This window comes from Primulina eburnea, chromosome 13 (assembly GCF_022965805.1).
Source record: "Primulina eburnea isolate SZY01 chromosome 13, ASM2296580v1, whole genome shotgun sequence".
In the NCBI taxonomy this organism is placed as follows: domain Eukaryota; kingdom Viridiplantae; phylum Streptophyta; class Magnoliopsida; order Lamiales; family Gesneriaceae; genus Primulina; species Primulina eburnea.
In genome coordinates, this window is record NC_133113.1 from 23,748,169 (window position 1) to 23,820,257 (window position 72,089).

At 37.8% G+C, this 72,089-nt stretch overlaps 1 protein-coding gene and 1 non-coding gene across 5 annotated transcripts; one reads left to right on the forward strand and one right to left on the reverse strand.

Moving 5' to 3' along the window:
* The first annotated feature begins 1,183 nt into the window (after positions 1-1,183).
* On the forward strand, positions 1,184-31,755 carry LOC140809002 (uncharacterized). Of its 4 annotated transcripts, none has more exons than XM_073166436.1 (18): positions 1,184-1,508; positions 1,669-1,711; positions 2,429-2,550; positions 3,175-3,282; positions 10,962-11,106; positions 11,202-11,293; positions 20,944-21,037; positions 21,153-21,636; positions 22,229-22,371; positions 22,505-22,636; positions 22,731-22,846; positions 23,162-23,326; positions 29,881-30,171; positions 30,274-30,681; positions 30,761-30,805; positions 30,894-30,982; positions 31,266-31,353; positions 31,489-31,755. In XM_073166436.1, the coding sequence occupies exons 1-18, from the start codon at positions 1,332-1,334 to the stop codon at positions 31,564-31,566; spliced, it is 2,820 nt and encodes a 939-aa protein (XP_073022537.1). In that variant the 5' UTR covers positions 1,184-1,331; the 3' UTR covers positions 31,567-31,755. The 4 variants fall into 4 exon arrangements, with proteins under 4 accessions (XP_073022537.1, XP_073022535.1, XP_073022536.1 ...); XM_073166434.1 differs by having other exon boundaries at positions 1,185-1,508; positions 22,725-22,846; XM_073166435.1 differs by having other exon boundaries at positions 1,185-1,508; positions 22,725-22,846; positions 30,897-30,982.
* Positions 31,756-42,578: 10,823 nt separating this feature from the next.
* Positions 42,579-42,685, reverse strand: LOC140811010 (small nucleolar RNA R71). Its single transcript, XR_012113403.1, has one exon. It is a non-coding gene; the product is annotated as a small nucleolar RNA R71 (small nucleolar RNA).
* Between the last annotated feature and the right edge of the window lie 29,404 nt (positions 42,686-72,089).

The following is a 72,089-nucleotide window of genomic DNA, read 5'->3' on the forward strand; positions in this document are numbered from 1 at the left end:
CAAGAACCAAGTCTTTCCTCCAATCTATCTTGGACAACTTCCGATCACCGGTTGGGAAAGAAAAGAAGTGGTGTGTTAGTTAAGCAAACAAGATGATGATGTTATTATCTTCCTATGTATGCTGTATGTGTATATATATATATATGTATGTATATCTATATATATGTATTTACTATTACTATATGTTTAAATATGTGACTTAGTTATTTCAATTTTTTATTAGCAGTATATAATAATTAAATATTGCATATACCTAATTTTGGGGTATTACAAAAACTTTGCAAGTACTCTTCCTCTTATTGTTGATTCTTTCACTCATTGTTCTTAGTGTTTCCACGCTTCTTTGACGGTATGGTCCCACGGGGCATGTCAAAACTGTTTGAACGGAAAAATAAAAGTGTGGGCATGCCAGCGATTGTGCCAAATGTAAAATCTGAGTTCTAAAGTAAACAATGTGAGCCTCAAACTGATAATTAGTTATAATTCTCTCGGTAAGCCAAAAACTATGAAAATAAATAAGGAAATTGAAAGAAAAATCGTGGAAAAAAAATCAATTATGTTATTATGAACTGAAATAAACATCTTTGGAATGAATAAAATATACCTAAAATATAAAAGAAGTACCACTGAATCTATTGGAAATATACGAAATAATTAGGTGAAAATTCATGAAATTTGTTGAGAGAGTTTGTTTTAGAGTTTTTGTATTGATTGATGCAAAAGAGACTTTTTTATTTTTTATTTATGTTGTTGTTCAAATTCTTTCAAGTGATTATTTCCTCTTTCCACAATCGTCACAACTTCTTCGACGTACGACAATGAGTTTGGTCAATTTCCTGAAACTGTCGAATTCTTTTAACTTAATAGACTCTTGATGTTGAGTAGGTCTCTTGTGAGAAGTCTCACGAATCTTTATCTGTGAGATGAGTCAACCCTATCGATATTAACCATAAAAGAAATACTCTTAGTATAAAAAATAATATTTTTTAATGGATGACCCAAATAAGAGATTCATCTCACAAAATACGACTCGTTAGACCGTTTATACAAGTTTTTACTTTTAATGTTTGAGCTAAACATTTTAAAACGGTCTATTCTATATATTATATATTATATAAATACATAACTAGTTTTATTTTAATTTATTAATAAATTAATCACAAAAGCAGAATAAAATATAAAAATTGAAGGAAAGGAAAAGGAAACGATTTCCCGCGCTCAACGTCACGCAGGAAATAGGAACCCTAATTCCCAAATTTTGAAGAAATCGTACCCAAACAATTTGGGTGTGTAGATTTATTCATGTAGACACACAAATTACGCAGTAGAAGATGGTGACAAAGGTTTTCGCAGGAGTTAATGCATTTATTTCCCGTAATCTGGTTCCACCGGAGCTCTTCGACGCTGTTCACGATGCGTTGAAGCTCAACGGAGCGCAGGTCTTCCTCTGCTGCAATCCTTCGCGTAACGGGCCGAATGATTATCACGTCATATCCTCTTCCGAGCATGTAACTTTACTGATTTAGAATCGAAGTTCAGTTTCACTTGAGTTGCATTTGTTCTAGTTTTAATTTAATTGTTTTGGCTATATTGAATTGAAAGTTGTATTTCACTAATATCGCCCTGGGATTTAGTTTGAAGTTTACTGGTTTGAATTGAATCCCGCAGGAAAAGTTTGAGGATCTTCGATCAAAAGGCTGCAAGATGCTTGGTACGTTTTGAGAAAATTTCGTTGGATTGGTGTCGTCGATTAACATTTTAAACTTGATACTAAAGTGGACCTTCTAAGTTTTATATTTTTATGGTACAAAGACAGGCGTCAGAGGAGAGTAATCATGTCGATGGAGCTTATGGGCCATCTATTTGTTGTTAACTTGTTATCGCTCCTCACATAATGAAACATGCTGTATTTAGCTTCTGTCTGGAAAAAAATTAACTTTGACAGATTGTCTTCAAATGCTGGACATGGTTGTGCTAAGGAAGCATGATTGATTCAAATTGCATATGTAGCAGAATATTCTGCATTACTTATTATTAGGTGTGCATCAATCATTTGTTTAGTTTTGCATTATCTTGATAATTTTTTTTGGAAGAATTAGCTATCAATCCTGAGGTCAATGGGTTACACTTGTTGGTGCAAATTGGTAAAGTCCTAGATAAAAAATTTCGTGAATATCATTAGTAACTGCATTTTAAGTAATTACTCTTACTTGGTTGAAAAACAATCCCTTTGTAATTTTTATATTGACTACATGCAATGTCTAAATTTATGTTAGATATCTAGATTTTGAACTTTAGGTGTGATTCAATTCTTTCTATGGTTGGCTTTTGGGTTCCTCTTTGGATTGCTGACATGTTGAACATGTGTTTTTTTGTCTAGCAATCTTGTATTATACTGATTTTAGCCTTGTACTTATCTTGTAATCAGGTCCTCAGTGTGTGCTGTTGTGTGCGAAAGAACGTAGATCTCTGCCTAATCAAGGTTTTACTTGTTGCCTTGCAATGGATGGTGTTAACATACTTGTTTCTGGTTTTGACAAAGATGAAAAGGTATGGTGCCATTTAGCTATCACTCGTCAACCTACATCTCTTTCTTTCCTCTGCATCTTTCATAATTTGTATTCTCTAAATATTAGAGGTTTTAGTATGTCATTCTCATTAAAGGTGATATTCTTCATTGCTTGTCATACATGCTCTTATTCTAGTGCTTATTGATGTTACCAAATTACGAGAAGACACATCCCCCTCATCTTCTGTTCAGCCTTCTACTTTTTACCACCCTACTAATATCTCGTTTACCTGCCATAATCTCGACGGGCTGCTTGGTCTGCCTTTGCTGATTAAGCTACCGGGTGGGCTGATGAACAGCCGCGGCATAGAAAATCGTGCCCCTCATTTGGATTCTTCTTTAATATGTTCATTCTGTAACATGTGAGTTTCAAATTAAAATAAGTCATGATCAGAAAGTGTGCTGCATATACTGTAATAGAACCGTAAGTTTAGTGCCAGGGCAATATGTACCATGGTACCACCACATGATATTTTTTAACTTCCATCAAACTTCAATTTTTATTGATGGAATTTACTGCTTTTGACTCCATGTATACTATATAATAATATGTTAATCTTACGTTTGCAACTACTGCTGATTTCTGTTTTGGTTATGTATTGAAGGCTAATATTATGAAGATGGTTACCGCAATGGGAGGAGTGCTGCTTGCAAAAACATCTTCTGATGTCAGTTTTATAATTGCGAAGAATGTTTTGGCTCCAAAATACAAGGTTTCTATTTTTATGGTTTCAAATTGAGCAGCTGTGTTGATGTTCCATATGTCATCCCCTATCCCTCATATACCGATTCATCTCCCAACTCTATTGATCAAATAAGTATTTCTGATCATTTATTGCAAAGTTGAATGAATAAACTACTAGACTACGGGGATTTAAGTGTGGATCATCAAGGGGTCATGCAGGACAAATGTGATTCAGCTAGAAATTATTATGTAGTATTAGAAAGACAATTTAAAATTTTGACGGCATTTGATCCAGAAAAATTTAGGTGTCCTGAACATTTAAATAATATTTTATTTTCTTCTTGTTTCATGGAGATTTTCTCCTAATAGACTCGAATTTTCTGTGGTTCTATTGTATTGGTTTATTCTTTTTCAGAATTTTATTTGATTTTTACTTTGTATCTCAGACGTTTATAGTTAATATGGCTCGAATTGCTACCCACATCTATTTTTATGTGATCCACATGAAATATATACATCCAGTTGTATTTGACCTGCAGAGTGTGAAGCATAGAATGCCATCCCTATACTATGTAAAAGTAAAGAATTTGGAGAAAAAGGTATATATATACCATGAACATGTACTCTTGATATGAGAATGTCAAAAGCAGGTATTTATATTAGTTGAGGTATCTTTTATGCATGTAAACTAATCATCTTAATATCGTGATTAGGAAATTTTCTAAAGAAATATAATCAAATTCCTTACGCCACAAAAATGGAGATATATTGGAAGGGCTAATTGTTATTAATCATTTTTAACATACATGGAAACAGATGTATGTAAGGTCCAAATGAATGTACCTTATTTTAACAATAATTAGCTTGGAAAGTCTATCTCATCCCATGAAGCTATAAATGACCACCTTTTCACTTTAGTATGTGAAATTAAGAATCGTGGAGTTATTTGTACCCGTTATATGTGCTGTGGATAGATAGATGTTTAAATCTTACTCTTTATATCGGTTGGATACCTGAATTTATAAGAAGACATGATCTTAGCATAATAAGTAGAATCCACAACAAATCTAGCCAAGCCAAAATAATTTTTTTTCCAAATTAGTATAATATATTTTTCAATCCTTGTTGAAAAATCACGATGTTTTGGTAATTTGCATATAAGATTTTTTTTGAGGTATGTGATGATGGAGTATGGAACATGGTCTTGGCCCAATCCATTGATAGGATTTACCGCATGTTGTAGATTTTTGCGGTTTAGCGTTGTGATTACTAAACATTTTTCAACAATTGTTGGCAAGTGATTCAAACTGAATGTATGGATGTGCCAAAAGATTTGCTGGCATTGCGTCTCTGGGTCGTGAGAGACCAACTTGGTGATGTAGTCTTGGAGTTTATGAAATTTTTTATTCAGAGCCCAAATATTTTTGCTAAACACTTTGCAATCAAAAAACCATCGGGTTTTGGGAATTTGCATGTAAGAGTTTTTTAGGCCTGTTATGTTGGACTTGTTAAATTGGAAACTTGATTTGCTTATAACCTCTTCCTAGAGGGTCAAAACAATGTTGGGGTTTTGTTTATGTAATTTCCTTTTTGGATATGTGTACTATTGCAAATTGTTGATCATTTGCATCTTTGGAACCTCAGAGCAGATAATTATGTCTTTTTTTTATGATTTTTCAATGTTTTTTTTAAGAAACTATATTATATTCATTAATTAAATCACAGATGGATTACAAATGATCCACACAACAACAAAAAAGAAAGATAAAAACCCTGTTCAAATCAACAACATATATAAATCCAATCCCTCAATAAATTTGATTGATAAATCCTTAAACTTTACATGTTTCCTAATTCCAGCTAGATGCTCGAATCTTAATATTGTCCGAAGTCCGAATATTCTTCAACTAACTTTTCTATATTGTCAAAAATCCGTCTATTCTGCTCCAACCATATTGACGAGCGAATACAATGAACTATCATTATCCAAAAATTCCACCGCTCATGCCAAGCTCGCGTCCAAGATATGCAGCAAATAGCTCGTACGAAGATCTTTGAATTACCCAAACCAAACCCATAGTCTCCAAAGCTCTGAACCAAAGACAACTCGTGAAAGAATAATGAATAAGCAGATGGTCCTGATTCTCCAACTCTTTCCGACACACCACACACCAATTCGGACATTGAGTACACAAATGCCGCCTCTTTTTTCATCATCTCACAAGTTGGGAGCTTACCCAACACCGTGGTCGTCGAGAAGACTTGAACATTGGGATAAGAACTTTTCAAATGACAATAAATAGAGAAATTTAAGGAAAGTTACTGATCGGAAAAAAGATTCATAGAAAGATTTGACTGAGATTAATCCTAAAGATCCTCGCCCCAAACCCTGATACTATCAACACCCTCAACCAATCTGACTCTCTCTAAAGACCCTAGCAAAGAGCTCAACTCATTAACTTTCAAGACCCACTGTAGATGAAATATCCATGATATGGAAGAAGAGGACAAAAACCCTCGAACTGGGAAAAAAGAAAAATGGGTTTATTATGAACCGAGTTGGTGTGTTTTGTGCAGGAATGACTCAGAAAGTCAAGATCATTTACTCATCCATTGTCCATTCTCGATTGGTTTGTGGGCTAAGGCGTTGAAAGAACTTCAGCTAGTATGAGTGATGCCGGAATCTACAAAGAGGCTTTTTGCTATGGACCTTGGCCAGCAGACATGTATCAGGGGAAAAACTTTTTGGCGGGTGGTTGTCCAGTGCATCTGCTGGTTCGTTTGGCTCGAAAGAAACAGAAGAATATTTGATGAGAAGGAGGAATCACGAGAACAGTGCTGGGAAAGAATAAAGATAGCGGTAGCACTGTGGGTTGGCACTCACGAAGAGTTCAAGAATGTCTCCATTTTTGATATTTTGCTAGACTGGGCATTTGTTTATCATTAAGTACTAACGTATTGTGTAGATTTCGATTTAGTGGATCACTAGTCCACTAATGTAATTGACATAATCCACTATTGTTTGACACTTGTATTTTACGTTGGGGACCTACACCTTTTAGGTTCGAAAATGCCTGGTTATCACATCCGAATTTCAAAGAGATGGTCAAGACATGGTGGAATTGTGGAAGATACCAAGGGTGGGAGGGATACAGCTTTATGAATAAACTGAAAAAGATCAAAGCGGAAGTAGCTACTTGGAATAAAGAGGTTTTTGGAAATGTGGATCTTAAAATTAAAGAACTGTCAAGTGACATTAGAAGACTGGATGAATTAGAGGAGTCAGGGAGGTGGTCTGTGACATTAAAAGAGGAACGGAAAAATTTGAAAATCGAGTTGGAAACCAATATGATAAGAAGAGCACAAATCCAACGTCAAAAAGGAAAAATTAAGTGGATGAGGGAAGGGGACCATAATTCGAAATTTTTTCATCCTCTACTCAGTGATAGAAGGAACAAAACAGTGATTGATGTTGTGGAAAAGGAGGATGGATTGAGAGTCACTGACGAATCACTCATTGAAGAGGAAATCATAAGTTTTTACAGGAGATTGTATAAGAAAAGAGAAGAAGGACAGGGAGATTTCGTAGGAGATGCCGCGGAATTGATAGGAATGGACTGGTGTGCGATAGATCAGGTACAATCACAAGAGTTGGAGACACCATTCACTGAGGAAGAGATAAAAAAATCGGTTTTTGAGAGTGATGGTTGTAAGGCACCGGGCCCAGATGGATTCACACTGGCTTTTTATCAACAAAATTGGGATACGGTTAAAGACGACTTACTAAGGGTCCTTACTGAATTTTCCAGAAATGGAATTATCAACGGCGTAACAAATGAGACATACATCTGTCTTATACTGAAAAAAAAGGAAGCGTCGAGGATAATGGATTTCAGACCGATTAGCTTAATTACGAGCTTATATAAAATCTTGGCAAAAGTCTTGACGAATAGATTGAGAAAAGTCATTGGTGCAACAATGGAAGAAAATCAATGTGCTTTCATTAAGGGACGACAAATATTGGACTGTTGTTTAGTCGCCAATGAGGTGGTAGAATTCTATCGAAGGAAAAACAAGAAGGGATGGGTGTTCAAAGTCGACTTCGAGAAAGCATATGATAGTGTTGACTGGAAATTTCTTGATTGGGTAATGATGAAGAAAGGTTTTGGAAGCAAGTGGAGGAAGTGGATAATGGGATGTGTTTCGAGTGTTTCCTACTCAATCTTTATTAACGGCAGGCCAAGGGGGAAAATTAAAGGGGAGCGAGGTCTTAGACAAGGGGATCCACTCTCACCTGTACTCTTCAATTTGGTAATAGATGTTCTGGGACGAATGGTCGACAAAGCCAAGTTCGATGGAAAAGTTAAAGGATTCGAAGTAGGTAGAAACAATGAACATATAACTCACCTTCAGTTCGCAGATGACACTATATTTTTTGCAAATTCTAGACATCATTTGTTGGAAATTATAGACATTCTGAAATTCTTTTGCAAGCTCTCGGGTCTCAAGATTAACATGGAAAAAAGTATGGTTGTGGGTTTGCTCATTGATGACGAGGAAACAGAGGTAATGGCTTGTAATATTGGGTGTAGGAAAGGTACCTTCCCAATTAAATATTTAGGACTGCCGTTGGGAGGCAATCCATTGAAAATGGAATTTTGGGATCCAGTGATATCGATTATGAAAAGAAGACTAGCCAACTGGAAAAAATCTTTTTTATCTAGGGGGGGGGGAGACTTACATTGATCAAGGCTGTGTTGAGTGCATTGCCGTCTTACTTTATGTCCATTTTCAAAGTTCCGCATAAGGTAAAGATTATTATGGAAAGATTGATGAGAAACTTCTTGTGGGATGGACCGGATGGTGAGAAACATTGTCATGTGGTGGGATGGGAACAAGTGTGTAAACCGATGGTGAATGGGGGTCTGGGAGTGGGTAGTAATCGACTCAGAAATATATCACTTCTCGGCAAGTGGTGGTGGAGAGCTTCGGTGGATAGGATGGTTATGTAGAAGAGAGTTATTACTAGTATTTATGGTACCCATGACAATGGATGGGATTTGGGGATAGCTGGGATCTCTACTTTCAAAAGTCCATGGAAAGGAATTTCTAAATCGTTCCCGGCTTTCAATCGATTGGTTAAGGGGGTGCTTAAGGAGGGTAATTTTATTCGGTTTTGGGAAGATAATTGGGTGGGAGGGGCTCCTTTCTGTATTCGCTTTCCTTCGTTGTTTGCCATCTCGAGTCTTAATAATAAATCTGTTTCAAACTTTGTCGAGATTGTCATTAGGGATGGGATAAATGATTAGCGTTGGGACATAAGATTTTGGAGAAATATGAGTGTAGAAGAGGAGAGTGAGTTTACAGTGTTGTGAGGTGTCTTACATAATGTTCATTTAGAGATGGGGGTAGATGATTATAAAATTTGGTTGGGGGACTCCTCGGGATATTTTCGGTCAAATCTTTCTATGCATCATTCTTCAATTCCAGTGATCCTTTTCCTACATCATATTATTGGAATATCTGGAAAATACCTGTCCCGCCGAGGGTGCAAGTATTCTCGTGGATTGTGGCGTCGGACAAACTTCAAACTTGCGATATGTTACAAAGAAGATGGCCAACACGTGTCTTACGCCCTCTTTGGTGTTGCCTATGCCGTTGTGCCGAAGAGAATCAAGATCACTTGCTCATTCATTGTCATTACAGTATTCAGATTTGGTATAAGGCTTTAAGGAATTGAATTTGGTGTGGGTAATGCCGGTACAGAGTCGAACCAAGCTTACATAATGGAAGGAAAAATCAACGGTTCTGGTATACCATCGTCCAATGCATCTTTTGGTCGATTTGGATGGAAAGGAATAACAGAGTATTCTTAGACAAGGAGGAGACGGTTGAAGAGCTATGGGACAAAATCAAATTCAGAGTGGCAAGCTGGGCGAACTTACAGAAAGATTATAAACACATAAGTGTCTCGGAGTTATATAGGGATTGGAATTTTATTTTCGATTAGAATCGGTGTTGTAGTGGCTCGGAGTTTTCTCGCATAGCGGATATCTTATCCGCCTAATGTATTGTAAACCTTAATAATTTAATAAAATATGTTTCTTATCAAAAAATAAAATAAAATATCGTTTCTTATAAAAAAAAAAGATCCTTAAAAAAAGAATCCCCCAATGTCGGGTAAGGGTAGACTTCAAAGAGGTCAAGTTGCTGCTAATGTCGAGTAAGGGTAGTGAAGTAAGTCGTGACAGAGGAGTCTCCCCGTCGTAGTTCATGAAGGGTGCTCTCAATGCCGAATAGCTCTGATGTGTTGTCTTTGGAAGAATAGGTGTCATGAGCCGCATCCCATATCTCCTTCGCAGTACGATAGAAAAGAAAATTTGTACCGATTTCCGTCGTCATATTATTCTCCGAATTCCACACCTTAAATTTCGGATCTATTGATGCAGGGCATGTCGTTGCGCTAGAGATGAAATCCTCTTTTCCTTTTCTTTTTCCTTGAATGAACATAAGAACGGACTGCGACCATTGTAGGAAGTTTTCTCCTTGTAATTTGTGGTTCCTTATCGGGAGAGAAGTGGTTTCAGCCACTGTTGGTGCGATAGGTGTGGCCTCAGAGTCGGAAGAAACGGACGGTGAAGCCATGCCGTATTTTGTCATGATTCATGAAGTCACTCCCCTCTCTGATACCATGTAGTTTACGAGAGAGTAACAGAGAAAGATCAATGCTTCATTTGAATTCATTGAAAATAAAGGTTATATACAATGAACTTTATAGGCTCCAAAGTTAACAAAATTATTAAATCTAAGGGATAACTAGATCTAATAATTCTAATCCTAATAATTAAAATATAAAAGATACTACATATAAGATCCTATCAATCTTAGTAATCTGATATTAATCCATTATTCTACACCTAGCATTGCGGCAGTGGGTTGTGAGAGACCATCTTGGTGACGTTGTCTTGGAGTTTATGGACTTTTTTAGCCAGAGTACAAATGTTTTTACCAAACGCTTGCAATGTGAAAAGGGATTCAAATCTGTTCTGATTATTGTATCTGTTAGTTTGGTAGGGATTTGACACATTATTTCTCTAGGGCTTAGTCGAGCAATTTGATTAAATGGGATCTTTTATGGTTAGGCACCAAAATGATGGACTTGTTGGTCACTTGCATTTCATTTTTCTCTAAGTTACAGAGAATGTAACATAGTTACTGATACTTTAGTAAATCGGGCACTTTTATTGTAATTCAGCAGTACTTCAAGGGGCAGTTCCTCACACCGATATCCAGTCTTGTATTATATTAGATAGGATTGGACTGACTCCTTTTTGTTCAAAATTGTTATCTTTCATAAGAGGTTTTGGTATAGCCTCTCTCATTTGTAATTTTGGTCTTATTTTGCTATATTTACTAGCAGGATTCCGTGCCTAGGCGGTGTCTAATGATACAAAATCTATACTTCAAAGGATTTTTTTATTGGAACTTGTATTTTTATGCTTCCACAAAACTGTGTGAATGTATAAATAGCTTTTTGTGTACAGCGGTTTGAGAGAAAGTAAAAGATAAACAGAAGAGTGGAAATACCGTTGTTTCTGTTTTGCTATAAACCTGCTGCTCTACTTAATTGTCTTTCCTTTCCAAGTGTACCATCATGCTATCAATGTCCTAATCATTTATGTTTCATCTTCTCTTTGACTGATTCAGTGGGCTCTAAACAGTCTAAGAAAACCAATTGTCACATTACATTGGCTTATTCAATGTTGGAAAGAGCACCGCGTTGTTCCTCAGGAGTCATACCGTGTTCTTCCTTTTTCCGGGCTTACAATCTGTGTTACTGGAATTCCTGCAGGTCGGATTTTTGTCCACAGGTTTAATTTGGACAAGTTTAATTTTTTCGTTATTACTTATTATTATGTCCTTTTAATGTTTGATATTGATGTCTAGACGAGAGGAAGGAAATAGAGAAGCTTGTTATACAGAACAATGGCAAATATTCTGCTGAGCTGACAAAAAGATGCTCACATTTGGTTTGCGATATATCCTCAATACTTTCTTTGTTCTCTTACGTCTAAATTTACCTACTAATATCTTGTGTTTGTTCCCTAATTTGACTGGCACAAGATTAGATGTCAGCTTCTCAAAGTTCTGGTCATTGCTTGTTGGATTTTTTATTATCTTTGCGATATTTTGTTAAGAGTGTAAGAAGTTCTCTTTGTAAATGTAAAATAATTTGAATGGAAAAATGAAGAGGGAAGAAAATGCAGAAAACGTTGGCTAGGGGCAGAGAAGAAAGAATAATTTTGTTTCTTGATGGTAAAGTCATCTTGAGCGTACATTTAAATAACCAAAGAAAATGAAATCAAATCCCCACAGATTAGGGGAAATAATCTTTCCTAATCTACCATATTTCATTCAATCAAATCCAATCTAAACTAATTTACTTATTAAAATAACTTATCGACACTCCCCTCAAGTTGGTACAATGATATCAATAATGCCCAACTTGTTAACTTGGTCTTCAAATGGTGACAAGCCCTTAGTTAAGGTATCCACAATTTGCAAAGTGGTTGGAACAAATGGGATGCAGATTGTTCCTTCCTCAAGCTTCTCCTTTATAAAATGCTTGTCAATATCAATGTGTTCCGTTTGCTCATGCAAAACTGGATTATGAGTGATACTTATGGCCACCTTATTATCACCTTACAACCTCATAGGAGCATTTGTCGGTCTCCTTAATTCATCCATAAATCTCTTAAGCAAAGAACCTCACATACACCTTGAGCCATTGACTAAATTCAGCTTCTGCATTGCTTCTCACCGCAACACTTCGTTTTTTGCTCTTCCATGCCACAAGATTACCCCATACAACTGTACAATATCTAAAGGTGGACCACTCAACTGTGTATACTTCAATTTCTCCTCATTTTTTCCAAAGAAGAGTCCTTTCCCTGGTGTTCCCAAGTATTTGAGAATTCGATATACAACTTCGAGATGTTCTTCATATAATGTGCGCATAACTTGACTCACTAAGCTTATTGCGAAGGCAATGTCTGGTCCTGTCGACCAATCTTTGATATCTACCTTTATCCACAAGAATATCGTCTTTAATTTCCCCTAGTTTTGTATTAACTTCCAATGGATTGTCTACAAGTTTGCACTTGCTCATCCTAGTTTCTTTCAAAAGATCCAGAGCATAGTTCGTTTAAACACCATGATTCCTTTCTTAGACCTTGCTATTTCATTCAAAGGAAGTACTTAAACTGTCCTAAATTCTTAATCTCGAACTCCTTTGCCAAGTTCGTCCTTAACCTATTCATATGTTCTATATCGTCTCTTATTAATATTATGTCATTAACATAAACAATTAAGATGCATATCATGTCAGAGGGGGACCTTTTTGTGAAGAGTGTGTGATCTGACTGTCTTGGTGTACCCCTCGGCCTTCACAAAATTTGTGAATCCCTCGAACCATGTTCTGAAGATTGCTTCAATCCATAAAGGGATTTTTTTCAATTTGCAAACCTTCGATCCAAATTAATCATTAAATCCGAGAGGAAGCTCCATAAACACTTCTTCCGAGTCTCCATTTATAAAGGCATTCTTCACGTCTAATCGATTAAGTGGCCAATCAAGATTTACAACAACGAACAATATCCCTCGAATTGTGTTAAGTTTTGCTACTGTAGAAAATGTTTTTGAGTAGTCAACCCCATAGGTCCGAGTGAAGCCGTTGGCAACCAAACGAGCTTTATATTTCTCCAATGAGCCATGAGAGTTGTATTTTGTAGTAAACAGCCACTTGCATCCTACCTTGGACTTTCTTTTGGGTAGATTGACTTTCTCCCAGGTAGTGGACTTTCTTTTAGGTAGATCGACTTTCTCCTAGGTAGAGTTCTTTCCCTCAGGTATCGTTAGAGCTTCCTGTATATTGTTAGGATACTAACAGAGTCGAGTCGAGTCAAAAAACAAGAGCATGAAAGGAGGGAGACATATTTCCATATGATACAAAGTTTGACAATGGGCGTCAAAATACATGACTAAATACATTATCTGAGTAATAGGAAGTTCAAACATGGTCAGAAGGGGTTACTTGGGTATACCTTGAGTGGAATTATTGGAATCAATCAGACTATCTTTGCAAGCGTCACGATTTAGCTGATATTTGAATAATGCCTTTGTAGTGGGACAATTTTTCATCCTCTTTGTGCTTGACCCTTCCTTGTATGTACAGTACTTTTTTTATGAGAAACAATATTATATTGATTAATCAGTGTTCTAAAATTCGTCCTAGGCGGCTGCCTTGACGCTACTCGCCGGCCGACTGCATCGAAAAAGTGATAGTCGCCCAGTCTAGGCGGTAGTATGAGGAAGTTTATGAGAGAGAACGCCATACATGAAGAGGAAATTGTGTAGATTTAGCAACTGAACCCATTATAACCGTTGTTTTTGTTATTCCGACTTCTGAAACTACGGCCACTGCCACGTAGGGATTGGAGGAGATCTGAATGTGGGATTGGAAGTATTTAATTGCGGGCTAATGGGCTGGCTAATGGGACATGCCCATTTACATAGAAATGACCCTAAGTCCCGTCTACTTAGAGAAAGAGTGTAATTTGAACACAATTATTTTTTTTATCGTTAATAACACAATTCCTATTTTTATCATGAAGTCGCTTTGTCCCCGCCTAGGCGCTGGGAGCTTGTCTAATGCCCGACTAGTGCCTAGCGAATTTTAGAATCTTGGTTTATAAGCATGATCCAGGACACACCAAACTCGATCCCAAAGCACATAGGTGCATCTTTGTTGGCTACTTTACAAATCAGCGAAGGTACAGATGCTTTGATCTTATTTAGGAAAAAAAATTGTATCTATGGATGTTACTTTTTTAAGGTCACTCCTACTTTGACTCAGTAGTGGTGAAGATGAATTTTTAACTAATTTAGACTTGACATTTATTCGAGGCTGATCTCAAACGGGATTTGGGAAGGAGGGGCAGAATATTTTGGAATATGGTGGTTCACTGTTTGGGCTGGTACATGTGGATGGAGAGGAATAGGAGGATCTTTGAAGATCATGAAGATTCGATTGAGGAGTGATAGGACAAGATTAAATCCAGGCTTTCATGCTGGAGCTCGAGGATTGTAGGGTTCAAATCGTTTTCGGTCTCAGATGTGTATAGGAATTGAGGTCTAGTATTATATTAATCTATTTGGCCTATGGATCTCACTTCGTCTTATATAGACCTCTAGTTAGTTTTTTTGTCAAATTACACTCCCTCTGAGTAGATGGGACTTAGGACCATTTCTATGTAAATGGGCCTGTCCCATTAGCAAGCCCATTAGTCCATAATTAAATATTCAAACCTAGATCTAAATGTCCAGTAGTTCACTCCAATTTCAGCCCTCCAATCTCCCGTTCGGAGTCCCCCAATCCCACGTTCAGATCTCCTCCAATCCCTACGTGGTTGTGGCCGTAGTTTCAGAAGTCGAAGTAACAAAAGCAACGGTTATTTGGTTCAATCGTTCTTCCCCATATTACTTCCTCACACTACCGCCTAGGCTGGCCGACTACCTCTTTTTCGGTGCGGTAGGACAACGGCCAGTACCTAATGGCTGCCTAGGCCGATTAGAACATTGTTATGAACAAAAGCTATACTACCAAAAACCTTCAGGGGAACATCGGAGATGAATCTAGTAGTAAAAAATAGTTTTGAAGGATTTGGATTGGTGGCGGAAAATTCAATTTTTGTAGGTAATCTGTTAATCAAGCAAGTTGAGAAAATATGCCTCTCCCCAGAGATATTTTTGAACCTCGGTATAAAAACTTATAGCCTTGGCAACTTCAAGGAGGTGTCTATTTTTTATTTCAGCCATCCCATTTTGTTGAGCAGCGAGGGCATGAAGGTTGATGTACGATCCCTTTTCCGGCAAAAATGTCCCCAATAAATTGTTAAATATTCCTTCCCGTTATCTTTTTTTTTTTGATAAAAGACTAATTTATATCATGATAGGGAAAAGTTACAAGAGAAAGCGGATGAGTAATCCGCGAAGTTACATAATAGCCCTACTGAGCTGGACTATTGTCTTAAAGAACTATTATCCCGTCAATAAAATTGCCAATCCCTAGTTAAATCCGAAATAGATAAGTGCCCAAAATCTTTAAAGCTGGTAGTCCAAGACGCAATTCTGAATCTAATCTTCTCCCATATCTGATCAGCTGATTCCTGTGCATCTTCAAAGATTCTTCTATTCCTTTCCAACCATAGGGACCATAGTACTCCGTGGATGATCATATACCAGAATTGTTTATATTTCGGTGCCACTGGGCATTCAAAATCCGACTTAAAAAACTCATCAGTCTGGTTAGGGAGGGCCCATTGAACTCCCATTTCTCTTTGCACTTTAATCCAAATGCTTCTCGAGTATGAGCAATGCAGTAAGATATGGTTCTGATGCTCTTCATCTTGTCTGCACAAACAACACCGCTGAGGCCTTAGGACGCAGCCCCTCCACCTCTTTTGCACTCGATCACACGTAGGCAGCTTTCCCAACGCCACAATCCACGAGAAAATTTTAACCTTTTGCGGGACATGCACTCTCCAGATTATATGGAAGCAATCGAAATGAGGAAAAGTAGAAGAGGGAAAGAAAGAATTATAAAAAGATTTAACAGAGAAAAGCCCTGACGAATCACCCAACCAAACTCTTTCATCCTGCGAACCTAACAGCAAACTAACTCCCTCTAAGATCCCTAATAGGGTGGTGAACTCTCGTAACTCTTCCTCTGATAAATTTCTCCTGAACCTCAAATCCCAAGTGAAAGAAGAAGAAACACCCGAATTAACTAGTTGAATAAAATGACAAATAGGTTTGTTTCTTGAAGTTGAAACACGGAACAAAGCAGGAAATCTAGAAGCAAACGACTCCCCTCCCTCCCAGACATCCTCCCAAAAACGAATAATGTTACCCTGTTTAGGCACCACGCTAATAAGTTGATGAAAAGCCTTATAAGATCGAGATATAAACTTCCAAGGACTCCTAAATGTCTTACTCTCCGCCAACCCCAAGTCCCATCTGTTTTCCTGTAGTCCGTAAATGCTTTGGATGACTTTTTTCACGGCGTCCCCCTCTCCACCGAACATCTCCACCACCATTTACCAAGAAGAGCCTTATTTCTCAGGCAAATATTCCCCATAAAAATTGACAACGTGGCAATGTTTCTCCCCTTTTCCTTTGGTTTGCACGCTTGTTTCCAATTGACAACGTGGCAATGTTTCTCCCCTTCTTCACCATCCCACAAGAAATCTCTCATAATTTTTTCCATTTTTGCAGCCTCTTTGTTAGGAACTCTGAAAAGGGACATGAAATAGGAGGGCATCGCACATAGTACAGCTCTTATCAAAATTAAGCGGCCACCTCTAGATAGGAACGATTTTTTCCAACTAGCTAATTTCTTAGCCATCTTCGAAATGACTGGTTCCCAAAATTCAGTCTTAGTGGGATTCCCTCCCAATGGTAACCCCAAGTATTTGATGGGCCACGATTCTTTTTTGCCCCCGAAAGCGATTGCCATTGCATCCACCTCTTCTTCTGGATAATTCAATCCCAACACAACACTCTTCCCCATATTGATTTTCAGCCCTGAATGATTGGCAAACTGTTTGAGTATATCCAGCAGTTTCATCACATCTAACTTAGATTTCACGAAAAATAGAGCATCATCAGCAAATTGTAGGTGTGTGATTTTTAGCTTTTCTTTTCATATATCCAGCCCCTCAGCTCGTTGGCATGCAATGCCTTATCCACCATTCTCCCCAGCACATCCACTACTAAATTGAAGAGGAATGGTGATAAAGGATCGCCTTGTCTTAGACCTCTTTCTCCTCTTATTTTCCCTCAAGTTTTTCCATTTAAAAATATTGAGAAAGACACGTTAGAAACACATCCTCTAATCCACCTCCTCCATCTCTCACCGAATCCTTTATTTTTCAGCACCTCGTCTAAAAATTGCCAGTCTACCCTATCATAAGCCTTTTCCAAATCAATTTTCAGTATCCATCCTTTTTTTTTTCTTGCTGCGATGCTCTTCCACGATCTCATTCGCAATGAGGCAACAATCCAATATCTGTCTACCCTTAATAAATGCACATTGGTTCTCCGCAATTGTGTTACCCAAAGCCTTTTTCAATCTATTAACCAACACCTTCGACAAAATCTTATACAAACTTGTCACCAAGCTAATCGGTCGAAACTCGGTTATCTTGCGTGCATCATTTTTCTTTGGGATGAGGCAGATGTAGGTTTCGTTTGTAATTCCATTTACAATCCCATCCTCATAAAATTCAGAGAATACCTTTAAGAGATCCCCTCGCAATGTATCCCAATTTTTTTGAAAGAATGCCAAAGTGAATCCATCCGGCCCCGGCGCTTTTGTCCCATCACAATCAATAAATTGATGTCAGAAACCAACGTTTACCAGACAAGTTGCTAGTAGATGGACCCTAGACGTCACTATGAATCAATGTAACATGTGTGGACTTCTTGTAAAATTGAGAAGGAAAACTCAGTGATGATGTTTAGCCAATTCACAAGGATCAGATTGAAAAACAATAGAACTTCTATTGATAAATAACTTAGGAAACAATTGTTTTAAATAATGAAAATCCGGGTGCCCTAGAGGACAATGATTGTGTTCCAGATACAGTACAACCTGTTTGAAATGCATGATTACCATTACCATCTTATTATTGTTATCCGGTTTTTTCTTGAAGTGTGTTGGTCTCTCATGAATCTCCCAGTATGTTTCCACGGCATGCCATGACTTTTTAGACTTCTCACACCAAGGTTTTTTGCTTTCCTCCATCACAATACCCACTAGTAGATTTATTGCCTTTACTAATCATCACTGATCCCTCAATTTCCAATTTATGCTCATCGACTCAATGTCATAACATGGTCGAGCTTCCTCGAGCCGTACTTGAGAAAAAATCTCACACGGACTTTGATACGACATTCGCATTCGAATCGTCTGTTGATCCGTTGGAGTTTGTTACATCAATTAATAAGCTCAAAACAGCTAAACTCAGGATAGTATTTAACAGATTATTTGCCTAGGACTTAAAAATCAAACAAGACACGAATTAACTAACAATAACGATTATATAAAACAAGACAAAAAAAAAACGACAAGAACAAGATATTTGAGAAGGACTTCGACCCGTCTCTTATTCAAAGAACGAAACTCTGTATATGATTCCACCTTAACCCATTGTCGATAATTTAGACATGAACCAAGAACCAAAAAGTTTCTGTAATCGTACCTTGATCAATTGCTTATAATTGAGGCAAGAACCAAAGGTATCCAAATTTGAACTCCACAAGGATTTACCTTGATAAGTTCATTATTGGTCACAAGGACTGAAATCAGGATGAAAATCCAGTATGATTGTCGGAGCTCGAAAATCTAAGGATGAATTTTAATCGAAATGATCTTCTTTTCTATAAAATAACAAGTACAATGTATATATATATCTACACACAACAACCCGATAACTAATATTACAACAATAAATCCCTAAACAATAAAATGAATTAAAATTTTTGATCACGGACTTTTATTGCCCAACAATGCATATATTTGGCCTGGCTCAATCCATGTAATTCATCATAATTTTCGCATCCCGTTACTTCATTGCTATCTGCAAAATATCAATAAGTTGTCTCTTTATGGCTCATCTGTAATATCGCGTCGGACTTGGAAGAGGTTTGCTGCCAAGGAGTTTGCCTCGAACGTCATCTAGTTCTTTGTTTAATCCAGCCAAGAAAAAAAACACGACCTTGCTCAAGATTTTTTTTGTAACGAGAACAATCCTTACTGCTTTCGCATTCATCAGTTTCAAACAAATCCAATTCTTGCCAATAGTAAACAACTCATTATAATAAGACGTCACATCTCGATCTCTTTGTTGCACATGCCGGAGCTGGGATGCGAATATTGAGATTGTATAACTGAGAGTAGTTTTCAAAATCGGATTACGTTTCTCAAATGCTACCCAAACTTCACGAACAGTGGGTAAAAACATAAAAAGTTTAACCTATTGTGGGTTACATGGATTAATTAACCATACAGCGACCATTGAATTTTCCTATCGCCGTTGCTTATATTTCGAATCTGTTGACTCCAGTGGCTTCACTTCGCCGTTCGAGTACCCCAATTGACCCTTTCCGTCGAATTCGATCACAAGCATCACAGATTGAGCCTATTCAAGATATTTTTTTCCATTTAATTTGTGGATGATTATTTGAAGGGAACTTTCAGAAAGTGCGATGTATAGCGGGGCTTGAGAACTGCCGATCGAAGTGGCTATGCCGTTGCTGGAGTCGGAAGAGATAGACCTAGCGGTGACCATGGCAGTTTTAAAATTCGTGACCAATTCCCGGGTTCTGATACCACTCAGAAAATGTTGGATAGGGCAGAAAAGAAGAACACTTTTATAGTTTTATTTCTTAATGGTAATGTCATCTTGAGCATACATTTAAATATCCAAAGAAAATAAAATAAAATCTTTACAGATCAGGGAAAATAATCTTTCCTAATCTACTAGATTTCATTCAATCAAATCCAGTCTAAACTAATTTAATTATTAAAACAACTTATCAGCTGAAAATACTAGAAAAACGAGTCTGGCCATTTGGCTTACATCCATCCACAGTACAATCTTTTAGTAAACTTGAATTTATCTATTTTTATGTTAATTCAAATGATCAAAATATTAGTATAGGTGGATTATGAATTAACCAAATTACTTAAGAGAGGAAATCACTCCAAAATCGAATTATCTGAGATGATACTTTACTTCGATGTTCCGGTGGCATCACAGTCTTAGCTCTTAGATCTTTGGTGCTCCCATCAAGTTGACATCTTGACATGATATTTGTTTATCAAAGTGTTCAACTTTGATCCTACAAGGCCAAGCCACTTTGATCAAAATTTGATTTTGCAATAATGGATATAGGGTGAATTCAGCCATTCAAGATCTAGTTGAGCCAGCTTGAATGTGTTTAATTTGCAAGTCCGAGCTCAATTTTTATTCAAGTGAGAGCTTAAGGTCAACTCATTAATATTATAATAAATCTTAGTTTCTGATAAAAAAAAAATTCTTTATGAGCAGCCACTCTCATTCAGTAGTTGAATTTCTTCAACAAATGATTAGTGATGATGAAAATGGGATAAAGCAATCACAAATTGGAGAAAATATGCATAAAATGACTCCTCAAATGTTTTGAAAGTTGCGACCAAAGTTTCCTTGAAAGTGACTTGATAATTGGAACGAAAATCATGCATCACAAAGCGGGTGGGAAAAAATATTAGACTCTATGACATCATGTTAGATTCATTTAGAATGGTGATGGAAGAGCCAAACACTACGTGGTTCAGCCCTTTGATTGACATTCACAAGCAACATGACGAAAGGGTTATAAAACATGCATTTATTTCTTGCAAATACGTTATTCGTCTGAATGATCCCTTATTTACATAGGTAAATACATCTGTATATTTTATTGCAATGTTTCGGTTATATCAATGCATAACCTTTATCCTTTAGCTATATTTCCTAAATATGTTCCATGGTCTTGTCATTAAGTGCACCTTAGTTCCCAAACTGGCATCCTTAATTTTTTTTAAGCTCCTCAAGGTGATAAATATAAGGTTGCGAAGCGATGGGGTCACATTCACATAGTAACCAGAAAATGGTTTCATCAATCTGTTGCTAGAAGAGGTATCACATTGTGTGTATTGTTTTAGATCTAATTTTATCGGAGCCCAGTTATATCTGACAATTTTTTCTCCTTGCTTCTTATCGTGGATTTTTCTGTTGCTGTTTGGACAAACAGCATGCCTTATTGAGGATTCCTATCCTGTCCTTAGTAGTTCTGCATCTTCTGTAAGCACAATAAAGACAACAGAACAATACAGTCATGGAAAAGTTATCAGAAATTCGCAGTATACCTCATCATTACTGGCCACTGCCTCAGATTCAGACGCTAATTTGTCTGCTCAGGATACTGAACCTGATCTTGAGACTCCTCAGCCAGCCACGCATTCTACATTTTTCGAAGCTCTTCCATTTTCCAAAGAGGAGAATGATTCTCCTGTTCATCAACAAAAAAGTGATTCTGTATTTGACTGTTGTGTTGCTGATGACTCTCAAAGTGAGGATGATGATTTATACTTGTCTGAGTGCAGAATTCTACTTGTAGGCTTTGAGTCATCTGAAATACGGAAGCTAGTAGACATGGTGCGCCGAGGTGGTGGTTCTCGTTACATGTACTTCAGTGAAAAATTGACGCATTTAGTAGTTGGACATCCATCAGAGAGGTAAGATGTTGTGCTTGTGCATGAAATACTCGTCTAAGTGTATCTCATGATATTTGTTCCAAATAAAAAAGCTTCTAGTTTTTGCAACTAAAATGTGTCACTGCCTCGAGAAACACATTTTTACATTCTTTTTGTGAACTTACACAGACACTTCAATTTATTTGATGGTATACAATATTCGCGTTCTCCAAGTGTCAATAGATTTTTATTCTGTAGTTACGTCTATGCCTGTGATATTCATTAATGGATTCACATGGTTGATCTACTCCTGCTCTAAGTTTTAGTATGATACTGGTTTTTGTCAACTCAAATGTGGTTGTCATCTCATATGTATAATTTAATTGTGGCTGACTAGCTTGTCATTCCAACAATCAAGTATTTGATATGAATGGTAAAAAAGAATTTATTACTAGCCTTACATTCTTTGGCCACTATTATGATATTTTATTTTCCTTTAATTATGATGGCATTGTAAAATTTAACGAGCTTGCAGTTGCAGTTGATATTCGTATACATGTGTAATGGTTAACTAGTGCAAATACAGTTTCTGTTCAACTGAAACATACATTTGATATTGTGTGTGATTTTGCAGTGAGATGAAGGACGTAAGGAGTCTAGCAGCTAATGGAATCATTCATGTAGTTAAAACAGCATGGCTTGAAGACTGCACACGCAAAAAGAAAGAAATTTCCGTGCTTCATAGGCACATTGCTTATGATTTACTTCTTCCAAAAGGTGCTGAAGAAGTCATGTTAAATCCTAAAAATGCACCTCACTTAACATTCTGTTCTTTAAATATATCGGTTAATAGACATGATTCTGAATCTATATTAATTACATTTTCAATTTTTTATTTATCTGTTTATAGATCCTGTATTCTTCGATAAAAAGACCGAAACAAACGTTAGTGGCATGAAACGTGGTAAGTTCGCTGGTGCCCAGCCTGTGGGAGATGACAACATCCGGGAAAACTCAGCCTATCACTCTGAAGTTTTATTAGGTAAAGGATAAAACAGAGTTTTCTTGGCATGGAATTCTCATTTACTATAGAATGATTCTAATCAATGTTAGCTTATGTTCTTTTAAAGCTAAAGAAGACGCTGATTTGAAGTTGCAAAGTGATGTGAGCAACATGGTAAAACATAGGAAGTCTTCAGCTGTATTTGACGGAAAGCTGTTTCGTTTTTCAAGTTCTTTTCCTGAAGAACAGGTAAGCTGCTTCATATATGTTTTTGGGAGATTTAAGTGTCTATGCAGCACATATTTCACATAGCCTTGAGTTTTTGCATATAAGTTAAGTATCGCTGTTTTCATTGACTGAGTGATATGTTAATGCCAATAACCATCTCTTTAACTACATAAGTTTAACCAAATGCTATGCTGGGTCTGGTTTCTAATCTTGCTTGTTAAGAGGCATCTGCTACTACTACCATGATTTAACATATTTTCAATTTATTTATTTCGCTTTGACATTGATTACATAATAACGATCTTTTTATTTCTTGACTTGTTATACTCTCTCCAGAGACCCGAAATTATGCAGTGGGTTGGAGAAGGTGGAGGAGAGGTTGCACCAGATCAAGATAAAAAGAATGTGCACTTCATTGTTGAGCGTCATGGTGTGGTACCCTGTTTGACTGATGTCCGATGTACATATGTATCCAGTCATTGGATTCATTCTTGCATAGAGGTATATCTTTTAATGAATCCAACTTCAGTTTAGTAGGTTTGTCGGGCAGCCAACCTGAAAAGTTAGCATCTTGTTTCATTAGTTCAAAAATGTGATAATCCTGGTCCCGGCTAGATCAGAGAAAATGGGTATGGAGGGCGTTGCGTAGCTTTTAGAATTTGAAGTGATTTTATTCTGATCTTGAGACCAGATTTGAACTTCAAGCTCAACTCCATTATTGATCGGGTCTAATCCAGAAACACATGCAAATATTGGAGCCAGCTTTGACTCAACTCTGCTCTTGTCACATGAAGGACTATAAAACTTAATTGGCCTGTTAGAATATGACTTCAGATAACAATGTGAGACAACAAAACCTGAAAGTATATGGAACATAAAATATTAAAGTTCACGGGTAGTATGATTGTTATGTGTTCTTTTTTCTTTTTGTCAAGTGAGGGGTCCATTATTTCCTTTTACACCTACAATGCTCTGCAGACCACCATACTTGATGGTGGGGGACCGAAGATTTCGGTTGAGAATAAATTTAGCAAACGGACCAGGTCGAGTTATAGTAAATGGATGATGAGTCCAATTATCGATCCCACAGAGATTAATATTTAATTACTAGAATTCTTATCACTTAACTTAAGTTAGACAAATTAAATAATATATGGATATAGGAAGTTAGAAAATATTTGAAATTATATTGAGAGAATTTTTCAAAAATGCTCTCTCCATTCCTTGCTATCCGTTCAAACGGTCTTAACCTTTCACCTTCCATTTTCCGTCGAGGTTTCATCTCCGACGACCAACCTCTTTCACATATAGCCAATTTTCGTGCGTGTCTGATGTCTGTGCTGGTTCTTTGAGTTCAAATACTTCTAAGGCCTTTAAGCATGTAGAAATGTTTATAGCTAGCTGGTTCTAATGGCCTAAAAAGTAAGATAGAAATATAGCAAGAAGACAAAGCAACTCAAGATAAAGGAAATGTAAGTTCTTATCTGATGAAATAAAAGCTTAATTATTGAATTGTTCCCAGAAAAATCCATGTACAAAGGAAAATACTGCCTTCCCGTAGCTCTGCTATTAACGCTCAAAAGACAATGATGACATAACCAACTCTCAACCAATTCCATGCTCTTATTTTATCCTCTCACTCTCACGTGTCCTCTGCTCTGTTCTTTATTCTAATGGGCTTTCCAGCATAGGCCCATTGGTCTTGTTCTTTCTTCTGAAATAAACTTGCATGATAGCGAGCTTCTCTGAGAATATGTGGCCTATTTCTTCCAGTCTCGTATCAGATGTGTTCTTTATGTGCAAGAGAGATCCCTTAAACAGCTGTAGATTCTCGAGTTTCTTAGGTTAGGAAAGATTGTGAAACTTTATTTTGATTTCCAAATCAAATCTGGTAAAAACCTGCAAATAGAGCCCTGTTGTCCCTTTTCAGTTTAGGTTATAAAGCAGTTGTTTTCCTATTTTGTCATGTAGTTAAATAGATATCCAGTGGTCAAGGGTCTTCAAATCTTCTTATGGTAGAGAGTTTTTCTGTTAGATCTGATTGTATGCCATGTGTCTCTTTTATGTCGAGTCTCGGTTGCTTCTGTTTGGAATAATATCTATTTATTGTCTGACCTTTGCAATATCTCTTGTTTGTTTGTTCTTTGTCGCTGCTGCACTTCGTCACTGTCACTTTGTCTTATATTCTGGCAAGATTGGATGATTATTCAGCTTGTTCTTCCTTAAACTACTTTGCTGCTGCCTGTTGTCAAATATTTATCACAGCTGCTCAGCGGTCTCAGTTAGTTAATCTTTGTTAATTAATAGAGACGAGCGAATTTACTAAACTTTGTCGTCATCCAAACTGACGAAAATTTTGTTCCAACAGATAATAATGCAGTGTTTTATGTTTGTGGTTTGTGTCGTTAATGGAAGAAAGACATGGGGAAAGACAATTTTATTCAATTAAGAATAATGAAACAACAGATCAGTATATATATAAGGTCTACCCAATCAAAATAATATTTCATCTAATTTAATTTAAATTTAAACATAAATGATAAAATGCTATATAAATTTACCAACAAATCAAAGAGTCATATTATCATCTAATGTTTGCATATTCAAAACTCCCCTCAAGTTGGTTCGTATATGTTAATCTTACCCAGCTTGGAAATCATGTCTTCGAACATGGGTGTAAAGAGAGCTTTTGTGAGGATGTTTACAACTTGCAACTGAGTAGGGATGCACTCAAGACCCACAATTCTATTCTCAATCTTCTCACGGATGAAGTGACGATCAATCTCAAAGTTTGGTTCGATCATGAGGAATTGGATTTTTGGCAATGCTTATTGCAGATTGATTGTCACACTTTAATTCCATTGATTGATGTCTTTCCAGTTGTAATTTTTTGAGTAGTCTTTGGAGCCATAGTCCATCGCATCTTCCATGAGATAAGGATCGGAACTCTGCTTTTGCACTGCTCCGTGCTACTATTGACTGCTTTTTGCTTCTCTAGGTTACCAGATTTCGCAACACAAACGAGCAGTAACCTGATGTTGAGTGCCTGCCATTTAGAGAACCCGCCCGAACTGCATTATTGTAAACTTTGACGTCCTTGCACGGGGTTTTTCTGAAGAGTAGTCATTTCCCAGGGCTCCTTTTAGGTATCTCAATACCCAATACACAACATCCATATGTTCCTCAATTGGATTATTCATAAACTGTAACGCTTACAACAAACACCCAATGTCTGGCCGTGTCTGAGAGATATATTAACTTGCCCACCAGCCTTTGGTATTGCCTTTTATCAACCAGCGGGCTGTTATTTTTCATCCCATTCTTCACGTTGGGGTCCATGGATATGTCAACCTGTTTCTTTTAAGAGATCTAACACATATTTCCTTTGGGAGATTGAGATTTGCCACCTCGATTCCCAAAAATATTTCAAATGCCCTAAGTCTTTCATTTCAAATTCCCTTGAGAGCAGCAACTTCACACGAGTAACATATACAACGATGATGGAGGTTTTTCCTTCTTCAGAGTGTTTGATGAACATTGTATGATCTGATTGACACTTTTGTATCCATCTCCCTTAGGAAACTTGTGACTCGATGAAACCAGGCCCGAGGTAATTGTTTTAGACCATAGAGCGATTTCCTTAGCCTGCACTCTTTGTTGACAATGGCTCCTGATTCAAAGCCTGAAGAGTTGTCTATGTAGACTTCTTCTTCAAGGTCACCGTTCTAGAATACATTTTTGACATCAAGCTGATATAGTGGCCAATCTAAATTTGCGGCAATTGATAAAAGAACTCGGATGACGTTAAGTTTAGCCACAGAAGCAAATGTCTCTTGATAGTCAATGTTATATGCTTGTGTGTACCATTTTGCCACCTACCGTGCTTTAAAACGTTCAACACTCCCATCAGCCTTATGTTTAACAGTGAAGATCCACTTACATCTGACTGTCCTTTTTCCACATGGAAGGTCAGTGATCTGCTAGGTGCTATTGTTTTCCAGTGCCTTTATTTCATCAAAGACAACAACCTTCTAGTTTGGATCTTGGTGGGCTTGTATTACATTTGATGGAACTTGTACCTGGTCTAGGTTAGTCACAGATGCTTGATATCCAGGTAATAAATTATGAAAGGTTATAAAAGTACATATAGGGTGTGGAACACAAGATCTGACTTCTTTCCTTAATGCAATGGGTCTTTCAACATGATCATCGTATTCGATTTTAGGTGAGTCAGAAGAAGTAATACCTCGATCATTTTCCATGGAATGTGACTTCGAATGAGAGCTATTGGCTGGCTGATCTTGCACATGGGCATGTTGGCTCCCAAGTTGAAGTAACTATTACGTGAAAATTAACCTGGAGTGGTTAATTGGTGAGGGTTGGATTATGATTAGGTTGGAGATCACATGATAGATCAGTATGGATTGGGATGTTTGTGGAGTCGAAAAATGAGATAGTGATTGGTCCCAAATTCATTACTAAAATTCTCCCCCTGAATCGCGGAACTAGGGAAAGGCGGTTCTCATTCAAGGAACGTGACTTCCATAAAGGTGTAAAACTTGTTGATGACTGGGGAATAACACTTCTATCCTTTCTGGTCGGGAGAGTAGCCTACGAAAACACATTTGATGGCTCGTGGTTCAAGTTTACCTCGATGTTAGGAGTGATGTGAACAAAGGCTGAGCACCCAAAAAATTTGAGAGCGATATTTTGAATGAGATGGGTGTTTGGGTAAAACTCAAGAAGGGCCTAAATAAGGGTTTTGTAGTCAAGGACATAGGAAAGCATTCGGTTAATGAGGTATATGTTGTTTAAGTATTGCATCACCTCCAAATAGCGGGTAACATTATTTGTAAACAACAAGGAGCGAGCATCCTCTAGCAAGTGACGCTTCTTTCGTTCAGAAACACTGTTCTGTTGTGGGGTTTCAACACAAGAACTTTGGCGAACTATTCCTTGAGTAATTAAATAATCACCCGAATTGAAGAAATATTTGGCTCTATCGGTTCGTAGGATCTTTATTTTTGTTGAGAACTGGGTTTGGATCATGGTGTTGAAATGTTTAAAGATCTGTGAAGTTTCAGTCTTCTCTTTCATTAAGAACACCCAAGAGAGACGGGTACGGTCATCCACAAATAACAAAAACCAACGACTGCCGTTTATATTTTCCACATGTGATGTACCTCAAATATCAATGTGGATGAGAGGGACAGGTGAAGATGGTTTGTATGGTTGTGTTTTAAATGTGGCACTTGTATGTATGGACAATTGAAAATTATCAAATTAAATAAACTTGGAAATTTTTCTGAATAAAAAGGAGAAAAAATTTCCAAGTATAAAAAGTTGGGGTATCCTAACCTATAATGCCATAGTAGTTATGATTATCCTTATTAACAGAATTGGAAAACATAAAAATGGATGATCTCGAGGTCATACTTCATGGAGGATCCTTCTTCTTGAAGAGGTACAGTCTTGCACGAAGATCAGTAATGCCAATCATTCTCCCCGATGACAGTTCCTCAAAAATACAAGAATCGACAAAGAATTTAGTTGTGAACTGCAGGTCATCATTCTAACTGAATGTAGGTTGCAAGTCAAACCAGGCATAAACAAAACTGAATGTAAACAAATATCCCTAGAGAGCTGCACTGAACCGGAACCGAATACTCTGGAACAAGAACCGTTTGCTATACAAATAATGTGTGCTCGAGAAAGGGATAAATTTCCAGTAATGGGATCAGATGCACATGTGTTTTGACAAAGGATGAATCACCTCTTTGTGCAGTGCTGCCATTGGCAATGTTCGATGGATTTGGTGAGGATTGGGCCTGGCAGAGTAATCTTTGAAGAGCCTCCAATTGAGTCGCAGTAAATGGGGCTGGTTCAGGTGAAATGCTCTCAGTGGCAGCCGAATCTGAACGTTTTAGCCGTGAGGACTTCCAATCTACCGGCCTACCACGGATTTCCAACAAGTTTCTAATGAATAGTTTGGCTTCTTACATTTTTCACACCATAACCAGTTTTGGGAAGCGTGGACATTTGCAGAATCATTGGAGAAGAATGCCTGATGAGAAGCAAGGGCTGAACTGTCGATAGGTGGTTTGGAAGTGGGTGAGCCCAACATGAATTTGCTACGGCTTTCTTCATGGCTTACCTCAAAGAATACTGTCCGAAGGTTGAGTAATGGCTTGTTGCCCAGAATGCGATTGCGCACTTTCGTCAAGATTTTGATTTAGACCGGAGAGGAATTTGAATGTATGTCTCTTTTCAACAATTGACTTGTAGCGGAGGGCATCATCCGGACATTTCCAGTCTTGAACTTCAAACATATCAAGTTGCTGCCATGACCGAGATAGGCTGGTAAAATAGGCTGTCTCAAAAGCATCACCCTGTCGTAAATCGTGGAGCATGCACTCAATTTCAAAGATTTCGGAAGTGTTATCCTTGGAGGTATATGTATCACGTATGGCTTCCCAGATGTCGTCTGCTTTCGTGTACATGAGAATTTTCGGCAATTTTTTGGCTCATGGAATGTATTAACCATGTTGTTCTCGGATCTCCATGTTTTGAATGTTGAGTATGTGGCTTTAGGTTGAGGCACAGCACCTGAGAGGTAATCATCTTTCCCTCGTCTGCATATGAATAACATCATGATTCGAGAAGCCCAGTGTTCAGGCATGCTGGATTCGAAGATTGACAGTTGATGAATCGCCGGAGGAAGAAGGAGATGTCATGCCGTATTTTGTCATCGGTAGCTACCTCTCTGATACCATGTCCTTAATGGAAGAAAGACTGGTGGGGAAAAGACAATTTTATTCAGTTAAAAATGATGGAACGATACATCATAATATATAGAAGGTCTGCCCAATCAAATTACTATCTAATCTAATCTAATTTGAATTTAAACATAGACTATGAAATGCTAAATTACCAACAAATCAAAGATTTTTTTTCTTTGTAACAGCTATGATCTTATCATCTAATCTTTGCATATTCAACACTTTTGTATGTTTGGGTGTAAAAAAATTGACCTACATAGCTCTTATTGTTTGAAGAATGGTCGTTTGCTGGAAGTTGGTAGTCATCTACTCTATTCTCCACTTCCATGCCGAATCCCTTTACCTGGGTTTGAAGGTTATCGATTTTGTGTTTCACGATATGATACAAAAGAAAGACAGCTGCTGAGAAATTTGTGCTATGTTCTTGGAGTTAAGCTTGTGGAAAAACTGACCAAGAAAGCCACTCATCTGATATGTAAATATGCTGATGGTGATAAGTATGAGGCAGCCTGCCGATGGGGAATTCAAGTAGTTTCTGCTGAGTGGATACATGAATGTGTCTTGCAGGTGCTTTCATCATATATTTTTTTTGGTCTATGATGATCGCAATCTATTGTTTCTTAGTATGCACATTTTTGGTTAACTATAACCTTGTTGCTAATGAGACAGAACAAAGTTGTCGATCTGAAAGCATTTTATCCAAAAGAGCTAACTTCTCTGGACCGAGAAACACTGTCCGCTGTGAGCCAATATTCTTCGCAATCTGTCAGGATGCTGTATGAGGATGATGCTTCACAACCAATGAAGTCACAGGATTTGAGAAATACACAAACAGTTGTATCGAACAAATGTCTGGGGAGGGATGGGACCGAGCATTTAAATAATTACAGTAAGAGAGCAAAAGTTTTGGGAAATGATAATGTAAAGATCCCACTATCTCGTGTCTCCACAGATGACAAGTCTGTCAACATGAAGAATCTTGCAGAAAACAGCACAACAATTTATGCAAAAGGAGCTTTTTTGGTAGTTCCTGATGTTGCAGCAGCTATAGAAGATTTGTTGGAGCAAACGAGCAAGGTAGAGTGTCAATTCCTTATTTTATGTGAAAAGGTTGTTAAGATGTTCCCTCATGTTTTACTGGTCTTCTTTTTATCAGATTCAAGATCCGAAGTTTCAGGAGACAAACGGTTGCAATGAAAATGTATCCGTTTTCTCTGTTAGTTCTTTTTATTCAGACCTCTTCGTAAGTAAACATTGTTTCTTTCTAACGGTACCCCCTTAAATTCTAGCAGATTTTGTCTTCCAATTCCACGTTGCTTGGTCAAAGGTCTTCTATTCACCATTCCGATGCTATTCCAGCACAGCATTGGGTAAACAGGTGAACTTCCATCTTATCATACTTTTTTATTTCTCGGTTTTGTTATACAGCATGTTCATTGTTCTTTTATGCCCTAGAAACCATGTGGTATTAATCCAATCTAGAGAATTAAATGATTTTAGATAATTTAGATTCTCATCTATGTTTTCATCTTTGTCATTATACGGATAATCTTGTGAATGAGTGGTGCCTTAGATTTTCTCATCATGACATTGTGATCAGACATTGTCACTCCAGATTCATTTCAACCAGCTACACTGGTAAAGCAAATTGTTTGTTTCAGGTCGAACGAAGGAGAAAACAATCTTTCTGGAAATGCTGCAGTGAAGGGCAGTCACGATGGTTTCAGCGAAACACAAACTGATTCTCAGGTATAATTCTTGCTGCTGTTAATGCATTTCATTTTGTTCGTTTTTCGAATCCTCAGTGGTGAACATGGGATTTTGGTTAAACGTGGGATACATCAAAGTTAGGGTATTTTAATATGATTTGCATTGCTTGTTCAGGTTGTTGGGTATGAAGAAGATTTGTCCGGTCGGCAAATGATTATTGAAAGAGTGCGAATAAGGAGTAGCTTGACTTAAATTTCCCAGTTTAAACTTAATCAAGCCCTTGCTTTTGTGAGTGGAAACCGAGGAAATCATATTATTTGAAATCCCATTGGTTTGTTCTTACTGGAGAATCAATTTTGAAATTTTGTTTTTTTACATAATCTATATTTCTTATTTTATTTAATAAAGTAAGAGCATCCTATAAAAACTGCTTTTAATATTTTTATTTGAGTTTTCCTCCACCTCAATCTACATTAAGAATCTAAAGACTGGGTTGTACCGTAATTTTTAATTTTTCTCCCCTAAACAAAATCACGGTTCTTTATTCTCTCCTCCGATTTCTCAAATTTCATTCCTAGCGGTCCCCCCCTTCCCCCCTCGAGTCTTCGTTTTTAAGATAATTTTTAGTGTGACAGTTTGTTTTAATAATTATATATATTAATAAAATGTTAAAATTTTAATGTAAAGTCACATGTAGTTTAGCGAATAGAGTCTTTGTTTCTTAAACATCAAATGATATGTTCAATTTCTATTTGCGTTTTTTTTTAATTATTTTAATTCTTACTTTCTGTGTAGTCTCTCGTTATTTCTTTTAATTACATTTTGATCTTTATTTAAAAATGAATCAAATGAATTATAAAGAATATTTTACAAGCATGCAATGTATGCGTCGATGCATTAATTAAAAGAATAGATAAGCATCAATAAAAGGTTAAGATTCTAAGTTGCTCACACTTCCAACCCCATTTATTTGATGGAAGCGACAATTCCTAGACACCAAGGACAAGGGATCTTAGGTTTTAATTCTTGATGATTTGAGGTTTTAAAACCGATTCACTTTAAATTCTGAATTAAGGCTATGAGAATTTTGCAGGTTTTATTTGCAGGCCTTCCCCCAAAATTTATATCATCAGGCTTAATTCGCTTTGATATATCAATTAATGCGCATAATATCTAATCTCCCAGAGTTTTGTGAATGTGCATGTACTGTAGGAGTAAAATTTTGAAATTGAAATTGAGTATTGCATATGAAATTTAACTTGGTTATTGTATTATCAATTGCTAATGTTGTCTAGCTTTTGTGGTGGACATTTCGACTAATTTTGGTTGTTCTTTATGATGAGTTTTGTTATAAAATAATATGTCAAATCTGTAAAAACATGTTTTTATATTCCTAATTAAACTGCCAGAGGTCTAATGTATTTTATTGTTTCATAGATTTTTTTGCTTTAATTTTTAGTTGCATAGTTAATCGGTGTATTTGGAAGTTTAATTATTTTTTTGTAATTCGACATTTAAATCACGCTTGGGTGTAATATGATTCTAAATCGACAATAAGATGTTTATTGAATATACTTTTAGCGATTAAGTCACTTGGTTCCAACTATTTCAGTTTTTAAGCGAAAATTACTATTGTTGTATTCCCTACGAACAATCAACTGGATTAGTTTTTCTTCAAACTTTGAATAGAGTCCACAAACTATATTCCTCGTCTAGATTTCACTAGAAATCTAGACTAAATTTGCGTCGATAATCAACGATCGGAATGCGGTGGCCATCCGGAGGAGGCACGTTGTCGATGCGGAGGGGCATCAGTGTACATGATATGTGTCAAGGAGAAATTGTCTAGTATCTGACATTGATATGTAATGTTATATGGGCAACTTATTTAAAAATACCCAACTCTCCTTTCAACTATTTTTTTACTACTCATCCCCTCAAAACTTAGTTTTAACTACCTCAATTTTTGAAAATACCAATAATACCCTTTTCCTGTAATTATTGTACGTGGTATTGTTATACTTATCGAGCATGTTCTTAAAGGCATATAGCCTCAAGACATATAGCTACGCAAGGTTTTCAGCCTATATACCCTTCTCAAATGATCACTTTTTTATTTTATTTTTTATAAAAGGCTCATCATGCTTCCATATAATAAATTGAACATTTTACATTTTTGACCAGAGTGCCGTCGGGTTATATCCACCGAGTTTTACAGACTGCTTCTCACAGTCCAACCACACAATCGCAACCGATGGTTTCTGACGCAGATTCCTTCAGCAACACTAATCAAAACTCTATTTTGTTTCCTACCTCAGGGTATATAGTAAAACAGTTCAATTTGAAACTCGTACATGAGAGGGGGAAAAGCCTTGGTTTTTTTGTTCAAACATACGAACTATTATTACATAGTAAACTCCTGTAGAAAAGGAGAAACTTGTTTAGCTACTAATTGTATCTGAACATACAGCACAAATAAACTTGAAAGAGAAAATATTACAAATATTTTGAAGAAAAACGAAGAGGTTGAGTGATTCTTCATCTTCCTCCTGTCTTCTTATTTATAGAAGCCCCTTCACGGATTTGTTCTTTGGACTTCAAACATTGGTCATAACTTTTAATGCTTTCCAGCTGTGGTTGGCATTATCCTTTTAGTGCGTTCGAGGGAGTGGTTGAGTGGTCCCTCACTTTTTTTGAATTTTCTTCTTCTAGATTATTAATCTAGATACGACATGTTCTTCACTTTTTATCTCTTGGCATGTATAGTATATATGCGTCTGGATCATGTCAGCAGATATATCTCTTCTTGTTTCTTTCAGGTGTTTGTGGAACTCATCGAAATTTTTCAGCCGCTTTCTTAGTGATTTGATGCGTCTTTTAGAAACCTTCAGTTATGTGAAATACATTTCTTTAGGTTCCAACTTTGTTCTGGTGCATTTTTACTGGTTCTCATCTACTCTGTATTTACAAGTGTAATTGGGTCAAAGTTTCTTGTTTATTTAGTGGGTCAGTCACATGCCCACTATCTTTTGTCGGGGGAATCTTTAGCTTTTGTTATCCCCAAGGAAAAGTGATTAGGTTCACATGTCCACTTATTTTTGTCGAGGAATCTTAAACTTTTGATGTCTCTGAGGAAAACGTGGTTGTGGTCCTTCACCACTTGTTTCTGCTTGATACGTTCTATCTGACCGAGGTGTAAAACCCTTGCCAAATTCTGGCTCCTTTTGATTTGGGCACTCTGGGCATATATCCTCTGACCATCTTCCAACATGTGCCATGTTACAGGATTTCCGACGAGTTTCTGAAGTCCTTCAGAAAGAAACATGAGGTACTCTTAGCTGAAGAAAACAAATATAAATGGACAGAAACTGACAGTGAGGAGTCAGAACCAGAAAGCTCATGCAGCTCTAGTGATGATGAGGAAGTCAAGTGCTTAATGGCTAATAATGCAGAAGAAGAATCATCTAGCCAACAGGTATTTGATTTCATCTCAACTGATTTCACACGAGAAGAACTCCTTCTAACAGTACATGACATGGTAAATGAGTATCAAAAGCTTGCATCATCATTTGAAAAAAATCAAAGCAAAGCAAAGTGATCCCACATACAATAAAACCAAAACTGATGAATCAGTTGATGGGTTGAGTCTAAAAAGGGAAATTGCTGAACTAAAAGCAGAGAGAGACAAAAATCAGTCATTAATCCAGAAGTTGATTCTTGAAAACTCAAAACAGAGCTCATTCAGTCTTGGAACAAGTCATCTACTGCACTGAATGAGATGCAGAATTCACAAAAATCAGTTTCTGATAAAACTGGTTTACGGTTCAACACTAAAGAGGAAATGTATCCAAATGATACTCAACCAAAGCTAAAAATAGACAAAGGGAAATACATTCACTTTGTCAAAGCAACTGTAGTACAAGAACAAATTGAACCCAGAAAACTGATTGAGCAACCTACTAAGAATATGAGCAAGGCTAGAAGATATGGGATTGGTTATAGTCAAAAATTCTCAACTGATTCACAAAGTCAGTCATCAAAGAGGTTTCACAAGAACTATTCGAATAGCTATTTCAATTACTATAACTGCAAGCCAGTTCAGAAGAGATATAGACTGAACAATCAGTTGAATAAAGCTAAAACACATAATGTATTATCTGTACACTACACACCAAGCACACAAAAGCCGAGAAAAACCATTTGGAATACAGCTACTGGAAAGTCTGTTAGACTAATCCAAGTGTGGGTTCCTAAGGGACTAATCAGCTCAGGACCCAAATAGATATGGGTACCAAGTTATATTGTGTGTGTGATTGTAGGTAACAGGTACAAACAAGAACTCAATATGGTATTTGGACAGTGGATGTTCGCGACATATGACAGGAGATGAAAGTGTGTTATCTCAACTGATCAAATACAGTGGTCCAAACATCAGTTTCGGGGACAATTCCAAAGGTAGAACTGTGGGTAAGGGTAAGCTTATCCATGGTAACTTTACTTTTAAAGATGTTCTATTAGTAGAAAACCTGAAGTATAACTTGATTAGCATCAGTCAGTTATGCGACAGTGGATTCTTAGTACAATTTGACAAAAACTCATGTTCAGTCAAAAAATCAACTGATGAAATCATACTAACTGGCAAACGTTGTGGAAACACATATAAAGTCAGTTGGAATGATCAAACTTATGCACCAGTTTGTTTTATTGCTTCCAAATCATTTAAAAACTGGTTGTGTCATAAGAGACTAAATCATTTAAACTTCAATTCCATTGCCTATTTGAGTAAACATGAACTTGTAACTGGTTTGCCCAAAATAGACTTTTCAAAAGAAAAACTTTGCTCAGCATGTCAGTATGGTAAACAAATACGATCCTCTTTTAAAAACAAGGGCTATAAATCTTCAACTCGATGCTTAGAACTGTTGCACATGGATCTCTTTGGTCCTATACCAGTCATGAGCTTAGGGGGAATGAAATACACCTTGGTAGTCGTAGATGATTTTTCAAGATTTACTTGGGTTATTTTTCTCAAATCTAAAGACCATACTGCTTCGCAACTAATAAAGCTTTTCAAAAGACTTTTAAATGAAAAATCAGTTGGAATTGATCGAATCAGATCTGATCGAGGAACTGAATTCATCAATCTAACTCTTTCAAATTTCCTGAAATGCTGGAATTAAGCATGAGCTCTCAGCAGCCAGAACTCCTCAGCAAAATGATGTAGATGAAAGAAGAAATCGGACTCTTAAAGAAGCTGCTAGAACAATGCTTGCTGATTCTGGTATTTCTCAAAGATTTTGGGCAGAGGTAGTAAACACTGCGTGTTACACTCAGAACAGATCAATGATTAATAAGAATCATATGAAAACACCATATGAGATTTGGAATGGAAGAAAAAGTATAATTACTTATTTCAAAATATTCGGCTGCAGATGTTTTATTCTTGATAATGGTAAAAATTATTTAAAAGCGTTAGATGCTAAATCTGCAGAAGGAATATTTATCGGATACTCATCAGTTAGTATAGCTTATAGAGTCTTCAACAAGAAAACCTTAAATGTTGAAGAATCTGCTCATGTTGATTTCGATGAAACTGAACTAACTGATAAGGCAACTGATAAAGTTGAGCTAGTTGATCGATTTACAGATATCAGTTTGGAAGATGATGACAAAAATGAAAGTCTTGGCAATCAAAACATACTTCAAACACCTGAACCAGAAGTACTGGACCAATCAGATGTGCAGGAAGTCGTTGCTGATGATCAGTTGATAGAGCATAATGATAACATTCAAATACCAGTTGACGAAGCACCAACTGAGACTGAAAACTGTGTTCAGTTACCAACTGAAGAAATTGCTGATACAACAAATATTGAGTACAGATGGAGAAAATCACATCCACCTGAACTGGTAATAGGAAATCCATCTGATCCGGTAAGAACTCGCAATCAAATGCTAAATTTATTTATCTATTCAGCTTTTGTTTCACAACTAGAACCGAAGAAAACTGATGAAGCTCTTGCTAATCCTAACTGGGTAAATGCAATGCAAGAAGAGCTAAATCAGTTCACTTATAACAGTGTCTGGAACTTAGTTACAAGACCAATTTCAAAAACTATCATAGGTACAAAATGGGTATACAAAAATAAACTAAACGAAGATGGTTCTGTTGGACGCAACAAAGCAAGATTAGTGGCACAAGGATATAGGCAAGAAGAAGGAATTGACTATGATGAGACGTATGGTCCAGTTGCAAGACTGGAAGAAATCAGAATTTTTCTTGCTTATGCATCACACAAGAACTTCAATGTCTATCAGATGGATGTCAAGAGTGCATTTCTGAACGGTCAACTACAAGAGGAAGTATATGTTGAACAACCCACAGGTTTTGTAAATCACAACTTTCCTGATCATGTATATCATTTGAACAAAGCTTTATATGGTCTTAAACAAGCTCCCAGAGCTTGGTACGAAACTCTTTCAAAATTTCTAATTGATCATGATTTTTCTGTTGGATCAGTTGATAAGACCTTGTTTAAATTTGCTAAGAATGATCACATTTTATTAGTACAAATTTATGTTGATGATATCATATTTGGGTCAACTAACCCCAAATTATGCGAAAAGTTTGCTAAGCTAATGCAGGATAAGTTTGAAATGAGCATGATGGGTGAACTGACATTCTTTCTTGGACTACAAGTGAAGCAACTGGAGACTGGTATATTCATCAGTCAAACTAAATATACAAAGGAGCTGCTGAAGAAATTTGGCATGGAATCATGTTCAGCTGCAAATACTCCCATGAGCTCATCAGTAAAATTGGACACTGATCAAGGGGGAATATCAGTTGAGGCGACATTATATCGAGGTTTAATAGGTTCATTGTTGTACTTAACTGCCAGTCGTCCTGATATTGTATTTGCTATATGTATGTGTGCTAGATTTCAAGCAAATCCTAAACAATCACATTTCTCAGCTTCTAAAAGAATTTTGAGATATCTTAAGGGTACACAAAATGTTGGGTTATGGTATTCTAAAGACTCTACCTTCAATTTAGTTGGATATTCAGATGCAGATTATGCAGGATGTAAGCTTGATCGTAAAAGTACAAGTGAATCTTGTCAGTTTCTAGGAGACAGACTGATCTCTTGGTTCAGCAAAAAGCAGACATCCATAGCTACCTCAACAACTGAAGCAGAATACCTTGCTGCTGGTAGTTGTTGTGCACAACTGATCTGGATTCAGCAACAACTGAGAGATTATGGAGTAATTACAAATGAATCGCCCATATTTTGTGACAATACGAGCACAATTGCCATCACTTATAATCCAGTTCTTCACTCAAGGACCAAGCATATAGATGTCAGGTACCACTTCATTAGAGATCATGCTTTGAAGGAGGACATTAGACTGGAGTATATTACAACTGAGCAACAAGAAGTTGACATTTTCACCAAACCATTACTCGAGACTAAGTTTTCTTACTTTCGCAATATTTTTGGTTTAATTGACTTGCCTTAAAGTTATTATTGATACTGTTTTACTAATAAAATTATTTGCAGAAAATAAGAACACAACAACAAATTGGAAATGATACTTTATTAAGAATAAAATCGATTCCATCTTACAGAAGATATCTTAGAACCAACTGAATCTTGCCACTTTGTAATCCAATTATTCAACTCATAAATTCGGATTCTAGAAAATGATTCAGTTGTAGAATCTTCTCAATCACATGTCATTCCTTCCTTAGCATTGCATGTAACAGAACATTGTCATCAACCAGGTATGTAACATGCCTGACTTCAAAACGATTAATTTATTTTCTTGCTGTTTGTGGAGACCCGGACGCTAATCATCTTCTTAATCATCTTTGGGATTTAATTATCAATTAAGATAAAACAGGGTCTAAAAATTTTTCTTTTTTAAATGCAAGTGTGGAAGGTAATAGAATTGAACTAATATACATCTCTGTATAAAAGTACAATAATATACAACAATCATTCAAGCTAGTCTAAGGTTCAACTACTAAAATTCAAGTATTAAACCAAGTCTAAAATAAGTCCGGAATCACCACTCTAAACTCGTCTTCTCTCATCATCTTCTTGACCCCGATCTTGTCCCACCTGTTGTCATGCACACATACAAACAAGACAACAGCCGGATAACTCCGGTGAGAATAAATCCCAGTATAAACAATGTATACATGCCATTAACTGAATTAACATAAAAGCATGCATTATATCTTTCCACATGTATCATAATCACACAACATGTATCAATATTAATCTATAAATAAACATGAATCGTAATCTACGAAACATAAATCAATACAGATCTGTAAATCAATTCTAGTCTCAAGATCTAAGACTCGACTCATCTCTCATTCTAATCTAGGGATCCCGATGAATAGGAATGTAACAAATCTCCCACCTATCTCTTACGTTCGCGGTGGTTGAAATTGATACGTTTCTATTTACGGACTTGGCCCTCGCTATATCGAATATCTATGATAAGAGCGGCTCTACTCATAATCACATCGATATGACCAAACGTCCGGTGTCTTGGAGTATCTACCAAGACTATGCCTATTCTGACAATGTGCAATGGGTCAGTGACGACTCTGTCATAGTCTGGCCCCTCTGTCAGTGATTCTTATTCAATAGCTCTCTGCTTTCTACTTTCTATGTCAATAGAATAAACATAATCATTAAAACATAAAGGTATAAAAACAATACCATACAAGTATGTGGTTTAGGGAAACTCGAGTTAAATATTACTCAAGTCGATCTCCCAATTACATCAATTTATACATTTTTCTTCTCGGTCTGATGAAGACGAAGTCTCGTATCCCAATCTTTCCATATCCAAATCTAATAATGACAATCATATAAATACCATATCAGTATATAACTCAATTCAAGACCTGTTCTGATCAATACTCAAATCGGTATATAATCTGATCCATATCTGAACAAGGTACAATCTAATTCATATCAATGATATCACGATACAATCGAAATCATTGCTGAATCTGATCAATATCAATCTACTGATGTTTCGACAGCATAACAATACAGTCTTGATACCCCGTCAATCTCAACATCACAGATATAATATGATAGGACTCGTTTTTACGTGTTTTTAGTGTTGGTTTCGAGTCGCATTCATACATCATATTAGCTTGTTCTAGTTTATTCTTGCATTTTGTTTGCATTATTTAGCATATGACTGATTTCGTGTGTTTTGTGGTATTTTGTAGGAATGGAACCAAATATAGCAGAAAATGGGCACAACAACGAAGAAGCCTCGCTAGGGCGGTCAAAACTGACCGCCCCAGCGAGCATTCTAGTCTTACCGAGGATATCGAACAGAAGACCTCTCGCTAGGGCGGTTAAAACTGACCGCCCCAGCGAGACTGCTAGCCTGGACAAGAGAATTTAACAGAAGATCTCTCGCTCGGGCGGTCAAAAGTGGCCGCCCCAGCGAGACTAGAGAGAAGGCTCAAAGTTTTTATTCGAGAGTCACTCGCCCCAGCGGTCAAAACCTACCGCCCTAGCGAGTTACGCGATCCAGCAAGATTCTGCGAGATTTGTTTCTATTTTCATGGACTCTATCCAAGACCACTAACCTAATACACGAGATTGGGCGCCGTTTTTCAGACTTACACATCATATTTTCATCATTTTTTCTGGGAGAGAAGGCTAGGAGTAAGGAAGACTTTCGAAGAACTCGAGAATTCCAAGCGTCGCAGCCATCTTCCATCGTCATATTTAGTATTTTATTATTCAGTATTTTATTCTCTTGCATAGATTGTTGATTTTTAGTATGAATTTGGTTGGCTAAACTCTAAATTTGTTGGGATTTGAGGGGATCCTACCCATACTCGTTGTTTAACATTATTTCTTGACATTTTTACAAGTGATTTGTTTATGCTATTGTTATTTCTTGTTTCAAGCGAAGCCTAGCTATCTTCCTTTGATTATTGCATGTTGTTAACGATTTCGACAGACTAATTAACAATAGGATCGCATAGTATAAACCACGGACTTACAATTTTAGTAGACATACGGAATTGGGTACGTGTCGATAGTAATAGTTCACCCGGATGAAAGCTAGTGGATTCCATAGAACGTAATGCAATCGTGAACTGTTAAATAATTGAGGACACTTGATTACTGCATGTTTATGATTAGTATTAATATAGCTCGACAGAGTATATTGATTAGTCTAGGGAATTCCGTCGAATGCACGAGTAAAAGTCGAGTCTAATTATCTGAACACGAGTGGTAGGTGAACTGATAATTCCCAACAAATTCGTTTCTCATTTGATTTTCATCCAATTTAATCATTGATTTCTTGATTATTTGTTCTTGCATTTTAATCATTTTAGTATTAAATTCACTTTAGTTTAATCACCAACTCCATCTATCGTTGCTAGAGAAATTTAAGTGAAAATAAGAATAGTGTAACGCAGTCCTTGTGGATCGATACTCGTATTCACGTACGTTTATTATAACTTGACTATCGTGCACTTGCGATATTTTAAATCGAGCTTTCATTTATAAAACAAATTTTGGGACTATTCACTGTGCAAGTTTGGCTCGATCAAGTTTTTGGCGCCGTTGCCGGGGACTGTTGATTCACAATTTTTATTTTTCATTTAAATTCTTTAGTATTATTTATTTTATTGTTAGTTGATACTCCTATTCTGTTGCAGATTTTTCTTGTGGTGCATGCGAAGATCACTCGACGTGGAGCTTGAATTTGACCCTGAAATCGAAAGAACTTTCCGCAGACGAAGACAGCAACAAAGACTCAAAGAACAGATGGAAAGACACGAGCAAGAACGTGGAGAGGAACAGCGTGACAATAGACAAGTTGAGATACCACGTCGCATTCCGATGATGGATTATGCACAACCGTCTCTTGAGGGAGCACGTCCAAGCATCGTGAGACCAGTCATCCGAGCTAACCAGTTTGAGATCAAGCCAGCTATCATTCAGATGATTCAAAACACTGTTCAATTTGGGGGAAGTGCACTTGACGACCCTAATTCTCATATAGCTGATTTTCTTGAAATTTGCGATACTTTTAAGTTTAATGCTGTGTCTGATGATGCTGTTCGTTTGCGTTTATTTCCATTTTCACTAAGAGATAAAGCTAAGGCGTGGTTAAACTGTTTGCCTGTAGGGTCTATCACTACATGGGAGGATATGGCGAAGGCATTCCTGACCAAGTACTTTCCTCCGTCGAAGACTATGAAGCTGAGAGCCGACATTACTACTTTTGCTCAATATGAGCTTGAGTCACTTTACGAGGCGTGGGAGCGATACAAGGATTTATTGAGGAGATGTCCACACCATGAGCTACCTCTTGGGTTAGTTGTTCAAACTTTTTACTACGGTCTGCTTACTTCTAACCGTACCATGATAGATGCTGCTGCCTGTGGTAACTTGCTGAGAAAAACGGCTGAGGAAGGATATGAATTATTGGAGGAGATGGCTGCTAGCAGCTATCATCCTCATTCTGATAGGCAGAAACGAGGTGCGGGGGTTAATCAAGTTACTGATTTGTCTGCGGTGTCAGCACAGTTGGAGGCTTTGAACAGAAAGATTGATGAGATGAGTGCGAGTGGATCGGTTATGCGTCTGCAAGAGATTTTCTGTGATAAGTGTGGAGGTGAGCATGACGTGCAGGATTGCCAAGATGGCAATCCATTCTATGTGCCTGAGGGAGCAAAACACGTGGGATTCCAGAACCGTCCTAGAAATGACCCTTATTCAAACTCCTATAATCCGGGATGGAGGAATCACCCAAACTTTTCGTGGGGAGGTCAAAACAACCAAAACCGCCAACAAAGAGGGCCACCACATGGGATGCACCAAGGATTCAAGCCAGAACCGCCTAGGGAGGAGAAGTCAAATTTAGAGCAAATGATGACTAAATTTATTTCTGCAACCGAGACGAGATTTCAGAATCAGGATGCATCCATAAAAGGGTTAGAGAATCAAATTGGACAATTGGCTAAGTTAATTGCTAATAGGGAGCAAGGAACTTTGCCAAGCAACACGGAGACTAACCCGAGAGAGCATGTGAAAGCTGTGGAATTGCGCAGTGGAAAGGCACTTGAGTCTAAGGAGGAAAAGAACAAGCAAGGTGAGGATGAGGTGGAACAGCAAGGAGGTAAGTCTTCTAACTCTACTTTTACACCTATTGCACCGAGTAAAATTGTTATCCCCCCACCTTTTCCTGCAGCACTGAAAAAAGCTAAGTTAGATGCACAATTTGGTAAATTTCTTGAGATATTCAAAAAACTGCATATTAACATTCCTTTTGCTGATGCTTTACTGAATATGCCAAGTTATGCAAAATTCTTGAAAGATATCTTAGCAAACAAGCGGAAGCTAGAAGATCATATGACTGTGAACTTGACTGAAAATTGCTCCGCTTTAGTTCAAAACAGGATGCCTCCTAAGCAAAAAGATCCAGGGAGTTTCTCTATACCTTGCATTATTGGTGATATTAATTTTCATAAAGCTCTATGTGATCTTGGTGCGAGTATTAATTTGATGCCGTATTCTGTGTTTAGGAGACTGGGATTGGGTGAACCCAAGCCAACTAGGATGTCATTGCAGCTGGCTGACAGATCTGTCAAGTATCCACGTGGGATTATCGAAGATGTCTTGGTGAAAGTGGATAAGTTTATTTTTCCTGCAGATTTTGTAGTACTTGATATGGAGGAAGATTTGGAGATGCCTTTAATCCTAGGGAGACCATTTCTGGCTACAGGGAAAGCACTGATCGATGTTGACGAGGGAAAATTGAGACTGAGAGTTGGAGAAGAAGAAATTATTTTTGATGTCTTTAATACTCTCAAGCACACAATGCACGATGATAGTTGTTTTCGCGTTGATGTCTTAGATTCTCTTGTTTGTGATTTTGTGCAGGATGGATTGCAAGAGCCATTGGAGGCTACTCTCACTACTGAAAAACAGGAGGACGAGCTGGACAAGGAAAGGATGGAGATGGTAGCTCATTTGAATGCCATTCCACCTTGGAGAAAGCAAGTGAGGCTTCGACTAGAGGAATTGGGGGATAGAAAAGATTTAGTGCCTCAAAAGTCAAGCCTAGAGGAGCCACCCACTTTGGAGCTCAAACCACTACCTCCACATCTCAAGTACGTATATTTAGGAGAAAATAATAAACTGCCTGTTATTATTTCCTCTTCTTTGACAGACGATATGGAGAGTAAGCTCTTGGGAGTCCTTAAGGAGCATAGAGGAGCATTCGCTTGGAAAGTTTCGGACATCAAGGGGATAAGTCCTTCGATCTGCATGCACAAAATCCTAATGGAAGATAAGTACTCACCTCTAGCACAACCACAAAGGAGACTCAATCCAAAGATGCAAGAGGTAGTAAAAGCTGAAACGATCAAACTTCTGGACGCAGGTATTATCTATCCTATCTCTGATAGTGCGTGGGTAAGTCCTGTACAATGTGTGCCTAAAAAGGGTGGGATTACTGTTATTACCAATGAAAAAAATGAGTTGATTCCCACTAGAATCGTTACGGGTTGGCGTGTGTGCATGGATTATAGGAAATTAAATGATGCAACCCGTAAAGATCACTTCCCCTTGCCATTTATTGATCAAATGATTGAACGATTAGCCGGTCATGAATTTTACTGTTTTTTGGATGGATATTCGGGATACAACCAAATCACAATTGCCCCCGAGGACCAAGAGAAAACTACTTTCACTTGCCCTTATGGTACTTTTGCGTTTAGGCGTATGCCCTTTGGTCTATGCAATGCACCTGCTACATTTCAAAGATGCATGACCGCTATTTTTCATGACATGATTGAGAATTTTCTTGAAGTTTTTATGGATGATTTCTCTATTTTTGGCTCTTCATTTGATGAATGTTTAAAAAATTTGAATTTGGTGCTCATTAGATGTGAAGAGAGCAATTTGGTGTTAAATTGGGAGAAATGTCACTTCATGGTGCAAGAGGGGATTGTGTTAGGACACAAAGTATCGGAGAATGGAATCGAGGTCGACAAGGCCAAGGTGGAAGTGATCAAAAATCTACCACCACCTTTATCGATAAAGGGAGTTCGAAGTTTCCTAGGCCATGCGGGTTTTTATAGGCGTTTTATTAAGGATTTTTCTAAAATTGCTAAACCTTTATCCTCTTTGTTGATGAAAGATGTTGAGTTTAATTTTGATTCTACTTGTCTGCAGGCATTCGAAGTACTCAAGAAGAGCTTGGTGACAGCACCTGTGCTGACTGCCCCTGATTGGGAGTTACCGTTTGAGGTAATGTGCGATGCTAGTGATACAGCTGTTGGTGCGGTGCTGGGTCAAAGGAAGAACAAGGTATTTCATACCATCTACTATGCAAGTAAGACCTTAAATGATGCTCAATTGAATTATGCTACTACTGAAAAGGAACTACTTGCTATAGTATTTGCTTTTGAGAAATTTCATTCATACCTTGTTCTGTCTAAAGTGATTGTGTATACAGATCATTCTGCCCTAAAATACTTGCTTGCTAAGAAAGATGCGAAACCTAGGTTAATTAGGTGGATTTTACTATTGCAAGAATTTGATCTCGAGATTCGAGATAAAAAGGGTGTAGAAAATGTGGTTGCTGATCATCTGTCTAGGCTTGAGGATGTTAGAATTAATGGCTTTAACACTGATATAGATGACTGGTTCCCTGATGAGCAATTGTTTGAGGTAAATGCGTGCCCTTGGTATGCCAATTTCGCAAATTTTCTTGTCACTGGCACACCTCCCCCAAATTTATCGTTTCACCAAAGAAAGAAATTCTTTTCTGACGTGAAATATTATTTTTGGGAGGAACCGTTTTTGTTTAAAATCTGTGCAGATGCCATGATAAGGAGATGTGTAGCGGAGGAGGAAACCAGTCAAATTCTGAACCACTGCCATGACCGTGAGGTAGGTGGTCACTTTGGACCCATACGGACGGCATCTAAGGTACTCGAATGTGGCTTCTATTGGCCAACTCTTTTTAAGGATGCTCGTTTGTATGTTCTCAATTGTGATAGATGCCAACGCACAGGTAATATTTCTAACCGTCATGAGATGCCTTTGAATAACATTATTGAGTGTGAAATATTTGATGTGTGGGAGATTGATTTTATGGGTCCTTTTCCTGCGTCTTTTACAAAGAAATTTATTTTGGTGGCAGTAGAGTATGTATCTAAATGGGTGGAGGCGGAGGCTTGTGCCACGAATGATGCACAAGTGGTGTTAAAATTTTTGAAAAAACACATTTTTAATCGATTCGGTACACCACGTGCAATCATAAGTGATGGTGGCACCCATTTTTGCAACAAAATTTTTGATAAACTGATGGGCAAATATGGTGTCACCCACAAAGTTTCCACTCCATACCACCCTCAGACTAGTGGACAAGTTGAAGTGTCCAATCGAGAGATTAAGAGGATTTTAGAAAAGACGGTTAATGTGAATCGAAAGGACTGGTCCATTCGGTTAGATGATGCTTTGTGGGCTTATCGTACTGCGTTCAAAACACCTATAGGCACTACACCATATAGGTTACTTTTTGGTAAAGCATGTCATCTACCCGTAGAATTAGAGCATAGAGCATATTGGGCGACCAAGGCACTGAACTTTGATTTTGCTCTTGCAGGTGAAAAACGACTGTTGCAGTTGAGTCAGTTGGATGAGTTCCGAGGTACAGCGTATGATCTTGCCCTATCTTACAAGGAACGCACCAAAAGAGCCCATGATAAACACATTGTAAGAAGAGAATTCAAAGTGGGTGAAGCGGTGTTGTTATACAACTCTCGCTTACGACTCTTTCCGGGCAAGCTGAAGTCAAGATGGTCAGGACCATTCGTTATAGCCGAGGTGTTCCCATCAGGTGCAGTGGTGTTGCATGACGGCAAGGAAGTGACGTTTACTGTGAACGCCCAAAGATTAAAGCACTATATTGGTGGCACGATTGAGCCACAAATTGGAGTCACTCGGCTCCAAGACAGTCGTTAAGGACATGGGTGAAAAGTCGAGCTCTAGACGATAAATTGAGAACTACTTCTACTCCTTATTTTATTCTTTTCGTTAGTTAATTAATTGCATCATTTGCATTTAGATAATTGCATGGCATTTGCATTAAAATTTTTTTCAAAATGATTTCGAAAATACCTCACTAGGGCGGTTCATTTTAAACGCCCCAGCGAGAGGTTGTAATTTGTAATGGATTTTTGGCCGAGCATGCATCGCTAGGGCGGACACTTTTGTCCGCCCCAGCGAGGAATCGAAATTTTCAAAAACATTTTTTCCCGAAAATCCCTCGCTAGGGCGGTCAAACTTGACCGCCCCCGCGAGTGTTACAACTTTTCAAAATAATTTTAGTCGAGGATGTCTCGCTCGGGCGGTCTAAACTGACCGCCCTAACGAACACTCGCGTCTTTTTAAAATTTTTAAAACCGAGGTTCTCCCGCTAGGGCGGACACTTTTGTCCGCCCCAGCGAGCACTCGTAATTTTCGGGCAGACAGACTCTCGCTAGGGCGGACACTTTTGACCGCCCTAGCGAGTCGCGAATGTTTAAAAAGCTGCGCCCTCCCTTCTCTCTTCTCCCACTCGCAAAACCTACACTTTTCTCTCAAATTTTCGCCCCTCCACTCCAGATCTGAAGCGATTGACGTGGTTTCTTGCCAATTTACAGGTATATTTGTGAATCTCCATTGTTGCAAAGCCCAAGACGCGATTTTCCCGGCCAAATCTACACTCTCCGACCACCACCCACGCCGCCGCCTCTTCACGTTCCGGCGAGCTTCCAAATTTTCCGGCGACTTCATATTACTTGTGCACTCTACTCTTACCATGGCTTCCAAACGCTCGAAGGTAACCCGCGGTGCCTCTAGTTCTCGATCCACCCCCTCTATATTTGTGAATGATAGGGCTAGGGAGCGATTTGAGCAAGCTAAACTCCATAGAAAACCAATCCCTGAGAGGGGATGTACTTCGTGGATTTTAGATAATATTTTTGAGGAGTTCCAGGTTGCAGGACGAGGGTGGACGAATTTTTTAGCACAACCGAATGCGGCTGTGGTGCCGGTTGTACGTGAGTTTTACGCTAACGCCCCGGAAGGGACTGAAAATAAGGCTAGGGTGAGGGGACGTCAAGTCCCATATGATCCTAAAACGATAAATGATTTGTTGGGTTTACCGGCAGTGGATGATTCGGTATTCCAGGCTTGGGTGCTGAATCCGGATTACGATCTGATCATTCACACATTGTGTTATTCGGGCACTACGTGGAAGCAGCCGGGAACGTATACGGTGTTTCTTGAGAAATTTTTGAAGGTGGAGGCGGCACTTTGGTATGCCTTTCTATCGAAGAGATTGATGCCGGTAGGGCATACGAGTGATGTACAGCGGGATAGGGCGGTGGTTCTTTATGCGATCTATACCGGGATGCCTATTGATGTGGGCAAACTCATATTCGGGCAGCTGACTATCTGTATCAATTGCAACAATTTAGCCTTTTATTTCCCCACTATCGTGACTGAGCTATGTGCCCGCGCGGGTGTGATTTTCGCGCACGATGATGAGTGGCTACCGCCACTGAGATCCATCGATGAGGCTCTGCATACCTCCAAGTACGCGAAGAGACGGGATGAGCTGCCCGCTGATGTATTTTACGGTCACGTGCAAGCCGCTCCACCACCGCCGGTCGTCGGACATCCACCACCACCGCAGCCACGCCGCCGTGCCATTCGAGACCGAGTCGACGAGTTGGGCGCTTGGGCCACCTACCAGACTCATTATCAGGCCATCGACCAAGCCCACACTCTGAACATCGAGTACTTGGTGCAGGGCATCTCGACTCACTTGGGCTTAGACACTTCCGGCCGGCCGCCTGTTCCAGCATACCCGCCACCTTTCCACTTCCAGTACACGTATCCTATGCCGCCTGCAGCTGACGAGGGCAGTCCACCACCTGAGCATGATGAGGAGGAGGAGTTTTGATCAGGGGAGTTCACTGTTTCCCCTTTCTTTTTCTTTTGCATTTTCTATTGTTGCATTTGAATTCATAAGTTGTTATTGTTTTTCGTGTCTGTTTCGTTTTGTGCGATGAGGGCATTGCACAACTCTAGTATGAGGGGGTCGGGTAGTTTGTTTTGTTTGTTTGTTCAGTTATTTAGTTTGTTAGTTGGGTTTTTAAGTCGGTGTATTTTCGTTGTTAGATTGTGAGTCGTTTATGGTGAGTTGACATGATTTAAGTCGTTTATGGTGAGTTGACATGATTTATGAGCCGATGATGATGTTGCTTTGAGAAATATTGATTGGGTCAATGCATGAATGATACTCTGGATGGTTGAAACATGAGTTTTGGTGCAAATTTTGAACTTTTTGAGCACATATGTGTGGGGCCTAGAATTTTGTAGGAATAATGGTGAAATTTGAAATTCTTGTTGGTTAACTTGAAAGACATCACGTATGAATTGATTTAGCATGAAAACCCGTGGAAATAAGTCACTAATTGAGATCGTGCATGATAGCATTTGACTGACCTTGAACCGTACATATGCCCCCTTGTCAATATCCTGAATTCAAATACAGTACTCCTAACCAGCTGTAATCCAAAAAGATATATTCTTAGCCTAGGGAGTACATGTGTGAAAATTGTGCATCAAAATGTTGAAATAACAAAGTTCTTGTAAAAAGAACTTTGTGAGAAAAGGAGATGTAAGGTGAGGGGGAGCCGAAAATAAAAGGAATGAAATTCTATTCCTAGGCTAAAAGTTGGAGATGTAAGGAGTCGAGGAAGTCTGACACACAGTCTTGACAATTGCACAATGAAAATGATCGATGTACTCCCAACTTTTCGCCACTTGAGCTTATTTTCTTTCCTTTCGACACCCTTCTATGCACTTAAAAATTGACTAAAGTTCAAAATGATGGTTAGTGATGAATGGACACGGGGATACATGCTAGTGAGATTTGTATTGAAGTGTTAATTGAGTGACTTGCATAACTTGACGATTGATCTATTTGACGTACGAATGACTAGACCCACCATGACACACACACGTTCGAATTAGTGCCAAGACTTATTTGTAGATGAAAAAGAGTATTTATTTGTGAAATGACTTGATTATGATGTGAAAAAATTTACTGAGGCACGAACATAAAATTGTTAACTCACCATTAACTTTTTCTGGTGTTGGTTATTTCGTTTTTTTTTATTTATTTTGTCTGTTTAGAATCTCGTGCTTTAACCTATTTTACTCGAGGGCGAGCAAAAGGTTAGTATGAGGGGGTTGATAGGACTCGTTTTTACGTGTTTTTAGTGTTGGTTTCGAGTCGCATTCATACATCATATTAGCTTGTTCTAGTTTATTCTTGCATTTTGTTTGCATTATTTAGCATATGACTGATTTCGTGTGTTTTGTGGTATTTTGTAGGAATGGAACCAAATATAGCAGAAAATGGGCACAACAACGAAGAAGCCTCGCTAGGGCGGTCAAAACTGACCGCCCCAGCGAGCATTCTAGTCTTACCGAGGATATCGAACAGAAGACCTCTCGCTAGGGCGGTTAAAACTGACCGCCCCAGCGAGACTGCTAGCCTGGACAAGAGAATTTAACAGAAGATCTCTCGCTCGGGCGGTCAAAAGTGGCCGCCCCAGCGAGACTAGAGAGAAGGCTCAAAGTTTTTATTCGAGAGTCACTCGCCCCAGCGGTCAAAACCTACCGCCCTAGCGAGTTACGCGATCCAGCAAGATTCTGCGAGATTTGTTTCTATTTTCATGGACTCTATCCAAGACCACTAACCTAATACACGAGATTGGGCGCCGTTTTTCAGACTTACACATCATATTTTCATCATTTTTTCTGGGAGAGAAGGCTAGGAGTAAGGAAGACTTTCGAAGAACTCGAGAATTCCAAGCGTCGCAGCCATCTTCCATCGTCATATTTAGTATTTTATTATTCAGTATTTTATTCTCTTGCATAGATTGTTGATTTTTAGTATGAATTTGGTTGGCTAAACTCTAAATTTGTTGGGATTTGAGGGGATCCTACCCATACTCGTTGTTTAACATTATTTCTTGACATTTTTACAAGTGATTTGTTTATGCTATTGTTATTTCTTGTTTCAAGCGAAGCCTAGCTATCTTCCTTTGATTATTGCATGTTGTTAACGATTTCGACAGACTAATTAACAATAGGATCGCATAGTATAAACCACGGACTTACAATTTTAGTAGACATACGGAATTGGGTACGTGTCGATAGTAATAGTTCACCCGGATGAAAGCTAGTGGATTCCATAGAACGTAATGCAATCGTGAACTGTTAAATAATTGAGGACACTTGATTACTGCATGTTTATGATTAGTATTAATATAGCTCGACAGAGTATATTGATTAGTCTAGGGAATTCCGTCGAATGCACGAGTAAAAGTCGAGTCTAATTATCTGAACACGAGTGGTAGGTGAACTGATAATTCCCAACAAATTCGTTTCTCATTTGATTTTCATCCAATTTAATCATTGATTTCTTGATTATTTGTTCTTGCATTTTAATCATTTTAGTATTAAATTCACTTTAGTTTAATCACCAACTCCATCTATCGTTGCTAGAGAAATTTAAGTGAAAATAAGAATAGTGTAACGCAGTCCTTGTGGATCGATACTCGTATTCACGTACGTTTATTATAACTTGACTATCGTGCACTTGCGATATTTTAAATCGAGCTTTCATTTATAAAACAAATTTTGGGACTATTCACTGTGCAAGTTTGGCTCGATCATAATACCAGAACTCATAATCAGTATCAGTACAATTCATAATCTGAATAATAATAAAAATCTGATATAGAATCTGTTACGCCTTAAACGCATACAAATCTCGAGGATGAGATTAATGTTTTTAATGCTGTAACATATCCCAAAGTTTTTGTTTTGATGATACCAAAACTTGGATTAAAAATGTACTAATGTTTTATATTGAGGCATGCAGGAAATTAAGAACAGGTTACGTTCGGAAGATCCGACATTCGGTTCGGACGGTCCGAAATTGTGCAATTCAGAAGCAAAATAGAAGCTGTTCGGAAGCTGCGAGGAGAGCGTTCGGACGTTCCGAAGACGTGATCGGACGTTCCGAACACAAGCAATCAAATCACTTCAATGCGGAGACAAATTGATATGACTGATTGATCGAGTAAGATTTCGGACGCTACGAAGGACATTTCGGACGCTACGAAGTGTTGAAGATTTCAAATCTCCGGAAACGCGGGAATGTTCGGACGGTACGAACTGGAGTTCGGACCTTCCGAAGCTGTGCATAGACGGTCTGAAAGAACTGTTCGGAAGCAACGAAGTTTGATCGGTTCCTCCGAAGCATATGTTCGGACCCTACGAAGTCAAGAACGGACGATCCGAAGTCATCCCAGAATTACGCAAATTGATTTCAATCACATCGGACGTTCCGAAGCATAAACAGAAGATCCGAACCTTGGCGTCCAAGACTAGTATAAATAGGCCTTTGAGGATGCATTTTCAATCATCCCACTCCACTCTCTCTTGTCTCTTACAAAGCTTTCTACTATCTCTTGTGTGCGTTGATTAAAAGAGTTGTAATATCAAAAGAGTTGCAGAAAAAGAGTAAATACTCTCGAGTGGGTTGTAAAGTTCGTGGCTATCCTTGGAGCCCTCAAGGCCAAGTAGACGCATCGAGGCGTGGTTGTAAAAGCTAGCTTGGAGCTCCTAAAGCCAAGTCGATATAGTGATACCTCGATCCTCATCGAGAAGGGGAGACGTAGACGATTCTTCGTCGAACTTCCATAAACATCTCTATCCCTCTTTACTTTACGCATTTACTTTACTACGCATTTATTTTACGCACTTACTTTACGCATTCATTTTATTTGTGATTGTCCCTCAAGTCTTCCGCTTGCAATTTTTGCAAACTCGTTTTAAAAACGCTAAAGGGCCTAAAAGAACCTATTCACCCCCCCCTTTAGGTTCTTCAGAATCTCAACTAAATCAACTCTGAAATTCATAACAATTGTATAAATAGTCTATTCTTTAATCTGACTTCAGTTATACAATGTCTATTGTAGCATGAACATCATATTTGATTCGTATTCAATTCTGACAACATCATAAATTCAAATATGTCTAAACGTAACAAAACTTACGTCCAGTTGTAGCCTGCGTCGATAGGAACACAGTACTGAAGTCAGATTTAAAATCTAACGGACGGATTTTACGTGGCGTTCAATTTTCGCACATCAGGAACTTGGAGCTTCGGTTCCTTTCTTCTTTTTCTTTCTGATAGATTTGCATGTAGGTATATATATATATATATATATATATATATAAATATATATATATATATATATATATATATTTATATAAATATATATATATATATACACACGTTCCTTAGGTAGGAGGCAAGTGGCGTTGTGCATGTTCTGAACGTTGCGCGCATATGCGCGAACTCGCACTAGCATTTTGCCTGCTCGCGCATATGCGCCATCTTCGTCACGCATATGCGCCGATCATTCTGCCCAACCCGCGCATGTGCGCAATTTATGTCGCGCATATGCGCCGATCATTCTGGACGGGTCGCGCATATGCACGCCTTATCTTGTGCATGTGCGCCGATGCTTCTGTAATTTTCGCGCATGTGCGCCGATACTTCGCGCATGTGCGCCAATCCTATTCTTCACACATAATGTGATTTCTTCTTTCGGCTCTCCCGATCTGATCCGTTTCGTTTATAATCATCTCTATTAATGAATAAATCATTTCAGATTAATCTCAGATTACCGTAATAAAATTTCGGGCCTTACACTCTTGCTGCTTGAGCACGAGAAGTAGCAACACCACTACTACTTATCCTCTGCAAATCATGAATTTTGAACCATGTTGACATCACTTTTGTCAAGACATATTCCTCTATAGTCTTCTTCAACTCTTCTAAATAAGGACTTAATTGTTCAGTAACTTGAACATGCGTGCTGCTGCATGCATCAGAATTACTTGAATACGACATATTGAACTGTTATTGTCTCACATTTTATCTCTCTCGTCTTATTTATAGACAGATGACATTAAATGTTAAAGAAACCAAAGAGTCTCAAGTCAACCGAAGCGTTTTCCTATTTTACCCAGGCTTTTTATTTATCAGTTGTTAATTATCAACTGATATCAGTTTGTCATCTATTACTTAATGCTTAACTGACATCAGTTTATAGTCAACTTATATCAGTTAGTCTTTCATCAGTTCATTTGTTTAAATTCGCAATTCATATATAACAACTGATGAAATTTATCATTTGCAGAAAGAGAAAGAACAAAGTTAAGCACATATAAATATTTCATTCAACCATAAACGTTTGCACGGATTACATCATCATATTTTTCCTCTACAACAATTATCTACATTTTCAACCAAGAGGATAAAGGCGCGGTAGATGTCTTGACAAAGCTATGAGAAATAGCTATGCGCTTAAGGATTTTCAGTTCCTTTCGAAGCATTAGCTGATATATATGACCATCCTTAAAGATGTCCACCCACACAGCTTTGTTCAAGTGCTCCCGCACTTTTTTCAACTCTGCCACCACTTCGGGAGTGGTAGCCTCTCCAGTATTATACAGGAACTCAAGCCTCTGTAACTTTTCCCATTAGTGAAGACTCTTATAGAAGACTTCATCTTCTATAACAGTCTTCCTGGTCTCCAGAGCAAACGGCGAAGCACTCGAGCTGCTCGCATCTGTCATTCTTTTTGTCTTGAATATTTTCACTAATATGACTGAAACTAACCGTGTTACTTCTATTTATAGGCGAAAATCATGGAAGATGGAGGGACATCAATGTTTCAGCAAACGACAATCTTTCTGATCTTTAATTTTATTTATTTCGTCACTTTCATTATCATATGCATATATTAAGGGGGAATAATGGTTTTAAGAGGTTAACTGAGAAGAACAATGTTAGTAAACTCTCAAATGAAAGGACACAGTCTTACAACTGATCGTTCAATTGGGTATTCACTAATATTCTCATATAAGTTAACTGATTAACCATATTATATTCCAAATCAAGTGACGTGACTGTCTGCTATCTAATGATGTATCTTATTTTAAAAAACGTGGAAGCATTTGAACCGTTTAAAATTGCACACACGCTTACAGCACACGTACACACGTTTTTATTCAAAATTTTGATGGACTAACACGTGTCCAGAATTTAAACAGTCACATACATATAAATGATTCCCCGCTTCGATTCAGTTTTCTTTCTTACGCGTACATCATCTCTCAGAGCAAACTCATACACTCAGAGCTTATATTTCGCAAAATTTCAGGTTTCCTTACTCTCAGCAATGGCAAATCAGATCCATGCTCATCTATTGAACGCTATGGCTATCAACTTTGAATCATCTTTATCAGTCGAAGAAGTCGATGTGAAAAATGTATTTCTGAAGCTTGAATCAGCTGGGCTGAGAACATTCTTAGGGCAATACTCGTAGGAGATTTACCCAAAAGAACTCCAGGACCTCTACTCAAATGGATATATCGACTCTGATGGAAACATCATTTCCACTATTAATGATCAGTTGGTGACCATTTCTGAAGATTCTCTCGGAGAAATCTTTTCATTACCTTCTGATGGACCGGTACACCTTGCTGATGTTAAAGCATCAGATTTTGAAGAAATGCAAACTGCACTCTCTGCTGACGGACGTAAAATCAAAGTTTCCGATCCTAAGAAGGAACTGAAGCATGATGTTCAGTTGCTGGCTGATATCGTAGCCAAAGGGCTATTGGCTAAGGCAGGATCGTTTGCTGCCCTGACTTTGGAAAAATTTCAAGATATTACGGTTATTATGACTGGAAGAAAATTCAACTGGAAGCAACTTATTTTCAGTATCTTGAAGAATATGTTTTCCTCCACCAAGCAATCCAAAGGATTTGCAGTGCCGCTGAGCTAATTGATGAAAGTCAAAGGGTTGGTGGTTGATGATTCTGAGCGATTATATAAATTCAATATCTTTAATGGGAAGAATGTTATTCCACCCAAGACTAAATTAGATATTTCTCCTGATTATTTCGTGAAGATCAAGAAGGAGATTGAGATGCAACAGGGTGCTCCCAAATCAGTTAAACAAGCCAAGACATTGGCTCAACTGAAGACAGTTAAAAGAAAACTGATTATCAGTGAATCTGAATCCTTGAAGACGCCCTCTCAAAAAGTTGCCAAGAAACCAAGAACACAAAGAACAAAATTATCAACCACAGTAGAATCTATTCCTACTGAAAGGCTGAAATCTTCAAATGCCCAACAGCCTATCAAAGCAGTTCCTCTGAAGATCATCCTACCAGAAATCGCAACTGATGCAACAAAGAAACAGTTAGGATCAAAGCTCCTTTAATCCATATCAATCGTCCTGCTGTTCTAGCATCTGCCAGACCTAAAGGTATAAAGATTACAGAACTGGTGGATACTACTCGTACTGGATTGGAAAATCCACACATCCTCAGTACTGAAAAAGGCAAGGGCAAATTGATTGAAGAGCTCAGGCCATCCAATTCCATTCAAACTCATATTGACCTTGTTTGGGAACATGTTAATAATTTTGCAGCATCAAAACATCAATCCTATGATGCATGGACCGCTTACAGAACTCGATTTTTGCTAAGCAACTGAAAAAGAATTCCCAGCTGAACAAGTTTATCAAACCGGAAGCAATTGTCCTCAAGGTGGTCAAAGCTGCCACAATTGTTCAGGCTTTGGAGAGGAAAACCTATTTTTTTTTGACTAAATTCGAGATAAGAAGCTATCTCAACTGCTTGAGAAATTGAAGACAAACTACATTCCCACCAATCCAACTGCTTATAATGATCGAGCTGTGATCGCTCAGCTAGATACAGAACTTACTAGCTTGCAAGATCAGATAAAAGTGTGGGAAATGGATCAGGAGTTAGTTCTTACTGAAGAAGCCTCTGAAGAAGAAGAAAAAGAACCCTCCTCTCAGCAGAAAGAGCCACCCTCAGAACAAACTATTGTTACAACTGAAGAAACAGTTCAGGATGTGCCACAATCATCTGCTGTGGAACATCAGCTGTATTCTGAAGCCGAGTTGAATTTTGCCAACATTGATGAAATTATTCAAGCAGTGGTGACAGAATCTATTTCTGAAGAAGTTGATCACTCAACTGATCCAATCACTCAAGAGGTTCATATCTCAACAGAAGCACCAGTTCAACCTGCTGTTTCTGAACTAAAAGAACAAACAGTGGTGCCTACTCAATCACCAAATCAACAGATTGATGAGAATATGGAGGCATTGGTCTCTTCTGAAAAACTTCAAACAGATGAACCAGCACGAACATCACAAGACTATCAAATCGATATATCAGTTCATGACCCTCTCACTGAAGATCTTATTCAGCAGGAAAGCCCAATTACTGATCAACATCAATCTTCATCTTCTCTAGTCCAAGTAGAAGTCACTGAAACAGATGTTCCAGCACAGACTGTTTCTGAAACGATACTATCTGAAAGGACCATGGTGGTCTTTGATCAAGTCTCACATGAACCAAGAACATCTGATCAGTCACCTCCTCTGCAATCCACAGAAATGGATCTTGTTCTTGAAGAAATCCAGAATATGCAGCACAATATGCAGCAGATGATTACTGAAATCAAGAAAATTCAATCCACACAATTTTCTCATACTGTCAAATTGGATTTTTCAATTGAATTTCATTCAGCAAAACTGAAAGCCATTCAAGCAAACATGGAGTCTCTTACCCGAACTGTGGATGAGATGAAGAATAACAAAGGTCTAGCTCAGAGTCTCTTTACAACTCAGGATATAATCAGTAAACGAATTGAGCGATTGGAAACTTTTGTTTCTAATAAAATGGAATTGCTGCAGACGTCTTTACAATCTGTTGTCTCCAGTATCTCCTCATATGTCAAACTTCTTTCCACTGACGTTCGAAAATTATCTATGAAGATGGAGTTGTTTGACAAAAAAAGGGAAGAGATAAAAGAGATTTTAGAACAACAAAAGAAATATTCTCGTTGAAGAAAAATCTCTACAAATTCGTGTATTCCATTATTCAGTTGATCAATCTCTTATTTTATCTACAATGAGTTCAGACGTTCAGTTATTGTTTACTTAGTTTTTTCAAACACCATAAAGGGGGAAATTGTTGGAAACTAAATTCCGGCGTTTGACAAAATATGAACCAACTGAAAATACGAACCAACTGATCGAGTAAACTGAACTCAACAACTGATCAAGTAAACTGAACTCAGCAACTGAATCTAGTAAACTAATCTACGTAATTGAAACGCAATTCAGTTATTCTCCTCGTCAACTGACAGATAATACATTCAGCTGTATGCTTTTAAGCTAAGCATCCTTCAACTAAATATGTCTCGGGAAAGAACATTCAACCGACAAAGAGACATAGAAGACTTCAACTGAATGTGAAACGCCACACTTCAATCAATACAGCTTAGAACAACGCATTTCGGCTAAAGCAGTTAAGACGCCGCATTACAATAAATGAAGCAAACAATTACCAAGGAATGATGAAGTGGCAATCAACGGATACAAAGATTCAAATATATCTCAAGTTACCGTTGGAAGGGAAGATAATAAATATGACAGAAGAACAACTGAATAAAAATAAAAAAGATTTCACTCCATTCAAAGCTTGCTGATATTCTGCCAAAATCTTAGCTCACTCTTACTAGGTTTATTCGTAGCAATCAAGGCTACAATTTGAGCTCACTAGCACTTTGTAATAATCGTTAAATTCAATAGTGCTAAGATCAGTTACGCACTGAGAACATTTTGTAATACTAAGAGCTTCAGTTTTTGGCAGTGATAAGTCCAAACTGAAGTGGGTCACTATAAATCTTGTATTCGATCAAAGTCTTTTAGTGAAAATCATATCCTTGAGATAGAAGGGGTGACGTAGGAGTAATTGAAATCTTCGAACATCCAGAAACAATTCTTGTGTATTTTCTTTTAGTTTCGTATTCTATCTTTCAGTCAGTTACTTTCCGCAACTACTTTAGTTTAACTGATTGTCATTGACCAACAAGATTCCGAGAATCAGTTTGTCACCAAACTGAACTCAAAATTCGAAAAGATCAGTTTTAATTGTGAGTGTTTATTCAACCCCCCCTTCTAAACACTCTTGATACGTTAATCGATCATATCACCTTGTAACACTTTTGATTTCCTATCGAGGATTTGGACCGGCCGTTCTTCATACGAGAGATTCGATGCAAGCTCCAGTGGTTCGTAATGAAGAACGTGAGAAGGATTGGCCAAATATTTCCGCAGCAAGGAAACATGAAAAACGTTATGAACATTTGATAAGTTCGGTGGTAAAGCGACTCGGTAGGCCCTGTCTCCTATTTTTTTCAAGATTTCAAATCGACCAATATATCTTGACTCAACTTTACCTTCTTACCAAAACGCAAAATGCCTTTCAATGGTGATATCTTTACAAATACATGGTCATCAACCTGAAATTACAATCGACGACGTCGCACATCAGCATAGCTTTTCTGTCAGCTCTGGGCAATATGCTTTCTTTCTCTGATCTTGGTTACTAATTCGGCTGTTTTTGTACCAATTCAAGGCCTAATAATTTTCTTTCTCTCACTTCATCCCAATGTACCGGAGAACAAAATTTTCTACTATATAATGCAATATATGGTGCCATTCCAATACTTGACTGATAGCTATTGTTATATGTAAACTCAGCCAGTGGTAGTTTACTGTCCCAAATACCTGGGAAGTCAATAGTACAGGTCCTCAACATATCTTCTAAGATCCGATTCACTCGTTCTGATTGTCCATCAGTTTGAGGGTGGAATGATGTACTAAATGCCAATCGAGTTCTCATAGCATGATGTAAACTCTTCCAAAATGCAGACGTAAATTTTGGATCTCTATCAGATACAATGGACACTGGGATGCCATGAAGTCTCACTATCTCTTTGATGTATTCTTCAGCATATTGATTCATCGTGTATGTGGTCTTCACCGGAAGAAAGTGAACTGATTTCGTAAGTCGATCCACAATAACTCATTTATCATTGAACCCTCTTTGTGTTCTTAGCAAACCAAGAATGAAATCCATCGTGATATGTTCCCATTTTCACTCATGAATGGGTAGTGGTTTCACGAGTCCTGGTGTTCTTTGATGTTCAGTCTTGACCTGTTGACAATTTAGACATTGTGCAACAAATTGAGCAATGTCATTTTCATACCTGGCCACCAAAATAATGGTTTCAAATCTTTGTACATTTTCGTGCCTCCTGGATGGATCGAGTAAGGTGTAGCATGAGCATCAATAAGAATGTCAGTTATGATCGTTCCTTGCTTTGGCACACATAATCTACCCCGATAAGTCCATATTTCTTCCCCATTCAATTCAAAGTTCAAATTTCTTTTTTCCTCATCTCGTTGTCTCAATTGTTGTAATTCATTATCTGAACTTTTTTCGGCCTTAGTTTTGTTTGCAAGTGTTGGTCGAACCATGAGAGATTATAATTGGATTGCAGTGCCCTTTGGCATAACATCAATCTTCAAATTATGTAAATCCCATAAAATTTGTTCTTGTACTTGCATTGCAGCAATAGAACTGGATTTTCGACTTAACGCTGCAACAACATTGGCTTTACCTAGATGATAATTAATACCTCAATCATAATCTTTCACTAATTCCAACCAACGTCGTTGTCGCATATTCAGTTCTTTTGGCGTGAATAAATATTTCAAACTCTTGTTGTCCTTGTAAATTTCACATCGTTCGCCATACAGATAATGGCACCATATTTTCAACGCAAATACCACTGCTGCAAGTTCTAAATCATGTGTGGGATAGTTCTTTTCATATTCTTTCAATTGTCTTGAGGCATAAGCAATTACCTTCCCGTGCTGCATTAAAACTGCTCCTTAACCTTGTTTCGAAGCATCATTGTATACCACAAAATCTCCCGATCCTTCTGGAATAGCAAGGACCGGTGCTGATGTCAATTTTGTTTTTAACTCTTGGAAACTGCGATCACATGCTTCGTTCCATATAAATTTGGCATTCTTTCATGTTAACGCAGTCAAAGACAATGCTATCTTGGAAAATCCCACTATAAACCGACGGTAATAACCAGCTAACCCAAGAAAACTACGTACCTCAGTAACAGTAGTTGGTCGTAGCAAGTTATTAACAACTTCAATCTTGCTTAGATCCACAGATATGCCTTCTTTTAAAATGATATGGCCCAAGAATGCCACTTGTTCAAGCCAAAATTTGCATTTCTTCCATTTGGAATACAAATGTTTATCTTTCAAAGTCTGCAAAACTAATTGCAAATGTTCTCGATTCTCCTCTACAATTCGTGAGTAGATGAGAATATTATCTATAAACACAATCACAAACTTGTCTAGAAATGACTTGAAAATTCTTTTCGTTAAATCCATAAAAGCTGCTAGTGCATTTGTTAGTCCAAACGGCATTACAAGAAATTTATAATGCTCGTACTTGGTTCGGAAGGCAGTATTTGAGATATCATCTGATTTCACTTTTAGTTGATGATAGCCTGATCGTAAATCAATCTTCGAAAGGATAGCGGCTCCTTGTAATTGATCAAACAAATCATCAATTCTGGGGAATAAATATTTGTTTTTGATTGTCACTTTGTTCAACTCCCTATAATCAATACATATGCGAAGGGTACCATCTTTCTTCTTCAAAAATAAAACAGGTGCTCCCCACGGTGAAAAGCTCGGTCTAATAAACCCTTTATCAAGTAACTCCTATAACTGTTCTTTCAATTCTTTCATTTCTATAGGAACTAATCGATAAGGAGCTTTTGAGATCGGGTGAGTTCATGCCACAACATCAGTTACAAATTCGATCTCTCTATCTGGGGGTAAGCCTGTTATATCATCAGGAAATATTTCTGGGAATTGACAAACAACATCTGTATCTTTTAATTCACGAACAGGTGGCTCAATAGTTAAAACAGATGCTAAGTATCCTGGACACCCCTTCTGTAGTAATTTACAAGCCTTTGTACAAGAGATTATCCGAAGAGGTAAGGATATACCTGCACTTGCTACTGTTAATGGTTCAGCTCCAACTGGTGCAAATTTCAACATATTTATGCCACAGTCAATAGTAACTTTATACTTCGAGAGCAAATCCATTCCTAGTATCACATCAAAATCAGTCATCCTCAGAACTATCAAGTCAGCATACATTTGATGGCCTTGGACATATATTGGACACCCTCGCACAATCTAATTTGTCTGTAATTCTTGTCCGGAAGGTAAGCTATGGCGAGTTGTGTCTCTGTTGTACTTGTTGTAATGCCCAGTCTCCTTACAAACGATTCCGAAATAAAGGAATGTGTGGCTCCTGAATCTAGTAAAACAATAGCAGTGATACCAAAAATCAAGAACATACCAGTAATCATCGATGAATCCGCATCTACTTCCTCTTTGGTCATCGAGAAAAGGCATCCCTGTACTTTCTCAGAACTCCCTAGTGGCTTTTTGCAATGATAAAAAACATTGGAACCTTGAATACATTAACCGCCATGAAGTTTGCCACATTTAGGATAAGGTGGTCTGTCATGTTCTTTACGTAGAGGGGGACCCTTACCACGAGGATCCTCTGGTCGAGTATCTTTACTATCGGTCTTTTTGCTTTGTCCTATTTCTTGGCTCCTTTGAAAGTATTGCTGCCTTCGCTGTTGTCTGTCTCTGTCAATGTCTTGTTCATCTTGTTCTGCTATAAGTGCTCTTTCTACTATCTCCCCGTATGGCAACTTTCGACATTCGTACATCTCTTTTAATTTCAGAGCGAAGTCCCCGCATGAAGTGTTCGCCCTTATTGGTGTCATCTTGTGCAATATATGGTACATATTGGACTCCAGCCTCGAATTGTTGTATGTATTCCGCCATTGACATGGTTCCTTGCTTCAGATTAAGGAAATCATTGGCTTTATTGGCTCGTACCTATTTACTGAAATATTTGTTGTAAAACATGGACTTAAATGTATCCCATGTCAATGGTCTCGCAGGTAATGCCACACTTGCACTCTCCCACCATATTCTTGCATGTTTCGTTAACAAAAAGAATGGACACATTACTTTGTCATCATCCTCCATATGAAGGTAGGAGAAGATGAACTCCAATGATTTAATCCATTCTTCTGATACTGCCGGATCGGTGCTTCCCATGAATTCAGGAGGATTCAGATGTCGAAAACGAACATACACATCGGTTTGAACAGGCCCTTGTCTGGGTAGAATGGCTTGTGCTTGTGCATGCTCATGTGTAGTTCGTTGCATCTCAAGTAATTGTTGTATCTGCTCCCCATGAACTTTAGCTTGTTTTTGGAGCAATTGAGCAAAGTCATCTATAGGTCGTGGCAAACTGCCCTCACCTTCAGCTACAGGGGCATTGCCCTTAGATGACTCTCCTTCATGTACCTTATGTTCAGGTGGCATCGTGCTTGATCCTACATATAGGTCACGTAGACACATAACTTAGCCTAAACTATGGGATACAAATATACTTACTTGCCAAGTTCTCCATGTGTGGATGAAGTGCAGTGTCTTTCTTGTCGAAGAACCGTGGGCTCTAATACCACGCTAAAATGTCACACCCTTTCTCTATTCTTAGAATAATTACCATAATCAAAATAGGATTTGAATGATATATCTATATTATGAAGCAATTCAGAACAAGGCATCAATTTAATGGTTTATAAAAATTTTGGCATGATGTTCCTATATTTTGTCTATACCAAAACTCAATCAAAAATAACAATACTGTAACGCCCCGAAAATTTAAAAGCCCACGCAAAACCACGTGCATGCATTATTAAATTATTTTGTATTTTTGATTAAATGTTTTAATTGCATAAATTAATTAGGTTGTGCATATTTGCATGTTTAAATTTTATTTTCTACATTGTTGCATTAAAATTTATTTTTAAAAGGTTATTCGAGTTGCGATCAAGGAACGGGGACCGAGGGCTGAAAAATGTAAAATGTTTTTATTAAATGATTTTTTTTAATTATTTAAAAACTAGTCGATGCTTTTTAGTATTTTTGAAAATGAAGGATTTTTAGGTGATTTTAAACGCCGGGACGTAAATTTTATCGGAGTTGGTTTTCCAACTAAAATACGAACTTTTTGGCAACCCGGCTAATAAATTCACAAACTTTATTAAACAAAATTATTTTTGATATATTAATTAATCACTAGTAAGCTTAATTGGGCCTAATTAAATTCTTAATGGGCCTAAGCTTGGTTAAGGGATTAATTAAGTATATATATTGTTTGTAACACCTAAACCTACCCCATGCACACAAAAGCAATCGGCCACACAATTTAAAAATTCAGAAACTCTCCACTTTCACTCTCAACCTCACGGCACACTTGCACAGCTTTTTGGAAAGAAAAATCGAGAGGTTCAAGAAGAAAGTTGGCCAAGACGTCTCCCGTTCTTCGTCGTCAGCGATTACTCGAGCGTTTAAAATGCAAAGGCACACCTTAATCTCCTTTTCTCATCCATCATATCATAATATTGTTTAAATTATGTGTGCATGAAAAGCTTGAAGTTCATATGTTATTTTCGCAATATTGCATAACCATGGCTAACCATGGGTAAAAGTCATTATTTAACGTTTCAAAAGCATGTTTTTATGATCCTAAGTGACTGCCATGATTAGGAATTGTTAGGGGCATGTTTATATGATTTTAAAGGGTCCTAGGACGAACTAATAACGCTGCAAAACTGAAGAGAATTAAGCTGGAACCACCGAGAATAAAAATACAGAAAAGGGGCCAAAGGTGTTGTTGTAATTGCAAGGGTATGGGTTTGGTTTTGGTGCATGGGGCTTAGGGGCTCGACCAGGTCTTGAGTAGGGCTAGTGGGCTGGGTCCTAGGAAGAGTCCTAGCATGGCTAGGACTCGTGCATCAGGCTAGAAAAGAGTCCACGCAGTAAAGGACTCTTCCCGAGAAGTGATGGGGCTGGCCGAGAATTTCAAGGGAATGGCTCGGATGATGGATCAGCTAGGTGGTCTGGGTGATGGCTTGGGGTGGTCCAGGGTTGGTTAGGAAGGGCTGGGATCGATGGTGGCCTGGGTAGAAGCCTCCACGCAAAGTTGACAGCAGCATCAAGAGGAGCACCGTGCGCAGCCTTGCATCTCCTGGCAACAAGCTTGCAGCGCGTCGTGCGTGGCTCAGGGGCTTGGGCTGGGGGTAGTTCGGGTCTGGGTGTAGTCTAGGGGCAGTAAGGGTCATGGGTGGTCGGTGGTTAGATGGCTGGTAGAGTCCTAATGCAACTAGGAGTCCTAAATAAGCTAGGAAGCGTACAGAATTTTGGGGTAAATTCCAGAAGGCTTTTGAGCGGGTTAGGGCTTGTTTTACGGACTGGGCTCGCCCAGTAGGGTCCCTAGATGGGTTGGCTAGGTTTTGGCTCAAGGTGGCTCGGGCGTGGCTCGAGTAAATTACGAGATGGCTCGGTACGTTCGATAACGTGTCAAAACGAAAATTAAAAATCAAAAAATTGAATCCATGTGTTCACGGGTGTGGCTAATGACTTGAAAGGGTAGAATAAATACTAAAAATGTTATTTTTGAAATTTGGGATCAAAATAATGAGTTTTGGATTTATTCGGGATTTAATCGCCGCACGAAACGCTAATTAACGAGTTAATTGAAAACACCTAGTTTTAAGCTTTATAAAATTATGAAAAATTAGGTTTAAGCTTAAATAATTATTATAAGTCTAAATTTTTAATTTGGGAATTTCATATTAAGGTTTGGTTTAATTCGAGATTAAAACGCATTAATACGTCACATTTAAAGATTTATTTAAAAGTCATCGAATTATGCTAAATAAAAATATGAGAAAATTAATGTAAGCTTAAATAATTATTTGGGACATGTTAGAGTCATGAAATCAAGAAAAAGTCGGAAACGTAAAATGTCGAGTCCAGGGTAAAACGGTCTTTTTACACCTAGAAATTAGTAACGGTCATGGCAGTGTCCGAAATGCTGTTTTTATGAAAATATGATTATTTTTATATGTTTATGAATTTCCCATGATTTAAGTATGATTTTTAAATGTCTAAGGGATTTTACGATTTTAAGAAGACGTTAAAATACATGTTGCATGCTTGGTTTCAAAATGAAAATGTAAATATTATTCACGATTTTTATAAAGTGGTGTGAATGAAAAATGTTGAAGGAAGTGAAGTGATTGTGACTAATTCGTTAATGGTGGCGACGTCGTGAGGGTTATGGTCCCAGTGGGAGCCCGACGATCGTGTTTCCGTCATTGCGAATATGAGGTTATGAGGTTTGAGGTAAAAATGGGAATGTCGTGAGGGGAGAAGGCCCCAGAAGGAGCCCATTTATGGGAAAAGGCCCCAGAGGGAGCCCCGATGAGCGTATTTCTATTCGATCATGATAGGCCAGGGCCCAGTTGACTGGTGAGAGTGTTGCTGGTGTCCCCCGCCGCCCAGTACTGAGGTTTCACGTAGATGGATCCATCGTCATGTCATGTCATGTTGAGGAAAGTCACAATTAACGATCTGAATTCAACAAAAGAAAAAGAAAAATGTTTATGATCATGTTAAAGGTTTTATGTCATGTCATGTTGAGTAAAAGGAAAAAGTTAAGGTTTATGTTATGCATATCATGAAAACGTTTTAATTAAAGTTTATGCATCAAGAAAATGTTAATGTTTAAAGTTTATGCATCTTCATGAAAACGATATTTTAAGTACAAGTATTTTTCACTGTTGCATGTGGTTTTATATGTATTATTTGTTATAAAGATTATGGTGTGTTGAGTCTTTAGACTCACTAGGTGTGATGGATGCAGGTTATCATGATAATGCTAATTAATGGAGGTCTTGATGGTTGATCTGACTGGACTGAAGGTGCACATGACCCGAGGACCGACGCTAGTTTCCGCATATATATTATGATTTATGTTAAAATATTTTATGAGTTTTATCATGATTATGAGTGGTTTTTGAGAGGTTATAGTATGGGCTATACTTTTCAAATGTTATTTTTTTTTATTTAGAAAAATGTTAGTGGGTTGTTTATTTTAAAATGATGTCAAAAATATTTTATGGAGTTTTATGGTTCGGCCGAATGCTATGTGAGGTTTTTTTTAAAAAAAAAATTCTAGTACTTTTAAAGCAATAAAAAGGATAAGACGTTTCAAATACGTACATATAAACGTAGTCTTATAAACAAACATACTTTGTATCATTATATACATAGACATAAACATTGCAAAACTTGTTTCAAACCCTGACATTGAAGTCACTATAATACATAAGCGGAAGATATACGATAAGACGTCCAGGTTCTTGTTGAGGGGAGGCACGTCACAAGAATCCATTGGCGAACCGGCATCCTATGCATCTGTACTACCCGATCTGTAATACATGAGCTACGTGAGTTTATAAAACTCAAAAGTTGGCATTTGTACGTATCAATATGCTTCGAAGGAACATACCTATCAATTCGTGACAACAATGAATCTTTAAACCATGCCATATCATAGCATATATTCATGTTCATTTTTGTAATTGAGCATCATTAGTTGACCTATACTACCGTGCTTGCATTATTATATAGCTACTACTGTGTTGGACGTCAAGAAGCAACCTTTGGCAACCCCATGAACATATATTGCTCCAAAAGGTGAAATCGCTCACCTTAGGCACCCCTCACCCCATGAACATATATTGGCCAATATGGTTGGTGGACTTAAAACCACCCATGATGTCAACAAGCTCTATATCATGTAAAATCAGTCATTTTCCTTTCATGTTCATGTTCATGTTCATGACATAGCACTCATCTTCAATATTCATGAGTTCTTTTCATATTTAATAAATCACAATGGAATATGGTGCTATGTTTTCATTAATAAGCATACTAACAATGTATGTATAGCAATAATCAATGGAAGGCATTTGAAATCATACTATTACTCATGTATTACTTCAAGAACATGCCAACTTACCGTCCAAGCTTAAGAACACTGGTTTGAGACGATGTTTCTTGTTCCTATGCTGTCAAACATATCAATAATTCAATTACTATGTCTTTTCTAGGTGAATTTTGCTTCTCTACATTAATAATAACCAAAAGAGATGAAAACTTACACCCTTATGAATTTCTTGTGATGGAGAACTAAGTTCTGACTTCAAAATGATGAAGGAAAGGAAGAACAAGGTCACTTGGAGGAAGAATTCTTGGTGTCTTTAGAGTTTTTGATGTGAAGTGAGGTTGAGGAATGGTAAGGATGCTTTAAGAAGTCGAAAATTATCTTTTCATATGCAAGGCAGCGCCTGGACGGTCATTTTCTACCGCTCAAGCGCGGAACATTCTGTCCAAATCTTAAAATTTTCAAATGACCGCCCGAGCGCCACATGTTCTGCCTCTGCGCACTACTTTATCAAAGATCGCTCCAAAAACAGATCTTTCTTTCGTAATCTGAAACAGTGGTAAACATGAAAGTTGTAGCCCTACGTCGTGGCTTAAATCTCCAACTACTCATGTTATTTGGAGGTCGGAGTAAAACGTTATGCGTATTCTCCTAACATGTGTCAGTGAGGGAATGATGGTATACACGACAAACTTCGGGGCACTTTTTGCTTGTCTTACACAATGATTTGGACAAAACCCAAGACATGAAAGTTGTAGCATTATATCTTAGCTTTCTAATAGTTATGGCCTCACACAATTTGAATCAATATTCAAATCATTATGCTAAAACTCGTAAGAACTATCATATTTTCATCTCATTTTCTACCAACTTCATTACACTACTTCTACCTACACATCTTACTATCACTATTTAAAGACATATTCATTCTAAATACACTATGGGCAATCTAGAAATCATATTCAATCTCAATATCGATGCCTCAATCATCACGTGAAATCTAATGAGCTAAATAACTACATAATAAATGACATAAGCGCATTATTATCATTTGTACGAGTAACCGGGAATTACAGAAAATTTTTATGATCATGTTAAAAGGTTTTATGTCATGTCATGTTGAGGAAAAAAAAGAAAGGAAAAGTTAAGGTTTATGTTTGCATGTCATGAAAAAGTTATTTTTACGTAAACGTATTTTCTCTGTTGCATAAGATTTTATATATATATTATTTGTTATAAATATTATGGTGTGTTGAGTCTTTAGACTCACTAGGTGTGATGGATGCAAGTGAGTTTGATGGAGGTCTTGATGGTTGACCTAACTGGACTGAAGGTGCACACAACCCGAGAACCAGCGCTTTCACTTTTCCGCATTTATGATTTTTTTTCATGATTTACGTTAAAGATTTTAAGACTATTTATTTATGTTTTTGAGGGATTTTTTAGAGGTTTAGTATGGGATATACTTTTCAAATCTATTGCTTTTTAGGTTGGTAAAACAATTGACGATTTCATGTTTTGACGTTTCTTTTGTATTTCAAATTCTAATGGGTTAACGGTTATTTTTAAAGTAGTGCAAAATATTTTATAAAAATATTTTTATGTATGTGTGAGGTTCGGCGGGTGCTTAGTTTAAAAAAAATAAAAATTTCTAGTACTTTTAAAACAATAAAAAAGGCTGACGTTTCAGGTTATGCGCACCTTCAGTCCAGCAAAGTCAACCATCAAGACCTCCATAATCATTATTATCATAATCACCTGCATCAATCACACCTAGTGAGTCTAAAGGCTCAACACAATATAATCTTGATAACAAGTAATATATATACAGATCACATGCCACAGTGACAAATACCTGTACTTAAAATATTGTTTTCATAGAGATGCATAAACCTTAAAACAATATCATTTTCATAAACATTTTCATGATGCAACGAACTATACCATCCAACTCCGAATATAATTTCCGACCCTTGGCTTCATCTCTAGCTCTCCACTTTTGCAACTGCTCATCAGTGGACTGCCCATCACGAATTCTATCTCTCAAAGTCGACTGTACTGATAATGTGGCAAGATTTGGGGCCTCGCCCCTAGCATACGCTGTAAGCTCAAACCGCTGTATCTCGGACTGCAACGGTCTTTGGAGTGATAGATGAGCAATGATCGCTGCTTTTCTACTCAATGCGTCTGCCACTACATTAACTTTTCTCGGATGGTAGCTAATGTCACAATCGTAATCTTTTACTAACTCAAGCCATCTGCGTTGTCTCATATTCAATTTCTTTTGGGTGAAGAAGTATTTCAAACTATTATGGTCGGTGAATATCTTGCACTTCTCTCCATAAAGGTAGTGTCTCCAATTTTTTAGTGCAAAGACTACTGCTTTCTTCTCGTGAATTTTCAGCTGTCTCGACGCATAGGCTATGACTCGGTCATTTTGCATCAGAACTGCGCCTAAACCAAGTTTAGAAGCATCGGTATACAGAACATACTCCCCTTGGCCTGGTGGCGTAGACAATACAGGTGTTGTAATCAAGGCTTGCTTCAACTTGTCAAAACTGTCTTGACACTCGGGTCCCCAAACAAACTTTGCATTCTTCTTTGTCAAGGCGGTCATAGGTACCTCTATAGATGAGAACCCTGAATAAACTTTCGATAATAACCGGCTAGTCCCAAGAAACTACGAATCTCGGTAACACTCTTTGGTGCTGGCCACTCCTTCACTACTTTCACTTTACTTGGATCAACTTCAACACCATCACTAGAAATGATGTTGCCTAAGAATGCCACTCTATCAAGCCAAAAATCGCACTTGCTGAATTTTGCATATAGCTTCCTGTCTTGCGGTACTTGCAGTGATGTCCTCAAATGACGGCTATGCTCCTCTCTGCTCTTGGAATAGATCAATATGTCATCAATGCAGACTATAATAAACTGATCCAGGTACGACTGAAATACGCGATTCATGAGATCCATGAAGATTGTTGGCGCATTGGTCAACCTAAATGGCATGACCATAAACTCATAGTGTCCATATCTCGTGCGAAATGCCATCTTGTGTACATCCGACTCTTTTACTTTCAATTGATGGTATCCCGATCGCAAATCAATCTTAGAAAATATCGGTGCTCCTTGCAACTGATCAAACAAATCTTCAATTCTAGGTATTGGATACTTATTCTTGATAGTAACCCTATTAAACTCTCGATAATCAATGCAAAGACGCATACTACCATCTTTTTTCTTCACAAATAATACCGTTGCTCCCCATGGAGAATAACTAGGGCGAATAAAACCCTTGTCTAGCAATTCTTGAATTTGATCTTTTTGTTCTTTCATTTCGGCAGGTGTTTGACTAGACACACCTAGTCCTTCACTACTATCTTGTCTCACGCATAGTCCTGTAACCTGCCCAACAGAAACAGCCCTCAAAGGGTGAGCATACACAACAATCATCATAGAAATACATAACAGTTATATTATCAACAATATAAAACATAACTGGAATGATAACAGAAATACCCCATTTGCTGTCTCTGGAAAATCAAGCCAACAACAACATCAACAACATCACAATGCAACAATAACATCGACGATACCTCGCACCCCAACTCCGGCGACAGCAATATCGTCGAATGAACAACAACATCGACGATACGTCGCACGCCAACACCGGCGACAGCAATATCATCGAAAGAACAACAACATCAACGATACGTTGCACCC

Bases quoted from the DNA above. Each gene is read 5' to 3' on its own strand.
- LOC140809002 (XM_073166434.1), top strand. From the start codon at position 1,332: ATGGTGACAAAGGTTTTCGCAGGAGTTAATGCATTTATTTCCCGTAAT. The intron at 30,682-30,760 runs GTAGAGTGTCAA...TCTTTTTATCAG, and splicing joins TGTTGGAGCAAACGAGCAAG to ATTCAAGATCCGAAGTTTCA. The intron at 31,354-31,488 runs GTATAATTCTTG...TTGCTTGTTCAG, and splicing joins AAACACAAACTGATTCTCAG to GTTGTTGGGTATGAAGAAGA.